This window comes from Chinchilla lanigera, unplaced genomic scaffold, assembly GCF_000276665.1.
Source record: "Chinchilla lanigera isolate Chin_1 unplaced genomic scaffold, ChiLan1.0 scaffold00075, whole genome shotgun sequence".
NCBI lineage: Eukaryota > Metazoa > Chordata > Mammalia > Rodentia > Chinchillidae > Chinchilla > Chinchilla lanigera.
The window spans coordinates 9358513-9430601 of record NW_004955476.1 but is presented as its reverse complement, the minus strand read 5'-3'; the positions used below and the strand labels follow the sequence as shown (position 1 = coordinate 9430601).

General features: G+C 43.8%; 1 long non-coding RNA gene across 1 annotated transcript; it reads left to right on the top strand.

Moving 5' to 3' along the window:
- The first annotated feature begins 25898 nt into the window (after positions 1–25898).
- LOC106146376 lies at positions 25899–51960 on the top strand. Its single transcript, XR_001230794.1, has 4 exons — positions 25899–26384; positions 27155–27337; positions 27608–28012; positions 50699–51960. It is a non-coding gene; the product is annotated as an uncharacterized LOC106146376 (long non-coding RNA).
- The last annotated feature ends 20129 nt before the right edge of the window (positions 51961–72089 follow it).

The window sequence follows — 72089 nt, the reverse complement described above, 5'->3', positions numbered from 1 at the left end:
CTGCCAGTGACTAGGGTGCCTCTCATTGATTTGTTTCTCCAGAGGACGAGGAGGGCAAAGTGTCCAGGCAACACTAATGCTTCCCTAGGCCAGCCCAAGGCTGATTATCTTCCCAGGCAGAAGTGTCCCTGCGGTGGGACTCAGCTCCCCAAGCCAGCAAAGCCTACAAGTTTAGGAGCAGGATCACAAGTCAGAAGTGAATCCCTGGGAATGTGACCAGAAGGGCCAGTCCTCCCTTACCACTGGTTTCTGAAAACATGTGTTCCAGCTACTGAGGGCACAGCACCAGAGCATGTTTAGGTCACTGCATGTGTGAGTCCTTGTTATGGTTTGTGTCTGCATGTCTCCCCAGATCCTCATGCAGTCATGGGGCAGGCTTCTAGATTTTTGATTGATTCATGGTCCAGTGTTGGAATTATGGGTGTGAGTGCCGCACCTGCCCTGGGGCAGGTAGTTTGTATACAATGTAAGGGACAGAGAGAGGCTGCTTGCCAGCTGCCTCTCCTCCCTTTTGTTCTTGTTGCTTTTGCTATCTTCCGCTGCCATGAACGGTTGCTCATCTGCCATATGCCACTCTGCCTTGGAGCCAGCCGAGTATGAACTGAAACCTCCATAAACTGTGAGCTAAATAAACGTTTCCTTCCTTAATTTTGGGCATCAGGTATTTTGTTTCAGCAATGAAAGAAAAGTAACTGGGACACTCCTGTAGGACAGTCCCCAGCCAGTAAGTGCTTCCCCAAGCTGGAGGCTTCCTTCAGATTTCAGGGTCATTCCTTCATGCTGTCTGGCCAGCTACTGCTGGGTAGTAATGTACACTGTAGGATGGGTGGGGACAGGGCTCACTGTCCCACCTCTTTTGATGGTCCCCCTCCTATGAATAGGTCCCTTCTTCTGCACAGTGTTGTATGTGACATCAGCTCAGTGGATAGACGTCGCAATGGGGCCCTGTGCGCGTCCTGTCCACGTGATTGTTGAGATCTTCTTTGGTGATGGACGTGCCTTGTTGAGTATCACAGGAGAAATAAACACCCGCCTGCACTGACGCCCCCTCCAGGCGCAGCCACACATCCCTCCGTCGGAATTCACGCCCGTTCACCTTACTTTGCAGTTTTGTTTTCTTCAGCCTCAAGCCAACTATGAGTCTCTGCCCGAGAATCAGTGTCATGATAATAGCAACAAAAGGAAAATAGCTTTAAAGTTAAAGATACATATATTCCCATGGCAGCTGGGTAGACATTACTGAGCATGGGCATCCCTGCTCCTATCACAGAATCCCCTGAAGATGTGACCCCCAAAACCGAAGGCGAGCTCCTGGGTGGGCTTGGGAACTCAAACACCAGGGGTGGCGGCCTCATCAATAATGTGACCTTTGCAGAAGAGTGAGTGACACAGAGGAATAAAACAGGTCTTTCCTCGCTTCAGTGCATGGTAAAATTGTGCCCAAATACTTTTTCTTTCATAAATACAATTTAATTCTGAATCAGAAAAAAGGGTTTTCACCTACGTGAATGCTCAGGTAAAAATAACGTCTATGGGATGAGGAGCTAACTTTCCTGTACTTTGGAGGATGTTCGGTGTTTCTTTTCTTCAGCCAGTGTAATGATAGCAGTGTCCTCTCATCTTTGTAACAGCCAAGAGTCCTCAACTGCTTGACGCATTCTTTAATACGTGCACACTGCTTCCCACCTGTGCAGTGCTCTATTTAGAGCGATTCTATTTATGATTGTGTGTTTTTCTCCAACTGCTGCTCAACTATTACAGTGTAGCTTTCGAATAGGCAGAAAATTGTGTGTAACGGTTGCTGATTTATACTCTATTTCTAAGTACCAAGAAGAAAGGAGGGGCATTAGGTTGAGGGTGAGGGTCAGAGTGTGGCTGTCATGCTGGCTTGTGAATCTTAGCTGGATTAGAAGGGTGGAGTCACCTGGTGGGAAGGTCGTCAGTAGAAGGGGTGACGGATGCCGTGGACCGGAGCATCTGCATGGATGGGGAGGGGTCTGCCTGGGGCTTCAGTACATGGGCTCAGGAAAGGGAGATGGTGGTGGGTGGGTGGCATTCTTGGAACTGGACTCTGGAAGTGGTACAGTTGTTTGCAATGACCAGCTGGGGGCTGCACAGTGGGAGAGGTAGCCTGATATGAAAGGGGTTAAGATGATGGATGACATGGAGCGCTCAGGGTGGGCTGTGTACTTAGATACTGAAAAGATGCTGAGCGATTTCAGGAGTAGAGGTGGGGAGAGCAAAAGTAAGCCAGGGTGGTAAACTCCTCAGTGAATGAGCAGGTGGGATACAGGAGAACTGAGATGAGCACATTGGGGGCTGTGGTAGGACTTAGGACTTATCCACCTGCACTTCAGGTCAGCTGGGACTCCTGGGAGGGGGGCAGTGGGGGGGCAACAGTCCGGAAGTGGCTGTGAGTACCAAGAAAGAGATCTCACAACTCCCGGCCCAGGGCGACTTGGAATGTGAGTGATAAAGCGATCACTAAAGAAGATTTTAAAAGAAACGGGTCCTTGGAGATGGCCAGGTATTCAGAAAAATAATGTGAATTCAGCCAAATAATATGGATATGACCCGAACACGTGCATTCCTATCATTTCGCCTGCAATAGCAGGAGCACACTCCTTCTGAAGTTGCTCAGTAATAGCCCGACAGCCTAAAGATGTTGTCTGAAAGAATGAACTTCCTGTTATCCTTAGATTTCAGGTTACTGGGTATGTATTGTTTGGTACATAGCTAACATTCTAGGAGGCACTATGAGAAAATACGACATAAGCATTGCTCAGAATAGGGCCGGATTTCAGTGCAAAAAGAAGGAAACCCGAACACAGGGCCGTGTCTACTGCTGCCCTGGCTTCTGAGAGCCTCAGTTTCCTTCCTTCTGGTTCCATGTTGGAAAGGAGTGGGTCTTATCTGCCACACCACTTTGGAGAGTCTGGGCTCCCTGGATTTCCAGCAAGCTTATGGGAAATCTGGATCCTTGAAGGTAGGTGGTGTCCATGGAGGGTTGGGTGGGATGGGCGTTCAGGAAATGTCCAGGCTCTGCTGACCAGCGTCTGTGCCAGAGAGTTCTGGTGGTGGGCGGCTCCTGCAGCCTCGCTTACCATCCGTGGGGCGTTGTGTGAATGAATGTCCATCACCCGTCTCCAGCACCAGCGCTACTAGGCTACGGGGATCATTCTCGCACCGTAATGTTAAATTTTATTGGTTAATATTGATTTAGGAGTTTTATATCTTTAATTATAAGATTGCTGTATATCTTCTTAAGTTACTGGTGACTGACTTTATTATGACGCTTATCTCCTCTTTATGGAATGAATTAACTAGTTTTCTATATCTTTATGGTATAGACTATTTTATTTAGCATGAAAATGATCTATTTCATGAGTTGTGAAATGATAGAATATGTTTTCTGTTTTTCCATTTCAGATCTGAGAGTTATTTTCAAACATTTATGCTTTTTATCTGAATTTTTGCATTTCTTAATGTATACAGGAGTAATATATTCTCACTTAATTTGGTCTATGTTAAGTATTAGCTCAATTTTCCTCTTTGGTTTGTATTATACTTTTATTAATCTAGATTTATTTGCAAGTCATTTGCTCTTCTACTTTTTAATTTCAAAAACATCTTTTTAAACCATTCTATTGAGGTTTTATTTTCTATAATATTTAGTTCCATTAGAATCTTTATTTCCTATCACCTATTTTCCATGGAACAATTTTAGATGTATTTTTAAATAAATTATTAATTATTATGAATAAATTATTAAGGATGCTTTATTAGTTTAGTATCTCTATTTAGCCCTTAATAAATCAGCACTTTATATTATGAACTTTTTGAATATAATTCTAACATATCTTGTGAATTTTCACATATATTGTTTTTATTGCTTACTAAATAGTTATATATCATTATTATTTTCCCTTTATCTGGTAAAATAGCATTTTGGAAAAGAGACTGTGGTTTTTAGATTATCTTATGGTTGAAATTATAAATTTTCATTTATATCTAAATTTATTTTATTATTTGCCATAATATGTGTGAATTTTTACTTTAAAATGGTGCAGATGTTTATTGTGTACATACGTGACAGACGTTACCTCTATCACAGGGATAGCTGAGAAAGGTGTAAACTTTGTAGTGGGCTACTGTATGTATAAATAAATGACCACAGTTACATCAGTGATAGATATACATCAGATATTTTATGTTCTTTTTTATTACTTGGTTATGTGATAATGTCTCCCACAATAATTGCATATGTTCATTTTCATTTGAATGTCTGAGCGTTTTTCTTGACTTCTTCGGTTTGAATACTGCTGTAAATGTCATTGCTAGTATAAAATGACTGATACTCTACTTTGTCTGTCACCCTAAATTTCCCTGGTATTACATTGCTAATTTTGCCTTACTTTGCACATGTTTTCCTGATTTTTAAACTTCATTCTTTTATTTTTCAAATTACTTTCATTTGTGACTCTTGTAAGCAGCAAATGATCAGATTGGAATTTTTAATTCAGGCTGAGCCTTTGCCTGACACATAGCAATCACTCTTGAAAAAGGGGTCTTTTGAAATGATGTGTAACTGTCCTCCTTCGTCTTCTGCTTTGTTCTAGGTGGGCCATAAAGTGGGAAATCACCAGCAAGCCAGGCCAGTGGGCATGCTCCAGAGCACAGCCCTCTGTGGAACAAGCTTACCCACCTGAGGCCAGTCCTGAGGCCAGCTCGAGGAGGTTGTATGGCTCAGCGTGAGAGGAGCGCCTGGGACCTGCTCTAGGACCGGTACGCGGTCAGCCTTCTGAAAATCCCCATGTACCTTTGGGATTGCAGCTGTTCAGGGAAAAGGACAACAACTTGCTCTAGTTCACTGGGGAGATGTGGAAACAAATTCATTCTGTTTCACTGCGGAAACATTTTATTTGTTTCATTGTGGAAACACATTAATTTCTTGTGGTCCATCAAATTCTACTTCTGTAATGTGAAATTCAGTTCTCAGGCACATACATGTTCAAAATATTATAAGTTTCTGGCAAATTGAAAATCTTATCATTACGTAGAAACTCTCTGTAGTTCTAATGGAAGTCTCTGTCACCCAATACTGATAAAAATATCCCAGCCCCTTTGCTTGGTTATCACTTGCTTGTTTATCTTTTCCCCACCCTTTCAGTTTCTGTTTTTGTACATTGTCTCAGGGGAGTCCCCAGTAGTCAGCATGGAGCTAATTTAATAATATTTTCTGACAAGCTTTATCTCTACACTAAAGCATGTGGCCTTTTCTGTTTATTGTAAGAAAAAATATAGGAGTATTTGGATTATTCTGTGCTTCTCTTTGTCCTGCCTTTTCTGTTCTTTCCTCATCTGCATTCTTGTATTCTTTTAGACTGATTTTTTAATTATATTTTTCCCATCTACTAGTTATACCTTCTATTTTCATTCGTTTGTTATTTGTGTTTGTCTTACCCCGACTATTTTATCCTGCGTGCAAAAATAATCGAAATACAATGTTAATACATTTACTCTTCTGTCAAGTAATCCAGAATAATAGAATATCTGACTTCAGTCCTATGATTTGTGATTTGAGCTATTATTGCCATGTATTTATGCTTTATCTTTTATAAAAGTTTCCACAAGATACTGACATGGTTGTGGGCAAATGATATGCATTTGGATTTACCTCAAAAGTTTCACCCTTCTTGTCACTTGTTCTTACGTCTCAGCTCTGTCCCTCTGCCCGTACACTGTCTCCCCACTGCTTACAGAACCCTGATTATGCACACACTAGGGGATTTGTCTCAACCTCTGTGGCTCCTAACCATTCATGTTTTCCATCCCTCCCTCCCCTGAAGGTCAAACCCAGGGCCTTGCATGTGCCAAGCAAGTGCTCTACCACTGAGCTGCATTTCCAGTCCCAATTTGTTCTCATTCTGATACATTTTTGCATATTTATGTAAGCATTTCCTTGCCATGTTATTAAGGCCTTCATCTCTGTCTCATATTTTCAGCTCCATGTGAGGGTCACCTTGCGAGATATGATCTCCACAAGGATTATTTGTCTTATCCACCTGGGGAAAATGTTTGAGGTTGTCTATTTTACATGCAACTACCTGGAGAGGTACTATTTCTGGTTTGCCTTTTCAAGGAAATTTAGTCTGTTACAGCTCTTGTTTTATGAGGAGAGAGGTCTCCTCTTGGACTTCCCATGTGGGCTGGGAGCTGGACTTTCTCTGTGCCCTTCCTGTGGAAGGTCGTGAAGCAGAAGCCCAAGGTCACTGCAGTTCAGCACATTCCCTCCAGACAAAAGCCAGCTTCAGTACCCTGCAGAGCTGTCAGTGTCTCTCTCTGTCTCACCTTATCGTTAGGTCAACTGTCCTTTCCACAGGATTTTCAGAAATAGTTTATCTTGATTATTTGAGTTGTTGGTAAGAGAGAGTCAATGAATTTACCTATTTTGTCGTATGTTCTGATCTCCACTGAGTTCTTATAACCATCATTCTGTGTGCTTCTTCGCCGATCACATCAGAGTCTCAGCACTTTAGCAGAACTTCTTGTACCTGGAACCTAGTAGTCATTGTTTAGCCCCCAAGATGTCTTTATAATCAAATGTTTCAGATGCAGTGGGCCAGAAAGCTGAGCTTTGTTGAAAGAATACAGAGTCTTTGAAGATAGCAGAGGCCATGGCATGGGCAGCCTGAGCAGGTGGCTGGGCAAACTCATGCATCAGAGACCCAGCATTTTAGCTCCGAAAGCACCAGGGAGCCCAGGGTGGCCTGGAGAGACCCGCAGGGCCAGTAGGGGCCCAGCAAATCAGGCTGAGATGCACTGATGTAGATTTCCCTCGGAGGTTCAGGAGGGCCAGAGGATGAAACCCAGAGAGCAGTCCTGGTAGCGTAAGATGCCCTTAGAGGCCTCCGAGCATCCGTGACATCAGAGGTGTCTGCATGTGGATTGTGGGCCCATTTTACCAATGGCACATGGGGTTACAGTTTGGGGGACATTTACAAGGGAGAACAATATAACACAGGACACATATCACAAGATTATTTATAACAGTCACCCAAAGAATGATCCACAAGAGTGCAGGAAATCTGTCCACACACTCAGACCAAGGAATCTAGCCAAGGGCCTGGATCTCATGGAAATGTCCTGCAGGACTCCTGCGTGAGTCCTGCTGAAGACCTAGAACTCATAAGAATGCCTTCCATGAGTTCAGCTGGAGGCCTAGAGCCCTCATGTCTCATGCAGGCCTGTTTCATGGATCTGTGTTGGGAAGGTCCAAAGGTCAGTGGTGGAATCTAGGAAGTCTGTGCCAGTGGGATGAAAAATCTGTGCTTGTAGGCTGAAGGATCTACAATGGAGCTAGGAAGTGATGTACAACGTAAGAACCAGAGCTCCCCTGAAAGGTACCACAGCCATTCTCAGCAACAGTGAGGTCCCGAGCTCCTTCGATGAAGAAGACAGCTGAGTTCCCATCAGGGAAGCCAACATAGCAAACTTCTCCAGGAGACCGGCAGTGCACCATCTTCACCTCTGGAGTCAGGAAGCGATGCTCAAGGTGAGGGCCAGAGTTCCCCCAAAGTGAACTGAAGCCATTCTCAGTGCCAACAATGTTCCGAGCACCTCGGAGGATGAAAACAGCCAAATTCATCAGGAAAGCCAGCATGACGAGCTCCTCCAAAAGAACCAACAGCTTCTTACAGCTTCTACCAGCTCCAACAGCCTCACTTCTTCTCCAGCTCTGCCTCTTATGTGGCTGGCAGCAATCCTCAGATGGGCCTCTCACACCCAGCACCACACTTGCTCAGTTCAGCTGGGGGTTGTAAGTTGACCACCAGTGGTCAATCTATGGCACATGGCTTATTCACATTTCAGCTAGACTTAGAAGCCATCTTGTGGAAGGAAAGGGGAGAGGTACATCCTCGAAAGAAAACAAAAGTCCTGGCTAATGTGATTGAGTATGTATCCAGGAGCGCAGACATGAAAATCGTAGAGAGGTTGCTTGACGTTGGCAAAAGTGGGGACACTGTACAGGAATTCTCGAGTTCCCTGCGGCCTAATGGACAGACGGACAGGGAATGATCACCAGAAAGTGCTTCTTTGTAAAGGAAGAGAGAAGTGTTCTTATCACAGATTTCACAGGTAGTGTGCTTATTTTGATGGCAATATATAAGAAAAAGTAATTCAAAGAGTTAAGGGATTTAAATGACCAAAGGTCATTTAAACATGAGGAAACCTAAGTTAACCAGGTTCCTTTTAATAAGTACTTCAAAAAAAGTTAACCAGGTTCCTTTTAATAAGTACTTCAAAACAAAACAAAACAAAACAAAACAAAACAAAAAAAACCACTTTTATGGATGGTTTGGGATTTGACAACTAATGATCTTAGGAACTGATATGGGATATTTCAACCTCCACTCAAACAAAACAGTAGCTTTGGTGTGGTGTGCATCAGTTTCTGTCTCCCCAGCAAAATTCTTGTAAACTGAAGAGAAAAGACTAGGCCACTTAAAGTGTTAGCATCAGACAAGCTGACCATGTTCTCAAAATGACTCAGTCTCAGCATCTTCATATCTTTTGGAATGCTTGAGGAAGAGAAGAACGTGCTCGTGAAACATGGTACTCAGTTCTCATGCAAATTAAATATAATCCATTTCATTTCAAGTATGGATCTGTCTTATTGGAAGGAGTTATGTTTTTTTTTTTTGGTTTTTCTCCAGTACCGGGAACGGAACTCACGACCTTGCGCTTGCCAGGCAGGCGCTTTTTGCCGCTGAGCTAAATCCCCAGCCCTTATGTTTTCTTCTAGTCTCATTTTCATGTAATTGATTTTTAGCAAAAAGAATATTTTATTTCAGTATGTAATTAAATGCAATTAAAATTTTTGTTAGGAACATTTTCCATATAAGTAAACTGAGATTAAGAAAGGTGGTGTTCATGTTGTGGGATTCAGGATATTTTGGGGACTGTGAGTGTACCTATTAATTTCAGCCCAGACTTAATCGCCCAGCTTTACTGCATCCCTCACTATTATTTATTATATATTCAGGCAATAGAGACTAAACCAAGAACAGCTGTGCCCCGGCCCTTGACATCATGTAGTTTATCATCTGTGAGGTTTAGACTGTAAGTTGAATAGTAATACGAGAGAAAAGGGAGGAGGTGGAGTTAATGAATGGAGGGTGAAGGAAAGAAACAGAAACTAGCATAAAAGTTCGGTGTCATGGGAATCAGGGCTCATTTGGGCCATTCCTCTGCTCATGTGATCCTCCAGGCTGATGGCTGGAAGGAGCCCCCTTCCTGACAGTGAAGTCAGAGCAGAACCTGGGAAAAGCACCCGAGTCACACGGTCCTCTGTGAGAATCCAATGCTCTGTTAACTCCTTGACATGAACTTTGCAAAATGCAGTGAAGACTGAGGGAAGAGCTCAGGAAACCCGGATCTGTGGAAGCGGGGAGCTATTTCCATAGCGTCCAACTGCACTGATGCCGGAAAGGATTCACTTCCTGCTGGTGACGCAGTTCTGAGACTGATTTCATGCCAGAAGCACCTTTAAATATTATTCATTCTAAAAGGCAATTGCTGCTATTTTTATTAATAAACAGTGTTCCATATAAGAGGATATCACTGCTGTAAAATATGTCACATCCTTATGAAAACAGAGAGTTAGTGACTTCTGTTTGTTCTCTGAGTTCTCTGCAATATTTAGAATGATTCCAGCTATTTGCTTACACGTAGAGGAAGAAGTTGTGAATTGGGAAGTTGTGTTTCTAAACACTTAAAGGTGTAATGCAATGGACGTTCACATTCAAGGATGAAGTCATTGATAAATGTGAGTTTGAAGAGACTTAAGAGTTTGAAAGGTACTCCTGGAGAGTACTTTTAAAATGTTTCAATTGCTAAGTTAAAATATATCTATTTGGATGGGCCCCTGATAGACAAGAGAAAGTTAAAGCACACGTGGTATTCATCCCTTGAGAGCGGTGTTACACAGCAACCTGCAGGGACGGAGGCTGGTCCTTAGGAGCTGTGAAGACCACGAGGGCCTTCCATGGGGGACCGCTGAGCCTCGGCACCAATGACATCAGTGTCCTGAAATTTCAGCTAGAGCCGGAACCCATCTTGAGGAGAGGAAGGGGAAGTCTACCCTTGAAAGCAAACAATGGATTTGCTAAGGAGACACGGGAGTGCGCAGAAAGAAAATGAAGATTTATTTGCTTGCTGGTTTATTAATAACAGATAGCGTAGGGCCATGATAATGAAGAAGCTGGGGTCATGGTTAAGAGCTGGCTCCTCAAACAGACCCTGGCTGTCTGTGCTTCTGAGAGAGAAGGGAGCGCAGGAAAAGCAGAATCGTCACTTGGAGGAGAAAGCCTGGCAATCCTCCGGGGTTGCCAGCTTGGCAGCTGTGCCAAGGGATGGTGTGAATCCAGAGAAACAATCAGGGAATGAGAGGGAGCAGAGAAATCCCCACTGAGAAAATGCAGGGGGCAGAGACAGCGCCCGGCAGTCAGCGTAATTATCCATGTTCTTGTTGTCCTTCATTATCCCAAAACTATATTTCTCTATTTCCAGGAAGGCTCAAGTAAAAGTGCCTTAAGCCTCAAGATAAGAATTAAAGCTAGGGGAGGAATTCTGCAAAGGGAGGAATTGACACTTGTAGCTCATAAATTTGGAAAGTGTAGAAGCGCAAGCTAATTTTCACGGGTCCCACTTTCTCAGGTTGAATAGCGAGGCCTCATGGGCTTCCCCTCTTGCTGTGGAGAGCACAGGAGGATGCCAGAGACAGCAGGTTCATGATGCCCAAGCCGGCATCCATAGTGGCCACCATTCGCAAGAGTCAAGTTGGAAGTAAGAGGTTTCCAGAAGGTTCTCTTGACTTCTGCTCCCATGGTTCTAAAGGGGAGCATGGTTCTAAGGGGAAATATTAGTTACTTCATGCAAAGATTTTAATGTGAGAGTAATTTTCAATAAGATTTTCTCCCCCGTTTCCCCCACCTCCTCAACCTTTAGTTCATGATCGTTTACTATTGAAACTGTAGTGTAAAAGTTGATTTGCTTTGAACCAATTAACATCTTTGTGGCAGAATAGTTAGACTGACCTAAACTTACTTCTTCAAGATTACACAATTTTACCCCACCTACTACCTTCCACAGTAAGTAAAACTTTTATCCAATGAGACAGTTTCAAATGAAAATAGACAATAAGTTTGTCATAACCTTTAGTAGTTGTTCTAGTAACCATGGTAAGGGAAAGTAACCCTCTATTGCCCTGTTCATAGAAAATCGACATTTATTTAAATAAATACTTTATAGCGTGCCCTTTGCAATTTAATTTCTATAGAGATGAAAGCTTCTCAATGAAGGTGAAGATGAAAATTAAACTTTCTGATTCAAATTTGGTTTATTTAGAAGTGTGTTAAGTTAACCTTATTTGCCACTGTATTAACATGTTTGCTAGAAAGAAACGTATAAGGAAAAGCATTCTACTCAATTTTTAAATATTTGTTATAGGGTTTTTCTTCTAATTAAATGAGGTTGTTATTTACTCACTCACCTGACAGATTCGCACCTCATAATTAGATGTTATTTCAGAATATTTAATCTTTATAACCTTTATATTCTGTTTGTAATTCATATCAAACACTTCTTTTTCAGTGTAATTGTAAGATTCTAAAGATTGCTTAGGAAATGTCAGTTAACATAATTGTATTTACTTTTGAAAAAATGTTCCCCTTGTTCATAAACTGAAGGCCGTGTGGCCAGCCATGCTTGTCTTCACCTTTGGCACTGCGTTCCCCCAGAACTCCAGGGCCCCCCAGAGCTGTTTCCAGCCCCACACATTTCCCCGTATTTGGTCACGGGTCCCTTGGGGACGCATCTCCCACTTTTAGTCCTGGGGATTATGATATCCTAGCCTGGTGGGTCGGGAATCAGAGTCTGAGCCTGGTGCTTCATGTGTGACTGCTTTGGTACACTGTCCCGGAGCAGGGCAGGGCTGGGCGGGGAAGGAGGGCCAGCTCAGGTGGTACTGCTCTTGGCGGCCTCCCAGAGGCTGTGGGGCTGTGGGTTTGCTCAAGGCGACCTCCTCCGAGTAGGAAGTGAGATCTGCACACAGCCAGTCCAGCTCTGGAGCCCCATGCCAGCCATCCTGCAGGATGAGCGGCAGGAAGAAGGCAGGAAGAGGAAGGCTTCCCTGCGGGGCGCTGGAGTAAAGACCTGAACACCAAGTGGACGTCCAGGGAACAGAAGCCAAACAGTGCAGCCAGCGGGCAGAGGGAGCCCGGGGCCGGCAGGAGGGTGCAGAGCTCGGGCCACTGTGAGCTGGCCAGACTGGCGCAGAGGAGCCGTCAGGGAAGGCCCGAGAGAGGGCATCAACTCGGAGGAGAGGGCGGCCAGGAGGGCTCAGCGGCCTCAGGGACAGGAAAGCTGGTCTGGACCAGGGGACTTCTGTGAAGGAGCTGCGCGGGAGCAGAGGGATGGAGCCTGCGGATGGGTGCAGGCTTTCCTGAGGCGTGAAGTTAGAAATGAACAAGTGCAAAGCTTACTAGAAAAAGCCCCGTCCCGGGAAACACAGAGGGACCTTTAATCAGACTGTAAGACAAAAAAGACATCAAAGTGAAATGCTGTCATTAACAAGCAAATACTTACAACCAAAGCAAAGTGTGGAGGACGTGAAAGTACTCTGCTCTTCTTTCTTCTTTGTGCTACATGTATTCTCTTTATATTGCAGGACTACTCAGTGAAGTACAAGTACATAAAATGCTCTAATTCTCAGTGTGTTTTAAAATATATGTTTCAGTATCAGTTTACAGCAGTAAAGCTACCACCCATGTCAAGATACTGAGCAAAAACCTTACAGACGAAGACCACGTAAAATCTCTTAAGTGTGAAATATCTTGTAGTATCCTTGTTTATGCCTAATAAAAATGCAGCTCTCCATTTCTAGGACCTAAAGAGTTTCTATTACTTGTAAATCCTCTCAGTCTTTGCTTTATACAAATGTATCTTGGATCAGAGATTGATTTTTTTACTTAGTTTGGATCTTATTAATTTTATGAATATAATTCACTTCTACCTGTCACTATCTTTTATGTTATTTTTTTGTGTTTTTTTGTTTTGTTTTTATTTTTTGAGACTGGATCTAGCTGTGTAGTCCAGGCTGGTCTCAAACTCCCTGCAATCCTTCTACCTCAGCCTCCCTAGTGCTGGGATTACAGGTGTGCACCAACACACTTGGCTCGCTTTTATGCTAATTTTAACACTTGCTTGATGTTTTTCTTTTGCTACTTTTTCTTGGTTTTTCACTTGTTTCCAATTTCAGAAACTTAGAACGCATACATTCTATTTTCATCCACAATTCAGTGACAAATTGACTTTTGAGAACTCTCATCTGATGAAGTAATTACTGGTTTTCCCAGTCAGTATTTCAAACACATTCACCCCTCTTCAACCAGTGCTTTCCTCCTTACATTTTGAGGATTAACATTACGAACTTGATCGTTCTTTTTTGGGGGGTGAGTGTACCATTTTCCAATTTTGTCAAATTGACATTAGAATCTCTTTACCTAACATACATTTGACTGAACCACATGCATCTTTATCAGTAACATTATGTGGCAAAAATAAAACAGCATTCATTTGCCCAATACATTGAATATTTGGCGTGCAATTTTGTAGTTTAAAACTATATAAACTGAAATTTTAGATCTAGCTTATAAATCTATTTTGCATTTAGGTTTATTATGCTATATGTAACAAGACTGAATTCTTACCTAGTTTTAATGACTAAGTAAATTTTTATTTGCTCTATGTAAATTTTATTATGCTATATGTAATAAGACTTTGCTATATGTAAATTTTATTATGCTATATGTAATAAGACTTTGACTTCTTACCTAGTTTTAATGACTAGGTATGAAATCTTTCGTACAATTATTTCCTTACCCTTTTTAATTTTTTCTGATGGCTGCGGTAAATCATTCAGCAAATTTTTCAGACAAGACTCATGGTTGATATACTTTTTTAATCTCTTGGTATCTGAGGATATCTTCCAATAGCCTTCGTATAGAAATACTAACTTGGCAAGGTGTATAGTTCTTGCCTAATATTTTTTTGCCCAGTTGAAAGATAAGGATATAAGCAGTGTGCTTAATTTTTTTTACTTAGAAATGACTGTATTTATTATTACTACCTTTTTGTCATTTCCTTCTGAAGGAGATTGATTGGCCAATAGGAGGATTGCTGGTTCCAAAGAGTCCTCCCACAAAGAAACCGTCGTCAGAGCCCGGAGCAAGGGTCTCCTGTGTGACTGAGTCTGGGGAGTGGAGGCAAGGCGAGGAGGAGACTCAGCCTAGAGCCGGCCCGCCACTGCGCCTGGAGGACACTGCTGTAAGAACAACTTGTTCATCCTCAGTGTTGAACACACGCCTGGGGTTCTACAGACTTCTGTTTTCTTTGTTATGAACGTTTTCTGGAGGAATTATTGTTCACTCGGAATGAGGACTCCCATAGTGATACTTCAAAGCTTTTGTGAATAAGAAGGGGAAGAGGAATGGAAGGGAGAGGAAGGGAATGGAAAAAAGAAGCAAATTCCCCGTGATGACTGTGATCACTATGCGTACCTAAAATGTACCAATAAACTTAATTGATTAAAAAATGGAAATAGATACAAAACCTCGTCTCATTCCTACGTCAGGAACTGAATTCGATCTCTGTTGGTTTAGGTTAAGCACTGGTGAAAATGAGTTAAAAATGCGTGACTCTGATTTTTAAAAGTCCCATGATCAGTATTTATTTTGAATTAACACTTATGCATGAGTTTCATTAATGTATCTTGAAGTAACTGAACTCATAAAGGGCTTCTTAAATATAACTATGTAAATCCTTATTTGAATTAGTATTATGCACAGTTATTTTTATTTATAACTTTGGAATATTTAGTGAACAAACATAGTACTCTATAAATATTACTTTATATAGTTTATATTCTTTCCTCTGGATAATATTTTGAAATTTTATCTCCCTAAGAAAACATTGGTCTATACTTTCAATTTGCCTTATATTGGAATAAAATCTTCCCAACCATCCACCATTTCTCTCACATTAGAGAAAATTCACCTGCTATATTTTTGTTACATTTTTTGGGAAAAGGAATCGTAGATCATTGAAAAGCTTTGATGTAAAGAATGAGTTAAACACATTGTTTCTCATATAATTACCGGTGATATTACCTCTTGACCTTTCTTTTGTGATATTAGGATATTTGGGGCTGCTGATAATAGTTTAATATTACTTTCTTCACATTGATTAAATATACTTCATACATCGCTGAACAATGAGTAACATTCAGATTGGCTGTCCACTGAACTGCCTGCAAAGATGATAAAGTAAAAAATTAATCTTGAGGGTAAAGTCAAGCCTGAAATTGAAATCTTTGACGCATACATTTCATAATTAGCTCATTCTGCTAGATGTAATTTTGGAGGCTGATGCCCTTAAAGAAGTGTACGGCTTTTTTTCTAAACACCCAAAGTTGACAATTCCTGTCTTTTCCTATGTTTATTTTATTTGTTTATTCTATATCTTTAATTGTGACTCAACAATATATTCAGATAATATCGTATCCCATTCATGTTTTACAATGCATGGATCAGGCATGGAATCCAAACACCGGCCCCTGTTCTGCAGATAGCCTTTTACTGTTCCACTGTCTCTGTGACACACTCGTGGGACCGGGTGTCCCCATCCATCAAGTCTTCAGATCTTAGAAGGCCTCTTGCTTTACCACATGGATTAATTACTCCCAAATAATTAAAACACACCAGGACACACCTGCCACTGGAACTCTACTCAATCCACTTCAGTCTTTCTTTGTTGACTCAGAATGTGTTCTACAGGACCATCAACAGCATCACCCCAGCCCACCCCCAGCTGTGTGGAAGTCCTGGCTAACACAGAAAGCACCCGGCTAACACTGCAGGACTGTCATGTCGCCCAACTCCGGGAGGGGCCACTCCTCCTGTTGTCCGTACCAGCGGCTTCCCAGAGCTGCTTCCCTATGTAGAAGCCTTGGTCTTCTACTTTCAGTAGATCCAAGCTACCAACCTTCCAGAAGAAGTGAGTCCTACTAACCTCTGCAGAGACATCCCTTCCCTCACCTGAAGCTTATTTCTGAAAAGAAAGAGTGTTGGGTTGGTCAGTGACTTTACAAACACAGTCATGGACCAAATCCTGACCTGGTAACATGCTACCCTTCAGTTCTTTAGTAGTTCGTGTAGACAGTGTTCAGTTTGTTGTTGTTAGTGATTCCTCCAGCACAAAGACAAAAGATCAGATAGCATTGCTGATGTATTACATAATTGACTATGGCTCTTATGAAGTGATCAGGTCTTATCAATTAGATTTGATGATAGCTGTCAGGTCCAAAGGAATTGAGACATAATTTTTTATGTGTCACGGGGAAATTTCATCTTTCAGAACTGTAAGTTAATCAAAGACAACTTTATAAGTGATATTTTAAGGAACTATGGGAAGAGAGGCCTGATATAAGGCTCTAATGAAATTTCATATTTTAGATAATTTCACTATAAATGTATTAATTCCTAACAAACTATGATCCCTGGACTCGCTCAAGCTGTTGAATGTCGTTTTTCTCTAGCTCTCATTATTACCAACACCCCCTGACCCTGTCCCAAGCCTGCTTTCCCACTGCTGCCCTGCCCCGCACTTCCCAGCCCGCCCCATCCCCGTGGGAGGAAAGGTCTTGGGGAGGGATTAGGGCTTACTCCAGATGCAGGCCCTGACCTGCACCCACTAAGGGAGTGGGGCGTTATGTGTGCTGCCCCTGTCCTGCAAATCCCCCAGTGCAGGGTCTCGGCTGATGTCGCCACCCCGTGGCAGAGGGAGGGGGTGCCCTATTCATCCGTGTGTGCTGTGGCATGGACACGAACAATGTGTCCCGCTTAATCAAGCAAGCAAAGTGTCAGCGAGTCGCGTTAACCACATGATTGAAGACCTCACATTGGTGCTTATTCAATGAATGGATAATTATGTTTGGTCACTGATTTTTTCATTTAATAAAACACCGAGGTTCTGAGCGGGTGAGCGAAGCTCTAAGAAGTTTGAGTAACTTTCCCAAGGTTGCAAAGCCAGAGTAAGAGAAGACTAAAAGTGGAACCCAGCCCATCTGACTCCAAAGCCCCAGTTCCTTACCGGGAGCTTTTCCCTCCGTTCTAAACTGGCTACAGGAGGCTTTTCCCTCTGTTCTAAACCAACTGCAGGAAGCAGCCCCTGCCGCTGTCGCCTGCTCTAGGGCTCTCTGACACTGAGGCTTCTAGAAAGCAGAGCTGAAGTGTCACACACCTGCTCTGACACCCTTAGCGGCCTCCTCTGCTCATGTGCTGAAGCCCATCTAGGAGCCTGGAATCCTGATGCTTTCAAATTAGCTCCCGTCTTTTTGCCAGCTTCGTTCAGCCCCTCCTCTGGACCAGACACTCAGATGTAACCTAATCCTCTTATGAACTCTTATTTATCCCTTAAAACCCACCCGAAATGGCACTGCTCTAGGTAAGACTCCCTAGAGGAATCCACTGTGTTCTCGGGGTACACTTGCCAGGTGCCGGGTTATATCACAGGTGACTCCCTGATCTGTCCAGACCTTGACCAGGGAGACGGCCCCTTGGGGAACAGAGCAAGTCTGCTGTTCACCACAGTGCCCACAGACCCGCCCAGCTCTTGTCTGGAAGGGAAGAGAAGAATCAGTGTTTAGTGTTTAACGTGGCTAAATTTCCTCTTTCAAAGGGTGACTGATAAAGACCACCTCTGCAGGAGGGAGAGGAGGGACAGCCTGGGACAGGCAGGACTGGCGGCTCTGGAGAAGGAGCAAAGCTACAACAGGAAAAGCCGAGCGCAGCCCAAGGCACAGAAGTAGAAAGCAGGGCCACTCGGGGAGGGTGAGTCGGGATGGGGTGTGTCCCTTCTTCCAGGTCATGCTGGCACTCTGCCAAACGCTTCCGAGACAGCCCACATGAACAGCCCGGGCCTTGCTTTGTTTTTCTTCTCTCCTGACTCCTGGAGGTTCTGGATGAGGCTCGTTTCAGTCTCTCTTAGTGCAGTGACTGGGACTTGCAAGTTCCCTGCTGCAGCCTGGAGATGGCTCAGTGAGGGAGGAAGGAAATCTCCGCCCTGAAGCACCTGGAAAGAGATGAACTGGTAACCACGTGGGTCTGAAACTAGAAATGTTAGTGAATGACGGAAGGAAAAGGTCCTTACACAGAAGATCTAGGCGCCCACCATTCTTTCCCTTCTTTCTCGGAGTTAGGGAAACTCACCAAGCAGCAGGAAGCGATGCAGAAGCCAGCGTCTCGAGCCGTCCCCAGCAGCCCGGCTGGAGGCGCCCTGGCCCGCGTGCGTTCTGCGGGACCCACTGAGACGGGTGCTCGTGTTGCGGCCTCTCTAGACCAGAAAGAGGAAACTGGAGGAACACAAATGCTTCGTGATTTTGGTGGGCTCTCTGACTGCGAAGGAGATTCCTCGGTTACTTTCTTGTGCCGGGACACAGCCCAAAGGAGGAGACGTTTCCACTGGGCTCTCCGTTTCCGTCCGTGGCTGGCTGCTCCCAGGCCGAGGTGTGCAGGGACAGGTGCTCCACGCAGGCAGCCAGGAGGAAGGGAAGGGAGGAGCGTGGGGCGAGGACACCCCAGCACCCCCGTCAGGCCCCAGAGACCACTGCACCTGGGCTCCACCGCCTCTCAGCACGGTTAGCTGCTGAACTCAGTGCAGGACGGATCTGCAGATGGGCACAGCACCCCATGCCCCAACCACCTTCTGTACACAGGAGAATGTGGGGCACATTTTTTATCTATGCCCTAACAGAGAGAGATCCCCTTTGGGCCAACAAAATATAGTTATTCAATGATTTCTTACCAATACTAATGCCAGTTTTTCAGTAAAATTTATATCTACCTTTCGAAGTTTCTGGAAGAACTTCAGCTGCTTAGTGTTTCCTCTTCTTTATGAAACTTAGGCAGCTGTTTGGGGAAACATTTTCTCCCCCAGGGGAGGCTGGCAGGGAGCAAAGCTCGCACGAAATCATCAGAACACGACTGTAGCTCTGCACACGAGGACCCTGGAGAAGTCTTAACCCAAGTGCCAAGGTCCCACACCCGAGGCCACACACGGATGTGAACCCTGCAGATGTTAACTCCATCCCTTCCAAGTTTTTGTTTTTTATCTGTTTGTTTGTATGTGTTGTTGGGATCATTCACTGTACTTCTTTCAGACAGAATTTAAAGTAGATTTATTAAAACACAATATGCACAGCAATGTACACAATGCATACAACACATACAAGATGTACTTATTATACAAAAACATATAATAATTCCAGATAAATTTAATGTAAAGATGCATACAGATGAGGCTATAAGGACAGAGGGGAGATGTGGCTGTGGTTGATTCTGTGCGGGAAGTTAACCTGCCACTCCCTGAGAGCCAAGGTGAAGACTGGAACATGGGGGTTGCCTGGGTTACGTGTCCATAGCAGCACAAGGAACGAGTTCAGGAACTTTCCCAGGGTCCTGCTACAAAGCCTGTTTGTGGAATGAGCAGACAAGGCAGCCTGGGTTCCTCTTTCTTCATCGAGAGTCTTCCTCAGTATGTCAGTTTTCACCATGTCTCTAAAGAGATGCAGTCGTCTGGGGACTTACGAGAAATGCATATCAGGAAAGGGAAGAGGAGAAGTCTCATGCGTACTCTGTGTACCCAGCAATATGGGCATGAACATGCTGTGTTTACACCCAAGTCCACGACACCGGACCCTCAACATCTTTCGGTGAAGAGTCACTAGGAAATGTCTCAGATTTTAGGGACCATCTGGTCTCTGCTGAAAGAAACATTGCCTTGGCCCTGTAGCATGAAAGCAAACTTAGGCTCCCTGTTGATGAGTGGCCTTGGCTGTTTTCCAGTAAAACTTTATTTACACAATAAGCAACAGGCCAGGCTGGGCTGTAGCCTCAGTTTAACAATTTCTGATTTAAACTTTCTGTTCTTTTTTTCCCCCTTCCTTCTCCCTTCTGAAAATAAAATTATTTTAAAGTCTTTTTTATTTCTAAATAATTATAGACTCACTGGAGTTTCAGAGATAATGTGAAGCATTTTTTTCTCAGTACCATGTACTGCAGTTGGACCATTCGCCTGTAGTAAGATATTTTGATGGTTGCAGTTGTTTCTGGTTTGCGTGTTACATACACACAGGGTGCTTCACAGTGTTACACGCAGGGGCAGGAGCCCGTGGCTTTGCTACCTGTAGGTGTACATTTGCTGTGGGGGTTGCCGCATCAGTCCTAACCTGTGCCCTGACCCTCAGGAGCAGCGACTGTTCTTCAGGAACCAAACGTCAGACCTTCTGCAGCATGCAGAAAGTGGAGGTGAGCGCTGGGATTACTCACCCCGACGTGCGCAGTTGAGGTAAACCTCTCAGTGATGTTCTCCTGCTACAATCAAAGTTTGTTCAGACAGGTGGCACTTTAGTTCTGCCCTTTGCCGCTTAGCTCTTTACATCAATTTACGTATTTCACAGCTTGCACACTGTAGCTCACACCACAATCAGTGTGCACCTCCTCCCTGACTCTACAGTCTGTTTATCTTGTTTTTAACAGAGCTGGCCTCTCTGTAAGCCTCATGCTTTCCCATCAGGGCAAAAAAGTGCAAGCGACTTTACATGTTATTCCACCCATTAATTGGATTAGTCTATTCAGAGAGTGCATTCCGATTTTCTGTGTCCAGAACAGCAGTGGCGAACCTTTGAGAGATCCGTGCCGAACTGCAACCCCAAACCCACTTACCACAGACTGCCAACGCCACCATCCAACCTAAACACTGAGGTTTCAGCTTAGAAAACCAACTCATGCATTAACATCTTTTGTCTTAAAGAAAAATAAATAACACAGGTGCTGTAGATTGGCCACCGCTGCTCCAGAGCACCCTTTGAGTCTAGGAAGGAAGGGCAGGGTGTGCGGTGTGGACTCTCGGCTTGGCTTCCTGAGCTCCACTGGTCAAGCTGTCTGGCTGGGGACACTTGTGGGGTGGCACTTTCTGTCTGGGCCCATCCTGCCTTTACATCTTGGAGTGACCCAGTGCCTATCGTGGATCTTTGCTACAGAGCTACCATCCTGCTTGGTGACCACTTCTGCCAACTCCCCAGTGAGACTCAGCTAGTCCTAGGTCATTGCTGTACCTCAGGGATTGAGGCTCCTGAGTCTGTGCCTCCAGCAGAAGTGACAAGGACAGCTCAGCAGGTGACCCTGTCACTGCATCCTGCGCGGTGGGCAGCGTCTTCCCTGTTGGGGAGCGGGGCTGCCCTTGCTCCTTTTCTGGATTTCCCTGTCTTCCGCTTCAAATCCTTTAGGGCCAGAAATGGTGGATTTGCTGGAGGTCAGCCCTGAAAATGACCCTGTGGTACACCATCGGAAGGGAAAGACCTTTGGAAAAGCCGGATGTTGCGACTGCAGCACCCGGACCTCATGGCGCTGCACTGCCGCTGTCTGGAGGTCCAAGCTCTCCCCCGACACTTGCTTCCCTGTGTAGCATCCCATACTTCCGGGCGCTCCTCTTCTTTCCCTAAAGGAAAAACAGCTGATCTAATGTAAAACTGTACCCTATCACACATATTGAACACTGTACAGTAAACCTTTGTCGAGGCGTTGGAACTTTGACTGATGAGACAGAATCCCTAGACTGGTCTAGGGACAAACAACTAAATAATGTAGCACATTTGAACATAGAATAATTGCTGGGCATGGTGGTGCATACCTGTAATCCCAGCACCTGGGAGGCTGAGGCAGGAGGATGGTCATTGACCCTGTCTCAAAAAACAAACAAAATAAGAATGTAAAATAATCAGTTTGTTTTTGGAAGACCCACTTTTAGAGCTTTCGACTAAGAATATCTGGAGAGGAAGGGATCTACAGACATGAAGTTAAATGAAATCCAGCTTCTAAGTGTGAAGAGCGGCCCATGGAGGGCGAGGCTGGCCATGGAGGGCGAGGCTGGCGTTTTCCGCCTTTGTGTTCTGACTTGTGTTTCAGCCTCTGGGCTTGCTAACAGAGAACTTGCCCTTACAGTCCGTGCTCTTCTCTGTGTAATCATCAGGGCCGGGAAGCCTACCAGGCTGCTTTCTGGGCCGGCTCATTAGCCTGAGGGCAGCACCCAGCCCGCGGGGAGCCTGGCCAAGTTGGTGAAACTGATGTCAGGCGACGAGCTTGCGTTTCCTTGGTTCTCTGGTGAGAGGACAGACCTAGAGCTGTGGGGACTGCCACGACGTGCTGCTTCCCCCGGGACTGTGCGTGCTGTTCTTCCAAAAGACCCGCACCTCAGCAGTGAAGGTGGGCACCCGAGGAAGGGATCGCGTTCTGTCCCATTTACGCAGGCTGAGGGGTAGTGAAGCTTCTTGCTGAAGTAGGTGCAAGTGGGACGCACGTTAGTGGGCGGCTGTCCGGACCCACTCGTCTCGACCACGTCCTTCTCCCCGTCCTCAGGTCCCCTGTGTGGTCCACGTCTTTCTCACACACACACTCTGCCCACACCACGCTTTGACAAGAACGCACTGCAGGCAGAGGACAGTCTGGGAAGCCGAGCCCCGCGGACTCTCTCCCACACCTCACTGCCGTTTCCCTCCCACCCCTGAGTGTCGCCCCAGCATGGCCCCTTCTGCTCAGGTCCTGGTGCAGGGCGTGTCCTCGCCCTGCTGCCCGGGAATGACTTCCTCCCCGGAGTCCAGGACAGCTGGCCCTGTGATGCCGATGGGTGGGCATCCTCCTGCCACCCCCCAGCCTGGGAACTCCTCCAGGACAAGGACCTGTCACACAGGCTGTCATCGTCATCTACTGAGTCCAGGAAAGAGCGGTGGTTTCCAAACTGTAAAGCCAAAGTCACCTGCTCAAGTGACTCTTACCAGCTGCCTCTGAGACCACCATTTCTGTCCTCAGCTATGAGAATTCTAACTTTTACTCTGGAGACACATTTCCTGATTTGGAGGAGTGATTCGCCAGGTTCTGTGTGTCCCGGTACTAACACTGGCCAGGAAGGCATTTCTGGAGAGGAATTCGGGCCCTGGCCTCTTCCGAGAGGCTGAGCCTCACCGAGGGTGCCACCTGCCCGCTGCTCCCTGCCGGCTGGAGCGCGTCCTGCTGCGCAGTGGGAAAGGACCAGGCACTGCCTCCTGAGGGCGAAGGCTGGGCACGCTGTGGGGTCAGGGACCGGCCCGCGCCCCTTGAGCCTCACCTAGCCCGGCCGCCCTGTCTCTCACTGCTCACCCCTCACACCCGTGTCTTTCTGCTCCCCAGATGGCCACTGTACTCTTGACATTTGTTCCTTTCTTTGTCTAGAATGCTGTCCTTCTAGATCATCACATAGCTGGCTCCTTCCTTCCCAGGGTCCAGTGTCAGAGCCGGCTCAGAGCCTGAGCACAGTCCACCCGTCTGTCACCAGTTCAGAGCAGCTTCGCTGACCACATTGCTAAAGTAGGCCCCGCACTGCAGTGGTTTTCCAAGCCCAAGTTCTGTTCTGCTTCTCTATTTATTCACCTAGGGATCTGTAATCGCTCCTCTCCCCACCAGAATGTGAGCTCCGTGAACCCTAAAAACCTACCTGCTTTGTTCCTCACGGTGTAAGTGTTCAATAAATACCGGGTAAAGGGATGGATAACTAATGGGAGATCCGTTCTATTAATGGGAGAAGGAACAAATAAATTAATAAAACAAGATGGTTTGGAAATGATTCAAAGTTGACTGCACTATACTTCGCCTGCCTGGAAGCCCAAGAGCTCATAGATAAAAATCCAGGCAGGTAAGGAAGGTTCTTGGTCTGCACCTTGCTAAATTTGTTAAAAATCAACGATGTGTTTTTCCCGCCTTTCTGTCCTTTTGCGGGTTAAAGAAATGGAGTAGGTGGGAAAGCCGAGGTTTGCGTTTCCAACACCAGGTGGTGCTGTTGCCTTTCCGCCGTCGGGGAGCTTCTGCTGCCGGTGCTGGGCCTCTGAACGTGCAGCTTTTGCCCTGCAAATAACTGCGCACCACACAGCTGCTCGGTTGGCAAAATGCGGGGCAGCCCTGCTCACCGGAACTGTCCCTGAAGATTGTGGTCATCTGTGAATGCCTGCAGTTACATCAGGCTATCGCCAGGTGACACTGTGTGCCCAGGGAGCCTCATTCCCCCGTGTCGTGCTCTGAGGGCTGAACTGGTCACGCTGTCATGTTGTGCCAACGTCCCACTCCAAGCGCATGTGCTCTCCAGGGCGGCTGGAAGCTGACAGGTTTGGACCCGAGCCACGGTGCCGTTCGTAGATCTGTCTTCATAAGAAGCCGGAAGGCCAGCTCGATTATTCAAACTATGGCTATTTATTCTCACACTGTGGTGTATGATTCTCTCCTAAAAGCTGGCATGTACGTGCACATGCGATTCAAGCCTGCCAAGATTTCTCTGTTGAGAGGAAAAGTTAATTAAGATTTCTTAACACTGACTACTTGATGGAACAGGTAATGTACACTGCATGCTCCAGACAGGACCCTGACCCACGTCTGTTGTGAGGGCTCGGTTTCATTACATGCTCGTTACGAATTTCCCAAGCTACTGAGTAACCTTTTATCAGTTTTGAAATATAACACGTGGCTCCATTTTTCTGAGCAAACATAACAAAGATGGATGCTGTTTATTATGCCTTAGGAAAATTTTATTTATTGGCTTATACTAACAGATCTAAATTATGTATTAGTAAGAAGTGGATTTCTGATGTTAGGCATCTTTATGGAAATATGGTTTCTATGTACATCCGCCATCATCCTGGTCAAACTCCACCCTGGAAAAAATTCTAAGAGCATGCATGCGAATTTTACACTCTGATCCTGGCAGAGACACGGAGCCCAGCTCCACACGGATGTGCGTCACAAGCTTCTCAGGTGTCTCGGCAGGACTTCCTGTGACTTTCCCGAGGATGACAGTCTTCCAAAGGGAAATGCAATCCCAAGGGAGAAATGCAGGTAAAAAGTGGCCAAGGATAACAGTGAGAGCTTCTGTTTCATCTCCGATTTTCACATTTGGGTACAAATTAAAATTTTCACTACTGGTCACTACTGCTTACACCAACACACACACCTTTATCTTACGTTTTTGATTGAAGAGTTTGTGGGAAGGTCCTTTTCCTTTTAGTTCAGTTTGTGCAGTGGAATGAAATTTCTTGGCCATTTCTGCATCTTCCCAAATAACAGAGTAATCTCGCCCCCCTTTGCCTCCTGAGAACCTAGCAAGTTGTCTATGTATTTGTTGAATGAATGTGTGCGTGAATTTAGGAATAAGCACATAAGATGCCCTGATGTTTATATGAAGGTAGTAAAATTCAGTTTCTTCCTTTTTAATTCATCTTTTTTCTGGCCAAAGTCCAGTGCAGTGTCAGGAGTCTATAGGAATTCGTATTATTTCATGAGCTTTTGACATCTACTCAACGTTAAAGCAGTGATGAGAATTTGTGAGTTAAATGGTGTCAGCACATTTAACAGTTAACATTAGACTGCACACATAGTAGGGACTTAATTTCCTTGGATTAATTTACTAGCCAATGCATTATAATATTTAGCGTGTTTAACGCCTGCGTAGTGCTTTAAAATCCTTCAGTAACAGAGTCCTTAAAATTAGCTCAGCGTCTCCTATTCTGTTACGACATTCTATGTGTCGGGGGAGACTGAACACTGGAGACTGGTATCTTACTTTCCAGGTCTCCTGCAGCCAGCAGTTAGAAATGACCCTCATTTGATCAGAACTCGCTTACTTCTGTTTTTGTTCTGCATGCTCCTCTTCTTCTCTTACTCCTCTTCAGAATTTCACTTTTTCCTCTGCACCAGGTCCCTCCTTCAGCTGAGCGTCTGTCGTCTTCATTGACAACTTCCTCCAGTGTTCTCTTGAACAAACACTCCTTTCTGGTACAAAGCAGACTCTGATCTCCACTCCTTATGTGAACTCAGAAGTGCGATGCTCCTTGTGGCACTGTTGTTGAGATGATGTGGTCACCACTGCGGGGCTGCCTTGGTTCACCATGTGGCTGTCACCCACCATGCTGTAATCCCCAGGCATCAAGTGCGTGGCATTATTCTGCCTGTGACAGAGTTTTGTCTCGGCCACTCTCCAAAGCATGGTCAGTTGCGGAAGCTCCACCCCAGCAGTCTGAATACAGAGACTGAAAATCATAAGCCTCCCTGCTCCTCGGCTCATCTTGGGGTGCAAGTGTTCGGCCTCTGCTTGGGCACAGAGGTGATTTTGGTGGAAAAGAATTCTGATGACCATCACCAGCACTGGACACACCAGGAGGACAGCAAGTATACTCATCACAATTGAGGGTAAGTGGTGCTTCTTTATCCAAGCCAAAGAAAAGAAAGACATATCCATGCGAGGTGAGCTTCAAACAATTTCCCTGCCATTACATTCAGAGAAGGAATGTGCAGCCTGATCTTCCAGGTGTGTAGTTTTATCTGGCTGTTGGACTCAAATCTAAACTCTCATCTGATTTATCTTTATGATATGGAGCAAACAAATAAGAATTCTAAAGTCCCCAATATTTAAATTTAGTTTTCATTGATTCTACCCTCACCCTACCCTGCATACCCACTCTTCCATTGGAAAATAAGCAACCGATAAAAAACCAACTGGTTCTCATGCTACAGTCTTGCCTTTGATCTAGGTTGAAACCAGCTACTGTCAAAAGGTGTTTTTTAGACAATCTGGAAAAATCTAAAAGTTTGGTTATTTGATATTTAGAAAGTATTACTATTGTTGAATGTAAGAATGTTTTAATGGTCATGTAAAATAAGGAAGAAAGGAAGGAAGGAACAAAAGAAGGAAGGAAGGAAGGTAGGGAGGAAAGTCTTGGTCAGTCGGATACCTATGAAGGTATTTACAGATAAAATTGCAAGGACTCTCAGATTGACTTTAAATGCTTTAGCAAAAATAGCTTACAAAGTTGAGGTGAACAGATTAAATAAGAGCAGCAGAATGTTGATAGTTGTTATATCTATGTTGACCTATCACATATTTGTCTCTTTCTGAGCATATGTTCAGACATTTCTTTAACAAGAAAGAAAACTTTGTTTTTCGGATGGTTTTGTTTCAGATTCTGCCACCAGTGTTACATGCTGGGGTTCGGGGCCTCTGTAGTCTCTTCAAGTGCTGTCCAGAATGTCTACCTGCAACGACGTTCTTCCTGTGATTCTCACTGGATTCCCTAAAGCTCTGTGGCAACCCAGGCTGCGGACAGAGGCCTCTGGTTCTGTGTGTGGCAGGAGCAGGCCGGCAGGTAGGCAGCGCTGGCTTCCCCCTGCTCACCTTTGCAAGGGGCAGAGCTACCAGCAAGGAAGGCTCACTGATGTGGCCTAGGGAAAGGCAGAGAGCAGCTGTGCAGACAGCGCTGGTGGATGCTGCCCTTTGCCCGGTCCATGAAGGCTAACGGTTACGGAGGGTGGTATGTTAGGGACAAAACAGATAGAAACCATTGTTCTTTGCACGCTGATGTCCTAGTGCGGCCCATCTGGCAGGTTTGTCCAGTGGCACATTTTACTTCCTGCAGTCGAGGCTGTCCCCACCCAGCCTGCATTGGAATTGAGCACGGCCGCTGATTCAGGGGTGCCGCCCGGAATGAGCAGTGGGACCAGAAGGCAAGAGGAAGCGCATTGCAGTGAGTCTGGGTGAGCATACGTGGTCACTGGAGGAGGACACCAGCTCTGAATCTGGCCAGTGTCCAGCATGGCCTTGTCCTTCATTCTTCTGAGTGTGTAGAAGGCTGTTTAAGAGAAACCAGAGAAGTCACCTGACACTCCACACTGTCGGGCCAGGGCCAGCACATTTGAAAAACCCAACCACGGCCACTGCAGTCTCTTCCAATTGCCTTTGACTTCCAGAACTCCACAGCTTTGTCATCAGAAGCCCTTCCCATCGTATGCCAGAGAACAGAGAAGTGGCTGGCAGGAAGGAGGTGAGAGAGCTGGTGATCCGGCAATGGAAAATTCAGAGCGCAGAAGGAAGAAGTGGGCAGAGCAGTGGGGGGCAGGGGTCAGGGCCGGCTTCTTAGCACATGAGTCGCCTCAGGGACCCCGGCACACTTGGATGGGCGGTAGGCTGCAGAAGTCCGATGGGGAGGCTGAGTGTGAATCAGAGCAGAAGTCTGTCCATAGAGACGGACGGGAGCTTCTACACTCTCCCTCGATGGTTGCACTGTATGTTGTGTGTTCTTTGTATCCTCAGTCACTTTGCTCTCATGTAATTGTGTGTAGAAACCCGCTTGTTCTAATAAGCCAGCAGGGCCTGGAGAACTTTGGTTACACCCTGTGGCAGAAACCCGCGAAAAATTCCACGCACGTTAATGACAGCCTCTTTACCCTCTGTGTTTCACTCAGGCAGCAAGTCAGCACCTGGGGAGGAAACTCCCCATCTGGAATTTGAAGGTACTGTCTCGGTCACTTTCCTTGTCACTGAGACACAATACCTGTCACTGTGTCTGCAACTTAAATGAGGAGAGGTTGATTTTGGCTCAGATTTCAGTCCATAATCTGCTGGCACGAAGGCAGGAAGGCAGGGCACAGGGGCCTGGCACAGCAGAGCTGCTCATGGCATGGTGGATAGGACGTGATGGGGAGGAGGAAGGAAGGAGATGAGCCTGCCAGGTTACAGCCTAGGCCCATCTCCTAACCGGAAGTAGCTATAAACCCAATACATCAAATCATCTTTCAAAGGTCCCAGCTATGATTGTGGGAGGTTTTAGAGAGATGTCTAGGCATCAGCTCTAACAGGTACTAAGTTATTATTGCTGGCCCTGGACTTTTCTATCATTCCTGTTGCCCTTCAGCCCTTTGGGTCCTGCCTTGCTTTTTAATGTTGGTCTCCTGTTTACCATGGAAAATATGCAGGAAGTCTGCTTTCTTAAACAACCATTGGCAAAGCCTCATAAGTGGGGTTGCCACTGAGAACAGGGCTTCGCTGGGGTCATCCCCGTATAGCCTGGTGTGGCAGAGGTGAGTGAGGAGACTATGGAAGGTGGTAGGGGTGCCAAGGCCCCCCTATCTGGCTACCAGGCACACAGAAAAATAGTCAACCTTCAGGATAACCTCAGTAACCATTTGGTCTCTGACAGGACATATGGGAATCCTCAGAGATAAACATCCCCTAAACAGAATCCAAAACTACAGAAGAACAAAATAGAGTGCTATGGAATTTGGAGCTAAAAGAGATCTTTAAAACTGTTGAGTCTTTGTTTTGATTTTTGTTTTGTTTTTGGTTTTTCTCCGGTACCAGGAACCGAACTCACGACCTTGCGCCTGCCAGGCAGGCGCTTTTGCCACTGAGCTAAATCCCCAGCCCCAAAACTGTTGAGTCTTGGTTGCTTGATTCTGAAACAAGGTAAGTTGAGGCTTAGAAAGATCAAGTGAGCCATGTGTACTCACATCAGGCATTGGTGAAAGAGGCGCCGGCATCTTGCTGGTACCTTAGGGGTGGAGCGCATCTCCACCTGCCCTGTACCAGTTGAGGGTGTGTGCGCAGGAGGGTGAGTACAGGCTTCATGCAGACTGGATGTCCTCCTCTGCCGAGGGCCGGGGCCAGGCAGTCCACTCAGCTGTTCGTCAGCATTATGATGGCAGAGTACAACACCGAAGCCTGGGAGAAGCAGCTCCATCTGCTGCAGTTGGAGAAGCTGAGTTGTAAGACACCTGCTCCTGGCACCTGGAGAGGTCCCTGCAGAGCACACCTAACCATGCACTCATTCGAGTGATGCGATCCAGTGGCCGGGAAAATGCAAGATACAAACCAGGCAGCCGTGAGAGCCCTGAGGTGCACAGTGTAGAAGATGAGCTCTTTTTCAGTGCAGCCGTATAGATGCTCAGAAAGATTTCACTAAACCGAATATCTGCTTGGATTGAACATGATGCCTCATCAACTAGCAGTAGAGGAAGAGGGGTAGGTAAGATTAATAATGACTATTGCATGGCAGTGTGAGCGATGCTTAAACTTCTGCTGCAGGGTTTACTGTGGTTTCCAGTACTTAAATTCTGTACACTACGCAGAACTTTGAACTGGTATCTGGAATTTTTTTAAGTCTTTAAAGGAAAAATTGTTACTTTTATAGTAGATCTCTTCCACATTCTTTTCTTTCCTCCATTCCCCAGCCATTAAGTTTTATATTCAGGACAAGTCATCTTCCCACAGTGGGAAGGCATCCCCAGCCTCTGGTGTAATCACATCGAAGAAATAAGGAATTGGCTTCTCTCCGCAGACAAAAGCCTTAAATATTTTCATTTATTTTTGCTTTTAAAGCATGCAAGAAAAAGAATTTAAAGATTTTAGCTCAGTAATTTTTATTTTTCAGTGAAGAAGTGTTTGTGTAAGCTCCAGTGAAGGCCACTATGAAATATAAAACATACATCTTGGACTTTCTTTACAATAAGAACATAAAGGGAAAATATAATATGCCTCAACCACTAATAACAGTAGCCAATAGTACTTGTTCTGTACCTTATGATATTCTATGCATCTTGCACATGTTGAGTAAATGCAGGCACTGAGCTGAGAATCTGCCTAATTCTCACTGTTTCTCGCTAAGGGTGGGTAGGGCAAGGAGGGCATGTCAGTTCGGGACTGTCTCAGGTAGAAATCACAGCATGCCTGAAATAGGGAAAGCAGACATAAAGAATTATTGAGCTACGGTAAAGCAGTAGCATTATATACACTATATATATTGTATGGGATATTTTTTATTATTCCATGTTTGCAGCACATATTGATTACATTTATCACAGGGAGTTGGTATGTGTATGTCCTAGTTACTTTTCTCATTGCTGAGACAAAATACCCGGCACCGGAAGTAAAACCAGGAAAGGTTCATTCAGCTCACAGCTTGTAGAGGTTTCAGTTCTTAGCTGGCTGACTCCAAGCCAGGGTGGCATGGCAGAGGAAAAACAGCCCATGGTGGGCAGAAGGCAGACAGCAGTGAGGCAGCAAGCAGCGAAGTAGCAAAGCAGCAAGCAGCGACAGCAGCCCTCTTTCTGCCACTTATATTCTGTCCAGGCTACCTGAGGGTGGGCAGCACTCACACCTAGGCTGGGCTTTCCTGTTATCCACTCCCAGAACTATGCCAAGTCATTCAGTGGACTGATTCAGTAATCCCACCCTCTCGGTCCCAGCTCATACACTTAATCCCAGGCTCACACAGCAGGGTCACAGTCACCTCTGAAAGCCACACCTATGACTGCATAGGGCTTTGGGGGGGACATCTAGACACGGCAGCTACAACAGTGTACAGAACACGCCTTGATTCTTTTTCACACCCCTCCTCTCCCCCCTAGCCCCTACCCATCTCTTGGTCCCTTTCTCACTTGTAAAAGGACAGGTCTTCTGGATTAGATATTGAAACCCATTTGCTCTGGTAAGCTGTGGACACCTGGTGAAATGTGCAGTCACACTGGGAGCAGAAACCTGAAGGAAATTCCGCTTCTATTAAGCACACTCCTTTTAATCTCTCTTTCCTTTTGGGTTTTGTTTTGTTTCATTTTGGTCTGATTTTTTGAGAGAGTCTTGCTATATAGTTCAGGCTGGATCCTGAGCTCCCTACTTAGCCCAGGCTGACCTTGAACTTGGGTGACCCTTCTGCCTCAGCCTCCCAAGTGCTGGGATTTCAGGCATGTGGCAGCATGCCTGGCTTGACCCAGGCAGTAAGTTGGAGTGTATATAATACAAGCATTCTCTGTGTCATATACAATATACATAATTCTGTATCTCAGGTAATATTACCTTTCCCCAGAGTGTATACAGAGTCAGATCACTTCTAGAAGACACAGCATATTTAAGCATTCCATTCTTTTCTGTCGGGTGTGTCTTCAACCCAGACCAGAGAGACATAAAACCCCTCTTAGCACAAGTTTAGTTCTTCAATCAGTTTTGCAAAACTGTAGAGATGGGTGTCTGTATTCTATTATATAATATGCATATCACCTTGGTGCTAAGGGAGAGTCCCCCGAAAGGACACTGTGGAACTGGACTCTTCCCAAGGCTGTACTCGACCCCAGAGTCATGTGGATGCTGCAAGCTTTGTGTCCCCTGATGGCTGAGAGCTGGCCCTGGTGAGCTGTAGGGTGGTCTGCAGGTGCTGAGCACAGGAAGAAGCTCCAGGAACCCCTAGTGACCAGGGGAAGGGCACAGGTCCCAAGAGCCTGGAAGCTGTGGGGTCCACAGCAGGAGGGTAGCAGCTGTGCTAGGGTTGTTTTTTCTGGGTCCTTGGTTGGTGCAGAGTTTCCCTGGCTGCCTTTACCCTGTGTGCTGACCCCACAGAGCAGGTGAGCCCCTCCTCCTCTGGCCCTGTGTTTGAGAGCGCCCTGTACGGAGACCTAAGCTTGTGCCGGTACGTGCGAGCTGCAGGATGCCGTCTGTTGTGATAGAGCATACGTGGAAGTGAGAAGCCCCACAATGACCAGCGGTACAGGAGGAGAGCTAATGTGGCCACGTGATTGTGATGTGACTCAATCTGTTGTCCTCAGGACCTTTCACCTGGCAAGTGACCTGGACCTTGTGCTGCCTGTGTCCATGATCAAGGCTGGGCATGGAGCCAGTGGCTATTGGGTGCTTGTTCAGGGAAGACATGGTGACAATCATCATGGGCCCTTGATTCAATGAAAACGGAGCTCCAGGCCTCCTCACTGTGCAGCAAAGAATAGTTGTCATCAAATGCCGCCTTGAGTGTCATTGTTAAAATATTTATAATAGTCCTCCTAGATTTCACATTGCACACGTTCACGTGTCTCTTAATTTAGTTTAATATGGCAGATGGTGATTGTGGGCTTGCTGCACATCCGACACTGCACTGGTTCCTGAAATCAAATCCAACAGTGAGCGTGAGAGATTGCCCGATAGAATTCACGACATGGACAGTTGCAGGGGTAGCCATGGTCAGGTGGCCAGCTGTTCTGTGCACCCCAATTCCACTATCAGGGCACACACGTGTTGCCTTACCTGGAAACCAGGCAGAGGGAACCAGATCAGGCAGGTCCTTTTGGAGGATGCGTCAATTCTTCTAAGCAATCTACTCGCGATACACTTTTACTACAGTTTTGCAAATTCTGGGAGAAGCCAATTTTTGGAGACTGTGGAGAAGTCTGGCTTCATTTGAGTTTTGGAGCAAAGATCCAAGAATTGTTTTTCATGCTTGCCTGATATTCTAACCAGAACCACTTGTGCGTGGCTATGTTTTCCTTTGTGAGGAGCAGATAAAGTCAGGAGCATTCCTAGTCTGCATTTACCTTCTGAGCTGACCACAGTATTTTCCATCTTTTCTGTTGAACAGAATATAGCGCCTCCAAATAACAGTTGTCCTCCTCCCCCGTGTTTTGAACAGCAGCGAAGAAACTTGTTTTGCAGGCCCTGGATCCAAAACTGGGACATGACAATCTGGACCACTCCCAAAGCTTAATTAAATCTTCTGTCCTCGTGGTAAATAAAGACTAGAAATTTGTTCTAGGAGACATAGTCTACCTCACATTGCATTTCTCTGTCAGGTGTCTCTGGAGCACACATCACAGTGAGAGCAAACCTCACACGCATGTAAATTTGGCACCTTAATCGGTTTCATAAAAGTGTAGAGATGGATGTCTTCCCCGAGGGCTCTCATTTTCTAAGAAATAAATTTAATCCCAAGGCAATCTCAATTACCTTTCAAGGTTTTTTCTTTGCCAGTGTTTCTTTTTTATTTATTGAAGCAATCCGCTGGTGAGAAAATATTGAAGTTCATGTAAAAATAATGAAAATGAGGCATCTTAGGGTAATGGGACAAGACGTTTTTTGTTCCTTGAAAATATAGCCTTTGGTTTTCCAAATCTCCGAGGAGGTTCTATGGCTTGACCCATTAAATCAGGCCTGAAGACTAATTTACTTTCTTCTTTAGTATTACTTTCCCTGAAGAAAGTAGGTGTTATAAATTATAAAGTTCCTTGCGGTGCCTTGATGTGTTTAGTTAGAACCAATTTACTGCTTTAATTTGTTAAATTGAAACTTTTTCTCAACAATTACTTGAGCCAAGTTTTATGATTAGAGTAAATATCTTGTTTCCATTGCACATTTAAGTGAATGTATTCAGAAAAAACTTCCTGGACTATCAGTGAAACATAAATTATCAACAAGGTTTTATTTTTTCATTACTAAGCTAGTGTTTAGGGAAAAATCGTCTGTTTTGGGCAAGAACACGAGGAAAAAACATTGTTTCATCTATACTAGTGGAAAGGTTTCTGATTAGTAAGATCACAATCTTTAAGAATGATCCTATTTTATTAGCAACTCTACCTCTAGAAATTCGTCTGAAAGAGATTATCGTGGACATACAAGAAGATTTATTTACATTATTGTCTAATGCTAGTTTGCCTATTATAGGGAAATTTTAAGAAACATCTATTTTTATCTACTAAAATTTGGTAAAATAAAAATACCTAAGATGAAGTGAATATATTCATCAAAAAATGTTAGGAAAAGTCTCATGGAATACGGTTAAGTAAAAAAAACTAATGAAATTATCAAATTATATTTGTTTTGTGATTCTAGGCATATGCTTAAGATTTTATATATATAACCACCAAAATATCAGTAGTAGTTATCAGTGCACTGTGGAATGATGACTAATTATCTGCACTTTCTGAATTTAGTTTCCTCCCCTTTTTTATTAGTATATACTTGCAATGCAGGGTAAATATACTCATCACGGGGGAATCAGAGCAGGTGCACATACATAGTGCAGATTTGTATTGTTCTTGATTTCCTAGGACCTTGACATGCATCATTAAGTTATTTATTTGGGCTTGCTCTGTTCTTCTTATGTGACCATTCACAGCTATAATCTTCCCTTAGAACTGCTTCCGTTGTGTCCCATAAATTTTGGCATTTTGTGCTTCTGTTGTCATTTGATTCCAGGAACTTTTTATTTCTTTCCTGGTTTCTTCTGTGACCCATAGATTATTCAATAATGTATTACTCAATCTCTCTGTGTTGCATAGTTTCTCTAGCTTCTTTTGTTGCTGATTTCAGGTTTCATTCTGCAGTGACCTGATAGTATGCAGGGAATTATTTCAGGGTTTTCGTTGTATTTAGTTAAGCATGCTTTATGGCCTAGGATATGGTCTATTTTGGGAAAAGTTTGGTTGTTCTTTCTGAATGCAATGAAAAATATGATTGCTATAACCATCTCATACACTCATCTGTCTATTTAACTCCATATTTTGCTTGTTATTTTCAGAAATATAAGCCATACAACAGTGGTGTTGCCAATCAAAAGTGGCATTACATGAAAAAGAGAAAAACTTTTATGGCATTGCATAGCACTGTCCTGGATAAGGAAATCACAATGGCAAATTTTGATGGTATATGTACATCTTGTGTCATTAAAGAAGAAAACATTGATCAAACAGTAGTTCCTTCTTCTAAAAGATAAAAGAAAAACAGGTAAAATAGAGAAACTTAGTAAAGTGAAGAGCTTTTGTTTTCTCTTAGAAAATCTTAGGGTCACGGGAGTTAAATTCTGCTTTATTTCCTTGCTGGTGCTGGCGACTGGACGCAGGAGTGGCACCTGCTCGCTCTGCAGCTGAGCTGCATGCTCAGCCCTTGCCAGTAGCTCTGATCAAAGTCACTTGGACTCTGTGAGTCTAGTTAGGAAAGAATGGCAGAAAATTATGAGGAATGAAATAAATTAGACAGCATATACAGACACACTCTAAGGTTTTGTAGGAGAAGTTTCCTTGTACATTCCGAAGCAGAGACTAGTACAATGAATCTCCATTTACTCATCATGTAAACTCAGCTGTCTCCAAGGTTGTGTCTCATCTGCCAGCTCCACCTTTGAGCATATGCTTCATGCCCGTGTCACAGCTAACAAAACTAACAAGAAGTTTCTGTCTTGCAATACCCTGTTCTTAATCAAATCACCCAGGTTGTCCTAAGAACTCTTTGTATAGTTGTTGATTTGAGTCAAGATTCAAATAAGGTCCTCAGGTGACACTTGGCTGCAAAGCTGGTCCATTATTGGAAAGAATATTCCAGATTTTGCTTTTGTTTGTTTTCTTCCTTTGACTTGTTTCTCTGTTCCATAATTCCTAGAAATAGAACTGAGCACTAGAGTTGGAATTATATTTTTGTTCAATATTTTTTGGGCAAAGTCTTCCTAAGTTTTTCCGTGTCTCTCATACTCATGATTAGACAGGAAAACATAGGTTTTTCATTTTTTAGCAATAATTATTGTCAGTGGACAGGTGATTTCAATCTGATCCTGTATTAAAAATTTCTCCAATGACTTTTCACCTAATGTCACCATTTTTAAAAAAGAGAGTCAATTTTGTCTAATTGTGGTGTTTTCCTTATTGTTATTACTGAACTTTAATGTAGGGAAGAATGTTACACTATCACCTAGATATTTGATGCACAGAAGTATGGTTTGTAAGGAAAGGTAGGATCAGTTCTTAACCCTTCCTGTGTGCCTCATTTGTTGCGGTATTAACAAACGAGTGGAAACCTTCATGGCTTAAACTAACAACCTTTTTTGGCTTTGTGGGCCAGCAATTTGGGCTGAGCTCGGGGGCACTTCTACTGGTCTTTTCAGGGTTACTCTGATGATAGAGTCATCTGGCAGCTCTTCCATACTTTGGTAGCTCTGGAGCATGAGATGGATGGTCACAGACAGCCTCTCTCATGTGCCTGGTGACGGGCTGGCTCCCAGTGGGGCTTGGTTCTCCAGCCTCTCAGGGTCTGGAGAAGGCTAGCTTAAGTTTGGCCATGAAGTGGTTTCAGAATTCCGAGTGCAGCCCAAGAGAACCAGCTCCAAAGCGCAAGCACTTCTTACCCGTGTGCGTCTCCAGTACTTGCTCACGCTCCGTTGGGCCAGTCACATAGCCTTGCCCATCCACAAGGAAGGGAGACCTGGAGAAAGGAACTCGGGCCTCTTGCCTGGAGGGCAGCCAAGGCCCACCTCCACAGGGCTTGCAGGAATACGTAGGTGAAAGTACGGTGGCCTTTCCTGGGAGTGGCCACACTTTCTAATGACCAGTTTTCAGTTATAAACAGTGTCCCAAGAAGTTGAGTTTAGGGTTTATTTGAGATTCTGTTTGCTCTTTTTGCATACAGTGATGGCGTCATTACAAACTCATGGATGTTACATGCTCAAGCATATTTCGAAGCTTCTCTTGTTCTTTGTGCCAACCCCTAACTCCCTGCTTGTGCCAGGCCTGGTGCCTCCACACTGGCTCCTGTATCTTTTTTTGGCATGATCCCTCACTCTACAATGGCTCGTTTTCTCTCTGGGCACAAGAGGATGTCTCTAGCCTATAGCATATGCTTCATTCTCCAGATCTGCAGCTGACCATTCCTCCAAGGGTCCTTGACTCTGGACCTGGGATGTGCTCTTAGTGTTTAAATTGTCATTGAAGAGTTTGGAAGTAATTTTAACCTAATTTCAGGGAGTAAAATAGCGCATTTGTGCTGCAACTTCAACTGTAGTGTTTTGCAGTGACAGATGTGCTTTATTTACATGGCAACAAGATCTAGAGAAATGCTGTAATTCAGATGCCCAAATGTAGAAATGGTTTCCTCTCCCATTTGAGGGTTACTATTATTCCTCACCTGGTGGAGAGGGAAGAACTGTTCTCTGCCTGGCTTGTGGTGGAGCCAAGAAAGCAGAGAAGGAATGCTAGCAGCTGCCTCTGGGGTTCCATTCCTCTGTGCTTTGGGCTCCAAGGCCCAGGAGCTGGGTCCTGAGCACCCTTCAAGGTCATCAGTGTGGCCGAGGGTGGAGCGAGCTGAGCTCTGCTAGTGCATGGCCTCTGACAGGTGGGGCTTTGGGGTGGGGCTTCCTCCTCCTAGGCACCTTTGCCTCCTGCCTGTGCCAAGCCCTTTCCCTGTTGCCATTGGAAGCTGGTGTCTATCAGTAGCACCATCCTCCCTTTGAGGTTAACCAGAACCGTGAATCTGTGGCTGCCTTCCCTTGCTCCCTGTGTGGCTTCTAGGCAGAGAGGTAGCTGCTGTCTATACTGAGTGGGGTGGCTCTTTTGCCACAGGGTAAACTCCTTTTTAGGAGGGTGGAGCATTTCAGGGGGGTTGACGCGTGGCTGATAATAAGCCTGCGGTTTGGGTGCTTGAGTTCACACCTCTGTGCCTATGGCTATCTAGAATTCCTGGGACAGGAAAAGGGGTAAAAGAAAACTCTACCTCTTTCTTGTGGCCTTAATTTAAAATGGCATCATTTAGGGGATGCTTTCCTTCAAGTTGAGAAGTGAAGAGAACGAGGAGAATAATACACTGAGAGAAAGGAGTGGTTCGGTCCCTGCACCTTCCAGCCCCGTGGGTCTTCAGGTTCCACTGCCCCTTCCCAGCCCCCGGCTCAATCCTGACCCACAGTGGTGCAGGAACAGGTTGCAGGAAGCCCCCTGAAGCGATTCTGAAGGCAAAGGAATCCACGTCTTCAAGCCCAGGGCTTTGAGCAGTGGTGGCAAGGACTCCAGGAGTCCCAGCATCTCCTGGGAGGGAGGGATAGCACCGCCCTGGAGGCCCGGGTCCTCAGCCTCTTCCTCCATGGAAGGGCTTCCTCCTTCTTCCGCTTTTTGCGTTAGTGCACGTTTGCATAATGTTTAATCTTTTTATTCATTTATTTATTTTGAGACTGGGTCTTGCTATGAGGTCCAGGCTGGCCTCGAACTCGTGGTGACCCTCCTGCCTCACCCTCCCGAGTGCTAGGATTACAGGGCTGCACCACTATGCCCTGCCAGTGCATCATGTTTAGAGCCATCACAGTGAGTTGGTACATGTGCTTAACCTTCCCTCCCCAGCCCTCCCCACCTCCAGATCCCTCCGCATCTGCAGCGCATGCGTCTCCCCACTTCCTTGATCTGTCTTTTGCTTTGCTCTTTCTCACATGAGAGAAGCCGTGCTGTGTTTAAGCTTGTGTGTCTGATTTATTTCACTCAATGTTGTTTCAGCACTTTCTTTATCCTTCATCGTGGCTGAGTAGTGCTCTCCCAGAGCGGAGATTAAGAGCAAAGCTGCGGTGGAAATGTTTCCCGACTCAACCCCAGGCGCTCTTGGGCCCGGGTACCCGTCTTCCCCCTCTCTGTCATAGGGAGATGAGAACAAAGCAAAGAAAAACTCTGCCTCCCTCCTCCGCAAAAGTCAGGGACACAAGCGGTCACCACCAGGGGCCTCAGGGCTGCCAGCGGCCAGGCTCTGGCCGGGTCTGCCTTGGAAAGCGCTCCCTGCAGAGTGCAAATGCATGGGCGGGGCGCACGCTGATTAAGACCGAAGTTAACAAAAACCCCCTCAAGTCTGTGTAAATGTAATTTTTCTTTAAACACCAGCCAGGCTGATTTACCCTCTTCTGGGGCCAGGAGGACTCTGCGCTCTGGGCTGGCGCTGTCGATGCACAGAGAGACCCTGTGCCGAGGGCGCTCAGGCCACGCAGATGGCGAGGCAGGGAGCTGTGGCTGGGCCTTCCCCACGGCACGTGGCTGCCCCTCCGTGCTGCGTCCTCGGAGGTGACGACAGCGGTGACAGCCGGGCCAAGAGTCAGCGCTGGATGAGGGTGCATGTACCAAGACCTTGTTGTCCTGCAAGGCATCCTTTGTGACTGTAGCTTATTTTTTTGAATATAGAGTTAGACATGAGAATCCAGAATGTTTTTTTTATGTGAAAACAAAACAACATTTAATAACAAAATAAGATAGCAACAATAGCTAATACTCCGTTATTACTATCTTCAAAGTGATGCTCAGAGTACGAGACCTAGAGATAAACGATGCTCTCTTAGGAAGAAGAGACAAGTGGAACGGCGCAGAGCTCCCTTTCCACGCAGTGAGGGTGAAGCTGGGAGGACAGTGGTTCCCAGCCAGCCTCAACTGAGCAATCTGAAAGAACAGGAAGAGCAGGATGTGGCTCTCTCACTCTTGCTGCGGACAGGTGGAAGACAGATGCCTTCTCCTCCCTGGCTCCCCGCCAGCATCTGAGGGGAGAGACCAGGCCTCGCAGTCGCCTGCAGCTTGGAGCGTTGCCTGTCCTGTCTGCAGGGTACTTCACTTCACGTTCAAACCAGAGGCAAGGTCGGTATCTGCAGAGACCCTGCGTCGCCTTCGGAAAGGAGAGAAGTCGGGGAACTGCGCCTGTGCTGTCCTCCTGTTTGATGATCACTGGGGCCACGCATTCAGACCAGTACCTTTCATGATGCAGTTGGTTTTCACCTTTTGGTTTTATGAGTCCGTGTTTGCAGTCCATAATGGTGGCACACAGCGGGGGAGCTGGTGCATGTGTGTAGCATATCTTGATTCTTTTTTCATCTTTAGGGGCATGTTAAATATATTAAGGTCATGATATTACTGGTCATGCTAAATATGATATTAAGCTGCTCAAAGGCTTCTTTGCACATGCATGTACATACACACATTCACTCATCTTTGTGGTTGAAAACAAATTGATTTTTAATCATGATATTGTTCAATGGACTGAACCAAGTTTCGAACCTAGTGATTCTAAGATCCACACAGGGAACCAGGGATGGCTTTTATGGTCTTGGGCAAAAAGATTAAGTTCTCAGCCTATTTTCCCATCCAGACAATGCAAATAATAATGAACCGTGTCAGTTCTGGCTTTGAAAGTTAACTACTCATTTATTTTAAGACATTTCGTCAATATGAAGCATTACAACAATTTTATACCTTATAAAGCAACATAATTGAAAGTAGATTCCTTGGTTGGACATTTCTTGGAAAATACTCTGATGCTAAACTCCATTAGCATGCATCAGCTGCTGTGTTGAATTTTTAGAGTTAGAATTTTCACAGCAGGATTGGGCTAATGTGAGATTGGGTAGGGCAATCTAAGAAAAGTTGTCTCTAATCCAAAAACGAGATCAGCGATAACTCAGATCTGTGTTCCCTCAAATTAAAGGATTTTCTCAGATTTCTAAGTTGACAAGCTCTTCAGTATTGCTCCCAATTCTGCTAGTATTCCATGTTACTCTTTACAGCCTGTGTTATCTGGCTTCTGAAAGAATGCACAGAACAACTTGCACTACCAGAGCAGCCTCCAAGATTTATACCAGAGACAGAACCCAAACTTTTACCTTGTGTGATTTGGTTTCATAGGCTATAGATGAATTCTTTAAACAGAGGCTCTGTGAAATGAAACAAAGACACAGCCCCAGCTGAAACAGAATAGATGACCAAGAAGCATACAGAAGGATGGCTACAGTGTAGAGGCATTCGCTGGTTCTGGTCCTCTTAGAGCATGAAAACATTAAATTCAATCCTTTAATTGAGTCACTTCTAGAATCTTAAAACCAGAGCCAACCACTGTGATACTAAAAGTAACCATGAGATTCTCATTTGTTTTTGCCATGCAGGATGAGAAACAAAAATTAATGTATATTTTGATTTTCTCATTGAAACAATAAATAAATTGCATAGAATTAATAAAGTATGCCTGATAGGTTAGCTACTTATGAAAGACAAGTGTCTTTTATTCTTAAATTTAGAACCAAACCCAACTGGAGACTTCTTAAGAAAGCGTTGCTAGGTTAATGCAAATCTCCTCCTCTTAGAAGAGTGTTCTCCTCTGTCCCATTCTCCGACCCTCCTTCCTGGCCCCCCCTGGTCTCCCATGCTGCTCTGAACTCCTGCAAGCTGTGATCACTGCCTCTATTGCAGGTTTAGCACGGGGGATTATGATTCTCTGTTCACCTTTTGTGTCCATTAGGCTTGAGGGTAGGGAACACGTCCCAAACAACACTTTGTGAGATGGAAGCAAATCTTGCCAGTAGTGATTCAGTAGAGTTTTCTTGGTGTAAGATTTTTTTCCTGTTAAACTGAGAAGCGTGGCTTAGAGCAGTGGTGGTAAACATGTGTTATTTGTTTTTGTTTTTGTTTTTGTCTTTTTGAGACAGGGTCTCGCTATGCAGTTCAGGCCGGCCTTGAGCTCACTTTGTAGCCCAGGCTGGTCTCAAACTCTCAATGATCCTCCTGCCTCAGCCTCCCGAGTGCTGGAATTACAGTCACGTGCCACCACAACAGGCATATTTGTTTTTCTTTTAAGACAAAAGATGTTGATGTATGAGTTGTTTTTTCTAAACTAAAGCCTCAGTAACTCAGGTTTAATTGCAGTGTTGGTGCTTTGTAATAAGTAAAGTGGGTTTTGGGTTTAATTCAGGTCACGGTTTTAGGGACTCAATCCATGGTCAGCTGGCTCCACGGCAGGAGCATCATGGTGGAAGGGCGTGGTAGAGCAAAGCTGCTCAGTTCATGGTGAATAGGAAGCAGGGAAATAGGGCCAGAGTGGAAGGAGCTGGGAGCAGATCTAGTGCCCAAGGTTATACCTCCATGACCCAGCCAGACCCAAGCAGTTGAGAGCTCCACCCCTCACATGGGCGGATCCCAGGGTCAACCATGTTGATGCTGTCAAGGTTGGCGTCATAATATGTGTGTTTTTCACTTGAGTGTTGTCTCAGTTCATCCTCTGCTACTGTGGTGCACCACTACAGACTCTGTAACTGGGTAGCTTACAAAGAATAGAAGTGTATTTCCTGCTGTTTCAGAGGCCGGGAGGTGTAAGATCAAGGCACCAGGAAGGCTGGTTTTCTGATGAGGACTATGTCCTCCCACAGTGGAAAGTGGAAGGTGGGACAGCTGAGCATGGGTGATGATCCTGGCAGCCAGGTGATCCCTTTCTCAAGGGAGGTGTTCTCTTGCACTAATCTCCTCTAGGACTCCCACTTTTGGGAACCACCACACTAGCTCTTAAGTTGCAAAACCTGGATTTGGAGAGAGACATTCAAATCTTAATGTGTGCCCACACATACATATACACACGTCCACTAGAAAAATATACATGTATGTATATACATACACATATGCTCCATGCCGATATTGAGTATATTCATCTGGCCCTCATAATATGAATATGTATTTTTATAAGAATACATCTATATCTTGATACACATATATTACTTAGAATAACTTACCTAGTTGATGTTTAATAAGCAATCAATGAATATTAGTTATAATTATTATACATAGGCTATTTCTGATTCTCTAGTGGTTAGAAATTATTAATGAACACTACTAACACACATAAGCATGCCTTTATTTGTCCTGGAGAACATCTTCGTCCAGGCTCTGGAAGAGCCACAGTTTCAGACTCACTTCTCCCAAGCTCATCTCTGCAGCCTGGCTGAAAGTAGAGAGGAGCACAAATTGCGTGGGATGAGGTCGCCCCTTCACATGTGTCCCCAGGAACTGAGGCCTGGTGTTAGACTGCAGCTGTGTACTGAGGAAGCTCGTAGGACTAGCATTGACCAGAATCACAGAGCTCACTAGACAGGAAGTGGTCAGGAGAGAGCCGCTTCCGGTAGATGTCTGGGTTCTCATCCAGAAGTGCTGTACCCCAGGTAGGTCACGAAACCCCACTGATCTTCTTTATGACAGAAGAATGGCAACAGCAGCATCTGCTCGGAGAGTCATTCTGAGATAAAGTAGTGCTTGTAGGAGTCGTAGTAGAATGCCCAGCACACAGACTTCCTCAGGCATGTTATTTCTATTTCAGGTTACTGTTAGCTGTATCACAAATCACTGCTACAGGAAGACCCTTCATTGAATGTCTCAGATTTCAGGACCAGACTGAAAGCATCTCCCGAAAATTCATCTCTATATGTAGGCCACATTAATCTGAATATTGTATTTTCTCTTTGGTTTGGCCAATGTGAAGCTCAAAGCTCACACTGAATTTATCTCTAGTAAATTTTAAAAAAAGTGGCGTTTATTCCTGTTGAATAATAAACATATTATCTAGAGTTTATTGGATGCTTGCCAAAATAAATAGGACAAATATTATTTTTCCTAACTTTTTTCTTAGAATGAGATAAACATTATTATTCATATAAAAAGGAAGAAACCCAGGCACCTTGGCTACTTTTTTTCTCCTTTACTTAAAAAAACTCTTATTATTCTCATTTCAGAGTAATCACTTCAAATTTCTTTCAGAACCAGGTACTCATAAGAAAAGAAAAATATTGAAGTATATGTTTACAGTCACATTAATTTGAATTCTTTGGTTGCTTATGAAATGTCTGATTAAATTTATGTATTGACCTCTCCTTTTTGTATTGTCTGTTCAATTAAAGTCATTAATGTGGAATGAAATGTTTTGGATAAACAAATGAATTTAGAAAGCATATATATTTTTATTTTGAAATATTTTTTATTAGTATATGTTTGCCATAGGGAATGATTATATTTAGGGTGGGGAGTTGGTACATGTACATAGTACATCTTCATCATCTTAATTCTTTTTTATATTTATTCATTATTCATCAAATGAATACGTCATTCGTAAATATGTCAGTCGCTTCTCAGAAAACTCGGGAATGGAAGTGAAGCACGGAATATTCCCAGAGTCTGGGGCACCCGACGGTACAAGCTCGGATAGTACAGACAAGTCATTGCTCACTGCCATCCTCAGAAACTCTCCCTCCGAGTGTCTTGTGGAGAACCATTTATACCTCTGCATGATAGGGTTTTGTTTCGCCGGTTGTTCAAGCAAATATATGAATGCAGGAAGAAATACACTGCATGCCATCGGAGGAAAATGAATTCAATGCGTAACTTGTCAGCACAACAGCATCACACTGATGCAAAGAACAAGAGGCCCATCAATTAATACACGCACAAGGACAGCTCTGCTCTCCTGCTTGCATCACTCTCTGCCTTTTTCTCACGGAGACGGAGAATTCTGCATGGGAAACATGTCTAATTTAGTTGATGAAGAGATCCTTGGCCTGTAAGACTGAGAATAATGGCATACATTAGGAAATAACAAATGAGTTTGATTCACGCTGAGGATGACCTGTCTGCACATTTTCATTTTTAAGAATTGTACCCTTTAGGCGGTAGGTGGATGTTTAAGAAATGAATGCTCTGGAGCCGGGCTTTCCTCACCTCCAAATAGTTTGTAGACATGGGAATAAAGATGACTGTCACATGTGGCAGATCTATACAGTGCAAGGAGACGTCTTTCTTCTCTCCCACCCCATCCATCCCACGAAGAAACGCTCTAAGCTGTCATCTTGCCAATGGCGTTTCTTCTGATGACCCTTACCTTTTAATTACTTGTTTCTAATTGAATCTATTTCTTGAGGCTGAACTTTCTTTATAAATTATCGGGCTGTGTGATCAATTACTGTTGATGAAAGAATGCAAGGTAAAATATCTTGTATTTTTAGTCTCACTTTGCAGAAAGTAGAAAAAAATAGAGAAACAGAGCTGGCAAAAATTACAAAAGTTTGGTTGATCTCAATATCCTGAAACACAAAATGAGACAGTTAAAAGGTCAATATGGACTAAGCCAGGCATCAACATGTTTAGCTGTAAGTGTAACTTCAGGTTACTGAGAGTTATTTTCTAGAATTATATACCAGGTATTTAACAAATAAAAACACTGTGTTACATAAGCTTCTTGAGCAAAATCTAAAGCCTAAAAATCTGTCTTTTGGTACTGATTTTATATTTATAAATTTCATATTAAGAGTAACAACACACCTTTCTCTCTCATACACACACACACACACACACACACACACACACACAAATGCAATTGGGGGGCTTAGCCAGATGTCCACCTTATTTTTTAAATAATCCCTGATTTAACATTTTATGGACTTTGGAATTAGTTTTTTTGCATTTTAAAATTTTTACTGGTACATTTTAGATATATATAGTGATAACATTCATTGTAGGGAATTTGTTCCTGTACATGACATCTTATTTCTTGTTCTCCCATGCCCGTTCGCTCACGTCATGGAATTAATTTTTAAACAAAAGCCTTGCTTAGGATCCTAAACTGAGAGTATTCCCAGCTCTTGAAATGCAGGTGATTCTTTAGAGAGAAACAATGTTCTGTGGACTCTGGAGCAGACAGGAGAGTGCATACTCAGCCTTGTAAGTGCAGAACTTCAACTCCCGATGATGTGTATGGTCTTGTGGCAAAAACCTGAAGTTTGCTTCAATAAATACAATAATCCTGAACACAGGAGAAGGAATTCTGGTTTGCAATGAGTGTTACCCATTTCTCACCAAGGACTGGGAGCTGGATGTATGGGAACAGTGTCCATTACTCCTCCTGACTTGTAATCCTGCCACCGGACATTCTCTCTTGACCATTCCGTGGACACATCCAAGCCTGAGCTATTGCTTCGCCCATGCCAAATGCCACTTTGCTTCTTCCGAAAGACGATGCTGCCACCGTCCTCCAGGGTGTTCTCTCTTATGTTGATTTCTAGATGTTTGTGGTACATAATGATTACATTCACTGTGGGGGAGTTGGTACACATATGTAACAATCTCGTTCTTTTACACCTCCTGCCCCTTGCTTCCCATTTGCAAAAGATCTATCTCCCTATTTCCTATTTTCTCTTTACTTATATTTTGGGTTTCTCAATATTTAAGCTTTGGGTCTGATTTATTTCGTTTAACATTATAGTCTCAAGGTGCATTCATTTTCCTACAAATGTCTAAAGTTTATCCTTCTTTATGGCAGAGTACTATTCCATTGTGCGTAAATACCATATTTTCTTTATCCATTCATCTGTTGGTGGACATAGAGGCCACTTCTAAGATTTAGCTATTGTGAGCTGTGCTGCTATAAACACGGGTCTGCATGGATCACTGTGACATGATGTCTTTAACTCTTTGGGAAGATGTCTTGTTACAGAAACCTGGGAGTCATTCTTGGCATCTCTCTTTCTCACCTTCTCCAAACACATACTGCTTTCGAAGGTGTTGGTTTCAAATGAATTCTACACCCTGTGGTCTCCACTGCCACTACCCAAGTCCCGGCTTACACCACTGGCGCCTGGGGTTATTGGCACTCTCACCTACCTCACCCTGCTTCCACTCCCGACTGCAGTCTCTGCGGTGAAGACCATGGTGCTGGTTTGGAGCTGGCATGACCGCAAAGAAATACGAAGGTGCAGGGCTCCAGGTCTGACCTCCCTGCTGTCTTCACAACAGTGTGGCTCTTCATGTGGGTCTCGTCTTCCACAGGATTCTCTCCCTCCTGTCCCCCACTGTCCACTTGGACTTTCTCTGCCTGCCCCCAGCGTGCTTTTCTAAGAGTTTTGGCACAGCTCAGTTCCTCTTCCCCGAGTCTCCCGTCCCCTGTCCTCTGCTCGTGTGCAGATGCTAGCTTGCTCGCTGCTTCTCCCTGGGTCCCTGTCCTGCAGCTCAAGTTGGGTGATTGGTTTCTCACACCAGCCTCACCTCTCATGGTCCTCATCACGTCGGAACAATTACCTGTTCTTCTGACTGCCTCCCTCACTTCAGCCCACAAGTCACATACGCTTCTAACTTGCTCTGTGGGTAGCTGTACAATGACAGACTTAAATTTCAACTATTCACTTTCAGGGTCTTCTAAACTTTATTTTCATACACAGTTTGGTCAAAAGAAAGCAACTACTGAAAATAGCATCCAGCAGGACTAAATTCTCTTTTATTGAGTTCTGCATTTAAGTCGTGTCTTCAGCGTCTTTGCAGCTGGGTATCACGGGGCACGGAAATGAACTCAGGGTCATCTCCAGCATCGCTGTTGGAAGCCATCTGCAGTTGGTCACTCGCTCTCCATGGCGGAGCGGACACTACTGTCATTTCTTGTGGAATTTAATGCAGATTGGTGTGGGTGCTGTTGCTATGTACGAGTCCAACACATCCTTAAGAAGTCTTGAGGAACGCCTCTGTTGAAGGAGGCCTTTTGCTAACTGTTGAGATAGCATAACCACTGCTGTTATTGCTAACAATTACTTTGTAGAGGTTTTATGATTCATAGATGTCGAATAATTCCTACCTGGCTAGAATGTAATAAATAATAAGTACTGATGTAAGGGCTCCTGAAGGGGCAGTCTATTTTCCCAGTTGGGGTCTTTAATGAAGAACAGTCAGAGATGCAGTTGAGGCTACAGAAAGACCTTGCTGGAGCAATTCATGTGCTGGGAGCTCACGGACTTACGCACTCAGACCCCATGTTGAGTGGACTGTCCCTTCCAGGTGGTCCTGACCATGGGTGGCCTCCCAGGAGGGAGGGGACAGGAACCGCTGTCCAATAAGACATAGCACACAAGAACAGCAGAGTACCCATGCTCTCTAACTTCTCGGAGAAAAAGGGAGAAGAGTAGGACAAGAGTCTGTAGACGACCTTCTCCAGTTTTATCTGCCCTATGGGGGGTGCTCTGTCCACATGAAATGACACCTTAGGACAGGAAGAGCCAGGCAGAGGGACACAACTGTAGTCCTAGCACTTGGGAGGCTGAGGCAGGAAGATCATTTCAGTCCATGAGTTCAATGCCAGGCTGGGCAACATATGGAGATCTGTCTCAAAACAGTAACAACAAAAAGAGTAGAGATGTACCCCATTAATAGTTATCTATTATTGGAACTATCCCCTAACCTCATGTATAAAAAAATAGGTAATGTGAAAAAATGTGGTAAGAAAATAAAAACATCATCTATTCAACACATTTTTGTCTGGGTTTGATTTATGTTATTCCATCCACATAATAGTTGACTATGAAAACCCTCCCCCAAGCTGAAACCTCTTGTGATGACATCATGTAGTTTTAGGAAACTCATAGTACAAGCACATCCATGTTCTTAAGACCACTGCAGGTAAGTCGGCAAAAATTTTAAAACTGTGTACGATTTTTTCCTGTTTTTTATATTCAATCCCTGGAGGTCAGCATTGCAGATGATGAGCTATTGGTGACCTCTCATTAGCTGAACAAAATCTTAACGTTCAAAATGCATCATAAATAAAATATCCCTTGGCGTATGATGCCTAAAAGTGTATGAGTCATCAATGAGTGCTGCCTGTGTCCTGTGAGTAAAGTTGAGTGAAAGCTACGTTCAGTGTAAATTTGTGTTGTGGAAGCGCCGTGGTCTTTTTCCAAGCACATCAGCTCCCGGGAGCCACGTGGCCACTCCCTGGCTGATGGATTGGTGGGTTTCTCTGTAGGTGTCAATTACGTGTGGCACCTGTCAGGGGCAGGGAAGTCCGATTTTCCCTAGGAGCACTGGTGTGGTAGTTTTACTGCTGTCCCTTTCCATGAACCCGAGCAGTACGAGCACAGTTTCCTAATCCTCTGGGAACGCTGAATTATTTTGTAAGACTGTTGTCCGCAGCCAGAGTCTGAAAACCTGCCCCTTAAAAGCACCTTGGCAACAAAACTGGAATTGAGCCTGCTGTTTTATCAACACCAGTGTTAATTTCCCAGAGAAAACTTCTCCCACACCTCAAAGTTAGCAATTTCAGCTACTTGCTTTTTGTTGTTGTTGTTGGAACTGGGGGTTGAACCCAGAGTCCTCACACTCTTTTAACTTTTTTCCTCTTGAAGGGTTTCACTAAGTTGCTAAATTGTTCAGGCTTGAACTTTTGATCCTCCTGCCTCAGCCTCCCAGAGTGCTGAGGATCCTTAGGAAATACAGTGTTGAATATACTACAAGGAAAAAGGAAACAATTTCCTAAGTATGACTTTTTAAACCTCTTTTGTAATGATTTTGAGGCGTCTGGTTGAAAGAATGCATGTTTTGAATTGCTGCACTTACTAAATCATGCCTGATTCCTCAGAACCCGGTACTGCAATAAATATTTTCTCTCTCATAGCTGACTCATTGCATAAGGCACACAGCAGAGATGCCAGAAACAAATGGTGTTCACAGGGTATTATTAGTTAGAAAAGAAGGCCCTGGCCTCCTGGGTTAATATTATTTCAGAAATCCTTAGTCCCTAGGCTGCAAAGCTAATTGTGGGGGAAGGGGTATTATTAGTCAGGAGAACAAACCATATGCTCCAGACCGGCGAGGGCAGGAGAAGGCCACAGGTTCCACTGGCCTAAATTATTGCTGCAGCCGTCCCAGAGGTGGGGCTGGGGCTGGGCAGGGGCCTCGGTGGTCAGCGCAAGGTCTGCAGCTGCCTGCTCTGGACTCTGGGCTCCATGCCCGTGTGAGGGGTACGCTGGATGCTACCCTAGGCATCTACTCCCTTGACATGGTCAGTGTTTTAGCTTCCGTTCCTGGACTAACTCATGCACAGAAAGCCAGACCAATTTATTTGAAATCTGAAGAGCTGTCATCAGAAACAGCATTTCCACAGAGCTCCTCTCCCAGGGTGCGAGTGGCAGCATGTCACCAGGACGCCACAGTCCCCATTGAAAGCCCTGCACAGCCCTTGGTGCTGGGAAGGAGGGTGGACCTGTTACAAAAAACAGACCGAACACAGGAAGAAAAGGTGCAGAGAAGATTTAGGAGGCAGTTTATTATGCTGGTGGGCCTGAGTAGGATTGCACCCAATGAATCAGAGCCCTGCTTGGTAGGGTTTTGGGATTCCTACAGGGAGAGCAAGAGGGGCGGTAGGAAGGCAGATTTGTCGCATTGTGATTGGTGGGTTGGGTGACATCATGGGTTGCTAAGGGAGTTAAACATCTCAAGTTACATTCCAAGGCCATCAGTTAAACAAGCATGGGTTACACAAAGGAAGAAGTATCCCGTTATCAGGCTTTTCTGGACATGTCCGTCTGGTTTTGGTGGGCATTCTTGGCAGCCTTTACTTAAAATTTTGATTTCCCTTTCAGACCGAGCCGACTCTGGAGGAGGTGAAGCTCACGGAAGGCGTAAGACGCACAGAGGTACCGTTCTTTGGCACTGCAGACATTAAACACTCTGCCTCATTAACGAGTGCGTAAAAGCACAATGCTGAATTTTAAAATGGTGCTGTACATTAGATTCTCACATCTGGGCCTTAGGACCACATCTGCATATGCCAAGCACTGAACTGCCCTTTGGCATCCGCCGTCTAAGAGGTGGCCAGCGCCTGTGAAAGCCTGTTTTGTTTGAGTGGAGACCAGAAATTATGAGCTTAGCGAGGAGGAGCTGGCCCGGCGGGTGTGCGCAGAGGTAATTACACCGATCGCTGGCGCGCTGAGCCTTCCGCTCCGCTGCTCATCGCTCCTGAGGGTTCCGCTTAGTACCTAACGAGAGCAAGGAGCGAAACCTAACTGCAGCGGAGACATTCAAGCGGGGAACTGAAGAGGGGCTTCAGTCCCACTGGTTAATCGGTCAGGGCTGTCTGATGTGAAGAGATGGACGGAGAAAGGTCAGCTATTGAGAGAGGACGGGACAGGGGCGAGGGAAGTTTTGGCTTTGTGAAGATTTTCTTCGGAATGAGAGGCTCCTACTTAAGAAAGTTTCTCAAGGGTGTGTTATGTTCATTCCAACTCGTACATGTGTGCCTCGGTCCAGGTGACTAGAAGGAAGGAACTGATAGAAACACGACTTCTGGCCAAGCTGAGAAGGTCAACCCCAGCCAGGGAGCGGGTGCGGGTGCTGAATCCCGCTGGGCTCGCAGAGGCCAGGGCCGGGGGAGAGGGCGGCTGCAGTGTGGAGGTGGCAAGTGAGACTCAGCACTCAGCTACACTCCCTTGTGTGTTGCTCAGCTGAAGCAAATAATGTGATTTTAATAATAATAAAAAAAAAGCCTCATCTGTTACTGGCAGAGAAATCTCTGTAGGAGACACACCAGGCAAGAGTCCAGACATACATCTCTCTTCCTTTCTCCAAATTGTAAATGGAAGTTAAACGCTTTGTCAAAACGAATGCTTCGCTTTTGTTATCATTTATTGGTCCGTCTTTGCAGCACACCGTGCACGTTCATCCTAGGGATCAGGCAGAGGAGCGGAACACATCTCAATTGTTTTCATTCCCCTTGTCTGTCTCTAGACCCCTTCCCATCTGCAAAAGCTCTACCTTCCCATTTCCTACTGTGTCCTTCATTTTATTTTACAAACTACTTATACTGTGGCTTTCTAATATAAGAGAAGTTATGCAGCATTGAAGCTTATGTGTCTGATTGATTTCACTTAACATTATGGTCTCAGGGTGCATTCACTTTCCTACACATGACTCAGATTTATCCTTCTTTGTGGCAGAGTAGTGCTCCACTGTGTATAAATACCACGTTTTCTTTGTTTGTTCATCTGTTGATAGATAAGTTGGCTGCTTCCAAGGTTTAGCTGGTATGACTTGTGCTGCTATAAACACGGGGCACAGTTTGTGCCTTTAGTGTTTCATTGAGGCAAGGGGACACTGCCAAAAATTCTATGACAGCAGAGGCTGAAACACTTCAATGTTGTGTCCTAAAGTCTTTTCAATATCATTTACAATTGCAAGACATTTCTGGGCTGGGGATTTAGCTCAGTGGCACAGTGCCTGCCTGGCAAGCGCAAGGTGGTGAGTTCGATTCCTGGTACCGGAGAAAAACCAAAAAACAAACAAACAAACAAAAAAGGTGCAAGACGTTTCTGGCTTTCACCACATTCCTTGGCCTGCTGGACAGGTCCCCGGTGATGGTCTTCACTGGGCTCTTCTCTGCAGGCGAGGTTTTCTGATGTGCAGGACCTGCGGCAACCTCAGCAGACTTCTCCACACAGTGACCCAGAGAGTGGCCGCTCCACTGGAGCCGGCGAGTGTGGCCATGGACCCCAGGCAGCGCTGAGCCCAGCGTGTGTGGTGCGCACGGTGACACCATTGCAGAGGTCCGTGCTGCGTGGCCAGGCCGGGGTCCACAGCCCTGCACCCAAGCGCGCTCCACCCTGCGTCTCTGCACGGTCAGCTCGGGCGAGCGGCCGCCTCCCCTCCCTTAGCCCCCTCGGCGTCTGTGAAGCGGGAGCGATGCTTTCCTCACTACAGGGTTGACCTGGTGAGGAACGAGTGTGTGTGAGCAGAGTCCAAGGGGTGTGGCGGGTGTGAGGGCCAGGCTAGGGCCCGAGGCCCGCGGAGAGCAGTGTGGCCAAATCTGCTCTAGCTGAAGAAGGAGGTCGAAGCTTTAAAAAAATTCCTCTCATTCACTTTAAACCCCATGCACAAGAGACTTATTTCTCCTATCATGAGCTCCAGTTGCTCCAGGTATCTCCTTCTGGCTTTCTTCCCAGAAGAGCTAAAGTCATCACATCACAGTGACACCTGCACACTCGTCTTCATGGCAGCACAGTGCTTCACAGCTGAGTCTTGGGGACAGCTTGTGTGCCCATCAACAGACGGATAGATTTTTAAAATGTGGTATTTACATGTAATGGAGCACTACTCTGCCTTAAAGAAGGATAAATTTGAGTATGTGTAGGAAATGGATGCACCTGGAGACCAGCAAGCTAAAGCGAAATCAATCAGACACATGAGCTTCAATGTCACATGTCTCTCTGCTTCCTCTTCTATGAGAAGCTCAAAGTATAAATAACTGAAAGAGCAAGATGAAAGGTAGAGAAAAGGAAGTAGGGAATGGCTCTTTCGCAAATGGGAAGGGGACCAAGACATCGGGGTTGGGAGCATGGAGAAAGGATTACTATGGGCTGTGTGCACACGCCAACTCCCCCGGAGGACCGCAGGCATGTTTAATTCTCAGCCGAGGAAGGTTCCGGAAAGAATGGCCCCATTTCGGCAGGATCGGCAGGCACCTCCTGGCCACGGGGAAGGTGACAGACAGGTCCACGATGCCCATGTCTCCTCCCTGGCCTGTTGTATTCTCTTAGATACATGAGGTTTTTCCTTATCTTTTTGTGTTGTTTTGTGTTTTTGGTCTTTTGGTAAAACTCTGTGGTTTTTAATATAAGGATCTCACATTTAAAAATAATTATTACTTCCAGTTGGCTTAGTTTTTAAGATGAATGTTTTTCCCACTGTATTTTCTAAATGCCTATTTTTGGTAAACAGTAAAAATATGAATGCTTTAAAATTACTTTTGTGTTTGGCCGCTTTATTAAGTGCTGTTATTTTTGTTGCTAATTTCTCATTTGATTCGCCCAGGTCTTCTAAGAACAACGTCATATTCCATTGATATAGCAATGATTGTCCATTGCTATAGAAGTACTTCTTTTATCCTGATTTTATATTTTATTCCAGTGGTTATAATTATAAGGATAAATCTCCCTAACAAAGAAAAATGGATGCATGCATAAACGCTGTGAGAGAACGTTGTTTTGTATCAGGCCCACCGCCCATTTTGATGATGTTTTGTATATTTATTTTGATTTTTGCTGCTTGAGGACTTATTTTAAAATTTTTATTCACTTATTTTCTGATCATTTTTGTAGCAATTATGTCATATTCTAATAGTCTTAATGCTTAATATAATATCTTTCCAATAGACAAGGAATTTTCTTCATTTCTTAACCTGCAATACATGTGGATTACGTGGTATCCAGGGTTTTCTATCTGGGAGAATATTGCTTGTTTCTTCCACGGTAAGTAATAACTTGCTCACTTGGGTGGATGCTCCATGATGGTGCAGTCTTCCCCGAGAACTTTGTGACTTTTGCTCCATTTTCTTCCATATTGAGTGTGGCAGAGAACAAGTCTAGACAGAGCCGCATTTCCCTCCATACTTGAAATCCGTGCTTTCCACCCTAAGTGTTAGGAAACTTTTCCACTAACGTTTCCTTATCCTAGGTTGGTGTCTTTCATCTGAAAAAAATCAATCTTCATTCAGGACAAAACATTTTCTCCTCTTTTTTTTGTAATTGTGTAAGTTTAATGTATCCTGGGCCCATTCTCTGCCGAGAATAACTCAGAGTTTAATATCTGATGTGCTCACGTTGCATCTGTTGAGCTGTATGCTTTTACTTTGCATCCTTTCTCTCCATCCTATCAGATCTTCTCAACCCAATTCTTCCTGATACTGATTGGATTTGGTGCGATATTAAATATTTGACTCTCCTCTCGTCTCTTCCTTCTCGTTCGCTGTTCTCTTTTTCCTAGTTTAAAACCCCATGTCTTCTCTTGCTAGCTGAGTGAGCTTGGTGATGATATGCGGCCTCTCTGTTCTTCATTTCCCTCCTCAGCGGAACAAGGATAATAGTTCTTTGTGTAGAATGAAACCATGCAGTCCTTGGGAGCTCGCAGATAAGCATCCTGTCCATAGACATGTGTCCACACATTCAGGCTATAATTGTTGCAGTCATCATCACCTCTGTCTTTCAGCAATATTCCTTTCCTTTAAGCGCTGCAGTCTTATTTTTTTTCTATGTATGTGTGTGTGTGTGTGTGTGTGTGTATGGAAATCATACTTCATTATACTTTGGGGGAGTACAGCTAAAATGTACCAGCGTTGTAACTATTTCCACAAATCCTCACCTTATGTCTAGTGAACCCTTCTTTATGTGGCTGAATACATTCACAAGCCTCAAATTGTTGCTATTGTGAATTTTTCTACTTTTACCTCATTGTCCTAGGAGAAATGTGTGGAAGTAGATGGAATGAGTTAATTGTCTTTGGTCACTGTAAATATCTACCTGGGAGCTGTCAGAATCCTCTCAATTTCAAATCTAAAGATTTAAAAATTTAACATTTTTTTCTTCATGTTGCTTCATGCACATATATGCTGTGAAACTGCAGGAGGAATAGGGCTGTGCTTAAAATCACTCTCAGAGATGGACCTGGTGGCACACACTTGCCATCCTAGCACTCTGTGAGGCTGAGGCAGGAAGATTGAAAGCTCAGTCCCAGCCTGGGCAATTTAAAGACTTGGCAAGACCTTGGCTCCCAGTGAAAAGTAAAAAGGGATGGGAGTTGTAACACAGTACGAAGGCCCTGGGCTTTTTAGACTATCCCACTCTCCAGAAGGGAATATATTCTAGGGCAATTTCAACCAGTATTCAGTTCAGTCCGCCCATCCCTTGTTAAAAGCAGTGAGTGGTGGCCGTGCTCCGTGGATTGCACATCACTGTGCTTCTTAGCTTGCTCTGGATGCCCGGCTGGCTTCGCAGATATTCCCGGCTGGCCCGCTGCGTGCTGCAGGGGTGTGGGCTGCTGCCCTCAGGGCTCCATAATCCGAAGTGTTGGTGGTGATTTTGGGGCTGGCATGGACCTGGGTCCTGCATTTTGAGGGAAATAGGCTTTGGTTCTGATGGGTGAAACTCATACAAGTGAGGGTCTCACGGAGTCCTGAGTCTGGTTCTCCTTGCCTTTTCCTGTTCTAGTTTCTTGGTCATAAAAAGAATTTTTTTTAAAGCTATTTTGAGATGTTTAGATTCTCAATCCAGAGTTTCCTAGGAATTTCTGAAACAGCAAGGTGATTTTTCCATGGAAATAGAGACGTAGAAGAGAGCCTTCGCCCAAGGCACGGTGGCTGCTGTGGATGCATTTCGGGGGATGTTTGTGTGTGCCTCTTCCCCTCCTGCTCTGCCTGTTTCTAGCAATTACAAGTGAGCAGATGGTCGGATCAAGGATCACAGTTCTCTCCCAAGACCTGTGTCTCTCGTTCTGAACACTCTGATGCCGCCCTGAGTTCCACTGTGGCTGTCCCTGTGTTGTAGCTACTGGGTGACTGCTCCTCCCATCTTAGGGTGGCCCAGCTGGCCAGAGCCCTGCACACCCTGTGCACGAAGGGATGCGGTGGGTGGGCGGAGCTGTCCTGTCATGGGATGCCCTGGAGGGAGACTTGGCCATCTGTGTGTCTGCAGTACACAGCTTTGTAACCCAAAAAGACGGGGTGACAACATTCAGCCCTTTCTTCACAGACCTACGATTTAATCTTATATCCTGGCACGATAGATTTAATAACTGTGCTCGCCATGCTGTTCTACTCTATGTTATGAAAGTTAAATTCTGTTATACGTACATGCTGCGCCTTGCCGTTAACACTGTCTTCTTTAAAGAACTCTATTGGGTTCAGTTACCTCTTATGGAGATACTGACAGAGTGAGTGTCATTTGAAGGTGCTTTTGCTTCTGAATCTCAAGGAAAGTGAGGTTCCCACTTCACAAATTACTTAAACAATGCTTTGTTAATGGCAATAATATAATGTGCAGATTGCCTTTCTTCAGTAATAAATACATGCTGCTTTTATTATCTTGCCTGTTCCTTGATTTTTTTTAATAAATGACAAATTGAAAGAACATTTATTTGTTATAGAACCAACTCTTGTCATTTATACTATTTACTGTGAAGAACTCAAAACCTTTCTCTCGAGGTGAGTATACATAGGCAAAGATGTAATTTTCAGGAAATTCCAAAAGACATTGTTATTACTTTAAAGAAAATTAAATGATTAAGAAGTGAATTACCTAGTATTCCTATAACAAACTACTAGAGCTTTGTCTTTTAGGAAGGCACCATAATATTATCACTATGTTATCTAAAAGGTGGGTAAACCAAAACCTTTTGCAATGGTTGGGAGTGTATCTTCACATTCAGCTCAGAAGAGACGGAAGTATAAAAAGGAAGACAAATAGCAGGGAAACCAAGATGTATCAGGTGTCCTGCACTGTTCTGAAGGGTGGTACAAATATTCTTTTAGCCAGTCATACACCGCGGATGAGACTCCAGCCTTTGGATTCTTGTGTCCTCTGGTCCTGCTGCCATTGTTACCCATCACCTTGACTCTTGGTGACCTTCACTGTATGCTTCCTTAGGGAACGCACCAGTGCGGGGTTCTTCTCATTAGCAAGCATCAGTTGGCAGCATTTAGAATTCCCAAAGTTCACAGACCAGGCCACCAAGAGCAGTGGCTCACACCTGCGATTTCAACTGCTCAGGAGGTTGAGGAAGGAGGAGGGCACGTTTGAGACCAGCTTGGGCCACCTAGCAAGACTCAAAAATTTCTAAAAAGGGCTAGGGATGTAGCTCAAGCTGCCTGAGTTCAGTCCTCAATACTGGAAAAGAAAAAAGGCCAGGCTTCCTGTCCTCAGCAAGTTTTTCTTTAATTTAACTGCAAATATGAACACACTAGAAATGATCACAGTCAGTTGGGTGGAAAGCACGTGCACAGGCCGGCCTTTCACAATCCGGGGTGGGCTTCTGTTTCCCGGGCCCTCCCTAGCTCACCGTGCTGCGCTCCCTGGACCTGTCTAATGTATAGAGCTGAAGGTGCTTTCAGCACCGAGCTGGCCCAAAGTGTGTCCAGACCAGAGAGAGTGCTTGGCTGCCTTTCCAGAAACAGTCTGTCACCAACAAAAACTGTGAAAGGAATTGAGAGATTGGAAACACACATTCTACCCTGCTGCTGTCCTCCCTGTGAGCTCCCTGGACCTTTGCAAATCTTTGTGATGGAGGACGCGGAAAGCAATTCCTCTCCTAGGAAGTGGGTTCCCACAGCCTTCTCTGTAGCTGGATTAGTGGTTTCCTCAATCATCCAAGTCCTCTCCAAGGAGCTGTACACCTTTAGGAAGTCAGAATGGTGGCAGAGTCTAACTTCATTGCCCTTTAGAAATGTATTTTATCGTTGCCATTTTATTGTTTTTCTCAAAATGAAATTAGAAATGATCATGTAGTAAAAATCTAAATTCTCAAAATGCTTTAAAACAGAATACAGAGAAAGCTATGTATGTGCTTCATAGGAGATATTTGACTAATAATCCCACACGTGACTTTTCTGTGACCTACTGGTTAAACTATGCAGTAAGAAAATAAGGCAGCCTGCTAGTTTCAAAATAAAACACAGTACAATAATTTATTTTGTGTCATTTAATGTAAAACAACATTTAGCATGTGAAAGTTAGTCATCAAAAGAATCACATGGGGTTTTTAAAAATGAATTTGATTTGGCAAAACAAGCCAGATGCTACTAGAATGGCTTCTTTCACACAGACCCCTTTCCCCCAACAACAAAAGAATTTGGCTGGTCAGGCTGGTGCAGGTTGGCCTCTGACTTTGTTTTGACCCTCTTGCCTCAGCCTTGTGAGTGCTAGGATTACAGACATAAGCCAGTAGACCCAGCTACAAGACCCCAACAAAATTAAAACAGAGTTTATGTCATTTGCTATAAAATCTGAACACTATTGTCACTTCTCTGGCTTTTATCATTTCATTAGGTTCAACTTTTAGAGCATTTACCTGGATGTTTTCTAATTTGGGCTTTCTAGAAAGCATGGAAGGAAGCCTGGTCTAGCAGTGCCTACTCTGGAAATCCAAGGGCTGTTAGGGCATGGCAGATGGGATGGCTGAGTCAAGTGTGTGAGGAGAGGGCTTGGTGGGAGCCCAGGGCTCCTTGGGGAGCTGCAAGGTTTTTGTCATCCTGGGCTATTAATTATTTTCTGCAAATACATTCACTTTTTTCTCAAATACTTTTTTTAAACAGAGTTAAAGCAGTGGACAGAGTTCAGAGCAAATTATGCCAGAATCCAAAGGCAGCAGGGCCCTGAAGCCACAAACACTGGAGTGTCATCACCTGCAAAGCTGCTCTCTCTGGGACATGCACATGATTAATTCTTCTCAGAGCCATCATAGCAGGGTGTGGTGGGACCTACCCATAATCCCAACACCCAGGAGGCTGAGGCAGCAGGATCACCACAAGTTTGAGGGAAGCCTGGGATATATAGTGAGACCGCGTCTCAAAAAACAAAACAAAGCAACCCCAACGCATACATACACATTATTTTGTGGGCTTTGCCTTAGTAGGACAGCTATGTGTGTATATTTCTGTGCTTGTTATGGCATGATGATTACTTATACCTTGTAATTTAATGCAGTATTGTTTAAAAGTTATTCCCTTCCACATTTTAGACAAAGTAGCATTTGATGCCTTAAATCTGTTCTTGGAGAGGCAATCAGAGGAGACAAAATATTGCCAGTAAAATAATTATCTTGGTACCCTTTATTCCAAGAGGAAAAATGGAAACTGGTAGCTGTTATTGAAATGTAATATAGCAGAGTCAAATAAATTATGTATAACATTCATATGTGTAGTACTTATTAACATGTATATGTCTATCCATAGCATATTTGATAATAAGGTAGACTCTCTGAACATGAAATCCTAAATTTGACCCTAAGGGACGTTTTCTGGCTCAGTCACCCAGTTTTCCAAGCTTCCACATAAGCTCCTACATTTGCCGAATAAAACTGAAATAGCCCTTTGCTACCAAAAGCTGCATCAATCCACCTTTCCTCCTCTAATTTCTTTTCAGTTTTTCCTGTAGTAGCACAGTCCACCCCTTTACAGGGCACAAGAAGAGGTCATTCATGAGAATCAAGCTGGATCATTCCTGAAATACAGTTGGGAATCAGATATCATAGGTGATGTCCTAAAAAAAAAAAAAAAAAAAAAGAAAAAAGAAAAAGAAAAAGAAAGGATATATATAATTTCAAAGTCATGTGGAGTTGTTTTAAAAAGAAACTAGGGGAGCTCCTTAGTAGTCCTAGGTATCAGTTCTACAGAGCAAGAATTTACTGTTACTTTCTTCCAGAAAAGAAGAGAGAACAATTTTTTTTTTTTTTTTTTTCAGAGCAAGAATTTACTGTTACTTTCTTCCAGAAAAGAAGAGAGAACAATTTTTTTTTTTTTTTTTTGGTTTTTCTCCGGTACCGGGAACCGAACTCACGACCTTGCGCTTGCCAGGCAGGCGCTTTTGCCGCTGAGCTAAATCCCCAGCCCCCGAGAGTACAATTTTTAAGAAATAGAGTGGTAAATCAGAGTTGGGCTCCATTCCTGGTGAGAATCATCCCAAAAGTGCCCGTGCATTTCCTTCCTCAGGAGTCTCAGCTCTTTTTGGATATCAACTGCAGACCAGCTTGGCTGGGCTGGCTCCTGGGTCCCCCACTTTCTGTTGACACAGAAAGGCATTGTGTCATTTCTAGATAAGGAGGCTCTGGTAATTTCTGCAGAGGCTCACTATTTATTCTTAGGCTGCAAATCAGTAGAGTTACATGAATAAACACCCAAGGCTCTGGCACTACAAAAAGCAGAGTGCATAGAGGTGAAATTTCCCATGCTCCAGAGGCAACAATTTGCCTTTTACAGACATTTTATTGTGTGCTATTAGAGAAGGGAAAGTATTTGTGCCACTTGGGAGACAAAGATTGCATGTCAGTGCGTGTCACTCTCGTGTTGCTTTTTTTTTGTAATGAGCAAATGGAAATAATAAGGGCAAAAGAAGTTGCTCCCAGTGGGAGAGAGAGCCAACAAGACTCTCCCCAGCTGGGCCTCTCCATAGAATGATTTGATCACAATCCCCATAAGGAGAACATTTTTTCAAAATTCTTTGAAAACAAAGGCATTTCTCTAGGTGCAAAGGTACCTATCATTTCACTGCCAGACGCAAGTTGATTTGCTATGAAAATGGCATAATTTTACCCTGCATCAAATGTGCAAATTCTTGCGAAGTCTTCCCCATTGCACGTGAATGGGCCTGGAGCGAAAATTGGCAATATCACACAGTGCCGTGCCAAGCATCAGGAGACAGAAAGCAAAAGTCTTCAGCGAACTTTCCCATTACTAGTAAATGGGATTTTAGATGTCATATAACAGTCATCAACACATCGCGTTTTACCAGCAAGCCAGTGACACTTGCTTTGTAGACGACAGCTTGCCTGTGGTACCGGGGCAGTTCACAGCCACTTGTAACTTAGACTAAGCACAGTCCTGCTCTTTGGTGACTTTTGACCTTCCTCTTTGGTTGGCTGGAAGAAGAATGGGCAGTAGTTAGGACTATCGGATAAGACTATTGCAGTTCTATGCAGCTCTGCTGGGCTTTTAATAAGCCCAGTCATTTCCTCTGGGGACATGTTTATCAAATTTGAATCAGCCTCACATGTATAAGTCAGATTTCAATATTTTTCTATCAATAGAAAACCATTCATTATTAAATACTACAGCAGCCACCCTCAAGTCTACAGCTTTCTCCAGAAATTTATTTCCTGCTGGTTCACAAACAGTCTTAAGGTGATCCAGATGTTAATCAACGGAGCCCACAGGCTTGTGATTGTCCTCAGGAGAGCTGGCATTTTCTGCCCACCAATAGCTCTTGTGGCCTGACGAGGTACAGAGGTGAAGTTGCCTGTTTCTAATCAACTTATGTAAAAGCAATCTGCCTGAAAGTCTGACACACTTTGAGACTAACTGACAGTATTTATAAATAAGCATTTTATCTGAGTACTTCTGTCAGTTTGCAAAGCAGGACACAGTGATGATTCAAACTGCAAATGTAGCGTTTTATGGGCATAACACTGAATGTCCATTGTTTGCTTGATTGTTCCCATCACTGAAGTATTGTTTGGTGAATGGAGAAGACAAAGGGAAAAACCAAGCAACAACATGAGATACATTTGTTCTATTTTGCCAGAGAATCACTTCAAATGTGGAGCAGTAGCTGTCGCAGTGTTTGTGTGATCACCTTCAACAATAGCCCAGGTGGGTGGAGTGCTGTTGAGAGAGCTGTGACCCTCCAGCCTGGCAGTTGTGGGGGACATCACTGGAAGGGAAGGGCTCAGATACATAAGCCCGTGTTATTGTGCACCATCACAAAACCAAATGCCAAAGTTCTCAGCTAAATCGAGTTTGGACCCAACAGTGACTCCACTTTCCTTCACTCGGTGGCTGCAGTTCACTCCTGGCTCTGGGCCCGTCTCATCCCCTGTAGGGCTAAGGAAACCAAAAAAGACCAGAAGTTTTTTTTCAACACATTGAACTAGAGTCTGCATAAATGGTGTGTTTTGAGGCTGTACAACCATAAGCAACTGCAGCCAAGTTCAACAGAGACCTCTCCAGTCAGAGCCAGTGGCAGTAAATGATGGCACCTGGTGGGCGTCATCACCAGATAACACTGTTCTCTACTTTTGCAGGTCTGTACCACAAAACTAATGGTCTGTCCTACCCCACTGCACCATGTGTGCAAATAGAACGACGAGCAGAGAGAAGTGCTCCTGCGACAGGGCAATAGCTTGGCAGAGAGAAGAGGAAAGGAAGAAACCATGTTTATAGCACAGTTAAAATGGCAACTCTGTGCTGTCACTGACTGTCCCCAAAATATTGCAATCTGAAGGACTTTGGAAGGATGCTGCCAGGTTGGGGGAGGAGGAGGGTTCCATCAGGCTTCTGGTTCTCCTGGGTTGTGCCCTCTCTGTCCTAGAGCAGAAAGCACCATCTTGAGAACTGAGATTGGGTTCCTTCCCTGCGTGCAGGTGCTCAGGGATGGCAGTGCACTGCAACAGCTGCATGCTGCCACTGTCCTAAAGAGCCCCACAGACTGTGCTGGAGAGACTTGGAGGAGAGGAGCAGACCTGACCTGCGGGAGGCCGAGTTTGGTGCTCCCTGAAATACAAGGCTTCCACATATCTCTGCCTTCACTTGTATCACTCTTTCCTCTAGCTCTTCTCTTTTTCTCCCTTCCTGACTTTTGGACTTCTCTAAAAACCTTTAAATCTTATCTTTCATAAAAATAAAAACAAAACAAAACAAACCCTTCCTGGAACAATTTGTGCACCAGCATGGGATACTTGCTTAACACGATTCTAAACTGAGGTGTACACAAGAAACACCTGGGGAACTTGAGAAAATGCCCGCCCCAGGCCTGATGTTACAGACTGTTATAATCTGTGTTCCTGACTCTGCATTTTATTCAGAGCATGGGAAGCAGAAGCTGACTAAGGTTGAAGAAAATCCCCCAAGAGTTTGGGGCCATTCAAGGAAAACACTGTTTACTACCCATGGGATGTGGCCAGGTAGTGAAGTGCCAGTTTTAGGGAATAAAAAGACAAAGAAGCACTTTCTCTGTGTGTCAGAGCTTGTGTTAAAGTGTCTGCACGTTCTCTAATCACCAAGTTCTTAAGAAATGATGGCACTGTTTCTGAATCAGAACTCCCCTCCCTAAGACTGGAAGAAGACCCGAAGTATAGAAGGCTACACAGTGAGTAGGAGGGGTGGAAGCACCCCACGTCAGTTAAGTTGCTTTCAGTGCTGATAAAATCTTGCTATTTTAAAAGCCATAGGAACAATGTCAGTAAATGGTACTGAGATCAAAGAACAGAGTCATTTTGAGGGTGGGGAAAATGACCAAGTTTTTCTTATATATTATTATATGTACAAATAGAGAGACCTTTGGAATTATGACAGGGATCCTCTTCCTGTCCACAGTCACCCTTTCTTCAGTGAAGGAGCTACTCAGCTAGCAAAGGCTAAAGCTTTCTGTTCTGTGCACCCTACACCTAGTTAGGGAATGTGGAAATGGGAACCAGCTGCATCCCCGGCTAAATGTGTGAAAATCCACAGGATATTGGTTCAGCTCAATAACAAGTAATCTTAGAAAAAATTAATATTCAAGGTACTTCTTCATCCTGTAAATGGAATCTATATAGCCTGAGACAGGAACTTTCTTTACAAGACAGGAAATATGAAGACAATTAAGTTTTCAAAGACTTAATTCATGTATATAGCTAAGCACACTTAGGTACTCACTTATATATCTGTGTATATCCAGGCATTCACTATTCTAGTGAATGTTGAGCATGTGAAGGTGAATGTAACACATGTGACCCTAATACCTGAGTAACTCATAATTGTGGGAGATATTCAGAAGTCAAGCAAACACATAAAATATTTAAAATAGTAAAAATTGTGTTATGTCTTATGAAAATCAAGCAGAGCTAGAGAATGATGAAATGGTTAAAGCATGACATACCCAAAGCCTTCTATGAGGAAGTGGCTGCCTGGCCATGACCACCCACCAAGTCCAATCTAATTCTATGTTTTGCTTACCCTTGGCATGGGGCAGCAGAGGCAATAACCAACAAACTGACCTGACCCAGGTCATGGATAATGCCCAGAGAGAGAAAGTAAGACCCAAGGGCCAGAAGACCAGGGAGAAAGTACAGACCTGGCCGGCAGCTTCAGAGATTCGAGTATTAACCTCACATGGTGACAGGGTGAGAGACAGTCACAGGAGGCAGTTGCAGAGAGGGTGCTGGCTAGACATGGATCCCTGAGAATTTGGATCTTAGGCTGGGAGAGGGATGGGCCCTGCTATCCATAGTGAGAAACCAGGCCTAGCAGTGTTATCATTAGGTCTAACAATTTGCCTTGATCCCATCCCACAGCCTAGATCCAGCAGAGATCAGAGGGCTGATGGCTTTTCTCATTTACCAGTGTGAGCAAGGATGTGCCTTAGCTTGTAAAGTCACCACAGTCTGGGGTGGATGGACAGAGGAGCCTGTCTGGCATACATCCACAGGCTCTAAAATTAGGTGGAGAAACTGTTAGATTCCAAGACTGAAGATCCTGGAAGGAAACCATGGATTGAAAAACACAGAGGAATCTTTTTTAAAGACTCAATATATACAGTTTAAAACAAACAAACAAACAAACAAACAAACTATTTCTCTCATTTTTTCATCAAGTTTTAAAATTTTTTCTCCTTTTCTCCTTTTGGATTCTCTTTCTTTTCATTTCTTACCTTTTTTCTTCCTTCTAATCTTTCTTTCATTTTTTGTATTTTGCTTTCTGCTTCTTTTTCTTTTTTGAGCTTTTCTGTGCTTGTTTTTGGATACTATTAATTTCGTTTTATTCCTCAATAGGATCCCCAATCTCATTTCTCTCTTTGCCCTATTATTTTCCATTGATGAATTCTTCAAATTTTAATTTTTTCATTCTTTAGTTCCCCACCTCTTCCAGCTTTACTAGTATAACCATTACACTTTATGAATGTGTAGATAGCTAGTAAATTGTATGTTATTATTGTTGAACACTGTTTATTGTTAGTGGAAGTAACATTTTGTAGATATTTACCATAGGTCAATATTTGTCTTAGTGTTTATACTATAGTTATAGATCTCTTTTCTATAGTTAAGGGTGATACACCATTAGTTCTTAGGGTATGTCAACACCCATTTTTCCTTGGATGCTATTATTGTTGTTCATTTTATTACTGTACCCAAAGTGACATAACTTTTGCTAATAATAGGTTTTCTTTGGATGTCAATATTGATATTGCCCTTTGTGTCATCAACAACATGCCACATTCCTGGAGAACTAGGTACTGGTCCAAATGCCCAGTGGTTGGATCCTGGGACAAAGGCAAATGCCAATAACCACGTCCAGGGAACACCACTCAAAAGCGAACCTAAACAGGTCTCTATACTAGCAATAAATCTTTCCATTATTATCAACACAAAAGTCTCAGTTCAAAAAACAAACTAACAAAAAGCACAAAAGCGTGAAAAGACAGAGGAGTAAGATGCCTCCAAAAACTCCTAACTTCTCCAGAGCTGATCCATGTGGCACTGAAGTGGAGGAAATGAAAAGTGGCACAGCTGAGTTAGTTGAAAGGACAACAAAGATAATAACAAATCAGATCAATAAGGTGCTTGATAAGCTTAAAGATAATATAATTAAACAGATAACAGGCCTAATAAAACCATTAGCAAGTCTGTAGAAGACATTAATAGAAGGCTAGCTGAACTAAACACAGTGATACAGAACATGAATGACCAGTACAGAAAAGAATTAAGAAAAAAAAGAGTAAAGAAAAATGAAGAAAGAGTAAAGAAAAAGGTACCAAACAAATTCAGGAGATTAAAATTTCTATCAAAAGTATGAGCAGAAGAAGTGACCAGTGTGAGGAAAGAGTATCAGAACTAGAAGTCAGGGATATTGTCAGTGACCAAGTAGTAAGAGATACCTTAAAAACAAGAGAATATGGAAAATGGATCCACTAGCTGCTAGATGACATAACAAAGACTAATCTAAGATTAGTTGAAAAATCAGAGGATAGCACAAATGGCATAAATAACCTGTTCACTAAAATAATAGAAGAAAACATTCCAAATACGGGGAGAGAACCTAACATACAGACAACTGACATATATGCCATCCCAAATAGGCACTATCAGAAAATAGCCTCTCTACAACACACCACAGTCAAAATCCTGAAGTCCAACACAAGAACAGAATTTTAAAAGTTTTTAGAGAAAAGCAATGAATCATTTACAAAGGTAAACTCATGAGAATTACAGCAGAATTCCAAAAACTTTGCAGGGCAGCAATGTGCAGAGTGAAGTGTTTGGGGCTCTGTATTTTTTTTTTTTTTTTTTTTTTGAATATCAAACTCAGGACCTTGCACTTGCCGGACAGGTGCTTGTGCCACTGAGCTATCTCCCAGACCCTGTTTTGGGCTCTGGAAGAAAACAACTTCCAATCCAAACTGATATCCTGAAAAACTATCTTTTAAAAACTGATGGAGAAATAAGACATTTTCATGATAAAGAGCACCTAAAACAATTCATGACCACCAGACTAGCACTCTAAAATGTTTCTCAGGGATACCCTAGAATGAGACAAAGAAGCCAACAATGGCAAAATGTCTGGTAGAATGAATACACTAGCTGGGAAACAACACAGCCAAAGGAAAAGACTGGGAGTCAGCAAAGGCCAATAATGTAAAGATAGGAATAAGTTACTGTGTTTCAGCAATAACCCTCAATGTGAATGATCTCAATTCCCCAATCAAAGGACACAGACTGGTGTAATGGATCAAGAGACAAAACCCAACAGCATACTATATATACAAAAAGAAATTAATATACCAAAAATCAAAGAATGGAAGACAGTAGTCCATGCAACAGGATCCATCAACAAGCAGAATAGCTATCCTATTGCCAGGCACAGTTGACTTCAAGCAAAAACTGGTTCACAGAAGCAAAGAAGGTCACTATATATTGGTTAAGGGAAAAATTCACCAGGAAGAGATAATAATTATTAACATATATGCACCAAACAACAGCATACCCAACTTCATAAAAGAAGTACTAGTGGAAATAAAAGATCAGAGCAACATAAACATAATTATACTGGGGGACCTTAATGTCCCAGTGTCATAAATGGACAATTCAACTACACAAATAATCAACAAGGAAGTACCAGAGTTGAACAAAACCTTTAAACAGATGGGTTTAAGAGACATTTACAGGCTGTTCCACCTAACAACAAAATAATAAACATCCTTCTCAGCAGTGCGTGGAACTTTCTCCAAAACAGACCAAATACTAGACAATAACATATGTTTAAGCAAATGCAAAAGAATTAAAATTAACCCATGAATATTATCATATCATAGAACAATAAAATTAAAAATCAATGGCAAAAGAAACCAGAGAAATTACACAAATGCATAAAAATCAAATGATAAACTCTTGAATAATCAATGGGTCACAGGAGAAAGCAGGAAGCAACTACTTTCTATAATCAAATGATAATGCCAGTACAGTATACTTGAGTTTATAGGACACAATGAAAGCAGTCTTAAGAGGGAAGTTTATAGCTTTGAATGCCCACGTTAGAAAAGTGGAGCAAGCCCAAAATAAAAACCTAATGATATACCTGAAGGATCTAACAAAACAAGAGCAATCCAAACCCACATCTAGTTCATGGAAAGAAAATATAAAGATCAGAGCAGAAATCAATGAAATTGAGAATAACAAAATTAATATGAAGAATCAATGAGTCAAAGAACTGGTGCTTTGAAAGAATAAACAAAATCTAGCCTATATCACAAAAAAGGAAAGAAAAGATACAAATTAATGCAATTAGAAAAACCAGAGGTAAAATCACAACAGATACCACCAAAATCCAGAAGATTATTAGCAACTGTATTGAAAACTTGTACTCCAATAAATTAGAGAATTCAGAAGAAATGGGTAGATTCTTTGGAATATATAAATTACCAAAACTGAACCAAAAAAGATTTAAAAACCCTGACTAGTCCAATAACAGACCCTGACTAGTCCAATTTTCTTAGTTGAAAAGGCCAGGTCCTGATGGATTCACTGCTGAATTCTACAAGAACTTCAGGGAAGATTTAATGCCAATACTGCTCAAACACTTTACTCCCAATGTCACTCCTGGAAGCTAACATTGTCTTGATTCCAAAACTTGACAAACAGCAAACCAAATAAGAGAACTACAGGCCAATCTCTTTAATAAACATAGACACAAAAATCTTGAGCAAGATACTGACACACAGAATGCAACAAACTGTCAAAAAGATCATAGATCATGACCAAGTAGACTTCATCTCAGAGATGTAAAGATCATTCACCATATACAAATCAATAAATGTAATGCATCACATAAACAGAAGCAAGGACAAACAATCACATGAACATCTCAGTAGAAGAAAACTTAACATTTATTCATCTCAATAGAAAAATCTAAAACCTATTCATGATATGAACCCTGAATAAAATAGGTATAGAATGATCTTATCTCAATCTAGTAAAACCAACCTCTTGCCAATATTATATTAAATGGAGAAAAACTGAAAGTTTTCCCTTTATAATCAGGAACAAGAGGGGCTGGAGGTTTAGTTCAGAGGCACAGTGCCTGCCCGGCAAGTGCAAGGTAGTGAGTTCAATCCCTGGTACTGGAAAAAAAAAGTAAAAAAAAAATAAAAAAATAAATCAGGAACAAGTAAAGCATGTCCACTATCACCACTTCTGTTCATTATAGTACTTGAAACATTAGCAAGAACAAGTAAGAGAAAGAAATAAAAGGGATATGTATAGGAAGGGAAGGAATCAAATTACCATTATATGCAAATGACAAAACTCTCTAAATAAGACTCAAAAAAATCCACCAGAAGTCTCCTAGAATTAATAATCAAATCCAGTAGCATAGCAAGATACTTATTCAGTACAGAAAAAATAGAAGAGCTTTTCCTGTATACCAAATAATGAATTCACTGAGAAAGAAATTAAGAAAAGAAACCATCCACAATAGCTTTGAGAAATTAAATATTTATGAATTAACCTAGCCAAGGAAGTAAAAGACTTCTATGATGAAATTATAGTACTCTGAGAAAGGAAATTGAAGAAGACATCAGAAATTTGTTTTTGCAAAGACAGAACCAATAGTCAGAATGTATATACTGCCAAAACTGATATGTAAATTTAACACAATCCCAACCAAAATACTGTCTCAACATCATTCCTCCAAGAGCTAGAGAAAAAAATCCTGAAATTCATATAGAACCAGGGGAGATCAGAATAGCCAAAGTAACCCTGGGTAGCAAGAACAAAGCAGGAAGTATCACAATCCTGGATTTGAAGTTATATTACAAAACTATAGTGATGAAAAACAAGGACGGTACTGGCACAAATACAGACACATGGATCAATGGGACAAAACAGAAGATGCAGAAACATTCAGCCATCTGACCTTTGGCAAAAGAGCCAAAAACATACACTGGGGGAAAGATAGTCTCTAATAAATGGTGTTGGGAAAACTGGCTATCCTCGATATCTCTCACTCATATCTCATATCTCTATGTACCAAACTAAAATAAAAATGGATCAAAAATCTAAATTTTAAAATGGAAACAATCTGCTGCAAGATAAAATAGGGAAAGAAAACTCTGAAAGTTGTAAGTGTAGGCAAGGATTTTTTGAACAGAAACCTAATTGCACAAGAAATAGCACCAAAAAGCAACAAATGGGAGCATATAAAGATAAAATGCTTCTGAACAGCAAAGAAAAGCAACAGAGTAAACAGATAGCTTACAGAATGACAAAAAAATTTGCCAACTATTCCTCAGACAGAGGACTCATATTTGCAATATGTACACATCTCAAGAAAATTAGACTGCCCCCAAATAAAAGATCCAATAAAAAATGAGCAAATTCAATGAGTAGATACTTCTTAGAAGAAGTACAAGTGGCCCATAAATACAGGGAAAAATGTTTATCATTTCTGGCCATTAGAAAAATGCAACCTAAAACCATACTAAGATTCCATCTTATTTCAGTAAGAATGGTTATCTTCAAAAAAATCAAATAATAACAAACGCTGGAAAGGCAATGGGGAAAAAATGAATACTTTTACACTGTTGAGTGTAAACTAGTACAACTATTATGGAAATCATCATGGGGATTCCTCAAAAAAGATAAAACCAAAAGTTCCGTTTGACCCAGCTATTCCCCTTCCCCTTCCCAAAAATGTTAAAGACATCATATCAGAGTGATCTATGCATACCCATGTTTATAGCAATACAATTCATAATATCCAAATCTTGGAAGCAACCTACATGCCCATCACCACATGAATGGGTAAAGAAAATGCGGCATTTGCACACAATGAAATAGGATACATCTGAGTCATTTATAGGAAAATGAATGCACTTTGAGACCATAATGTTAAATGAAATAAATCAGACCTGCAAGTTTAAATATTGCATAGTTTCTCTTAAATAAGAAGCCCATAACACAAATAAAGAGCAAAATAAAAGATAAGTAATAAGAAGTAGAGGACAGATCTTTCTCAGAAGAGAAAGGGGTCATGAGACGAAGGGAGGATGGAAGGGAGGAGGGAAAGAGGTTGAAAATCAGCACTAAGATGTGTCCTGTAGAGGTGCCGGCTCCCTGGAAGGAATGCAGTCGTGTGCTGGGAACATGTGCTAATAAAAAGTAAAAGTTGAAGAAACAGTGACCATCAGTGACTCCCATTGTCATTAAATGAGGGAGAACTGCTCCCCGTGGTGCCCAAAGCCCTCTGGAGCATGGTGTCCCCTGACCTGCCCTCTCAGGCTCAGCCCTTTATTTGGGCCGCTTTGCGAACCAACCATCCCAGCCTTCTGAGCTCCCTTCCCCTCTTTCCTGGGACTCTTGTCTGCCTCAGTGGTACCTCTTGCCACAGTGGCAAGGACCACTCTGGTCCTGAACCCCTGGCTGCTTCAGGCTTGGATTCCCAGCCTGAAGGCTCCTACTACAGGGCAGGCATTCATGCAAGTGCGTTGAACGAAGGTGAGATTTACTGTAACTAGAAAGATTTTTGTTTTGTTTTGTTTAACCATGCAGTGAAGCTACCTGTTTCTTTTAAAGGTGATTTAATGAATCAAAATTCAGCTTTCTGTGCAGCTTCTTTCTTTCTTATGTAAAGTCACATCCACTCACAGAGTATTACATTATTTTTTTACACAAGTCTGCTCTTGTCAATAACTCAGTGTAGACTGCCTGTATTTCCTGAAAGGCAAGCCAAAGCCATGTTGCTTAGGAACATTTTCTCACCAACTGCAACTGTCAAAACGCCCTGAAGGCCTGGTAGGGTGGAAACGCTCCTCTCCCTTCGGAGCCCGGACAGCCCCTCAGCCACAGGAGCCTGGCTGGGAGGGAAGACGTGTCACCGCCTCTCCCAAGTGCAGTGATTTGTGGCCGAGCAGGGAGAGGCTGTGCTCTGAACCACATGCCCCCTGGTGCAGGCAGGCTAAGGGAAGATGA